Below are 72,089 nucleotides of genomic sequence, written 5' to 3' on the forward strand. Positions count from 1 at the left end.
ACGACATAATTTGTCGAATTTGGTCCAATCGCAGATTTCCGTTAACAATCCAGTAGGGTTACAGCAGGTCATTCAAACTGTTTCTAATACTTTGCCTCAGCAATTTTTTGTCCACTCATCCAGTGCTAGGCAATCCAAACACAGGGTCAGTAGTCCCGGTAACTTCTGAAAATTATTTTGCTCCGACAACATCTGCAGAAGTTCCATCTGTTGTAGCACCGTTCGTTCCTGCATCAACAGCAGTTAATCAAGTTCCTTTAAGTCATCACACTACAGGATCAGTAGTAGCTGGCTACCAAGCACCTGTAATCCCATCACAACAACTTATGGGTGTTCCCGTTAGTAGTTATAACTTTTCAAATGACCACTATAATACTTATAGTAATTTGTGGAGACCAGCTGTTGCTGCCCTTTTAATGTTTTTTCAACTGTTTTTTCCGCAGTAAACTCGAGTGTTCCTCCGAATAATTTTGATTCCTTACAAATGGAGGGACTATGTTCTTTGCACAGCCTGAAAATTCATCACATGCTAATCAACCGTTCGTTCCTGATTGTCAATCCACAGAGCCAACTCCCGGTAGTTCACCTGGTAGACACGTCGAGCGTCCACTTTCGACACGAGAGTTGGTTAATATCTATCTTTTAACGATGACCTGAAAAGTGTAAACTTACTGAATCAGGCTGTGAGTAAGCTTCCCCCAAACCTTGAGGAGGCTTGGTCAATGCGAACCTTTAAAACACCAATGGCATCGACCAACTCTGCTAGATTTCAACGAATGGCTTAAAGAAAAAGCGGAGGCTCATGAGAGGCTAAAAACGATTAATCTTAAGGGTAAGTCTGAAGAACGAGTTAAGCAAAAAGTCGGTATGAAAGTGTTTGCTAGTAACGCAAAGGTAAGTGATAAGACTAAAGAAAAACTAAAGTACCCTCCATCCATGTTCCGTATGTAAAGGTATAATTTAAAAAAAGACCTGGAGAGGCTCACTGAGTAAACATAGCATGGTTTGGAGGTTGAGTAGAACTCGAGGGCTGAAGTCACTGAGCTCAGTAATTAGCTGATCAGAATTGTATGACATTTGTTTGCTTGGTCAAATTGTGACAACTACCGCGTACAGGTATCTAATAAGGGTGAAACGATTGATAAAAGAAACCGAAATTGGCACGTGGCAGAGTTGACAGGGGGAGGGATATAGTCTTAAAACATGCCACCAAATTAACTCTTCCGGGACTTAGATAGTAGTGAATCTTGGTCGCCCCAATGAGCTCACTGCCCAAGGGACGACTTTGCAATGTCGTTAGGAAAGAGAGAACGAACTTAGATTAGCAATCCCCTAAATCTTCATTGGCGCTCCTGGGTGGGCCAAGTTCTGGATTGCAGTTGCAAAGTGGTGTTGCCAATTGATGACTCGGATGTAATACGACATGGAAGAGCAAGTCAGGCGGCTGATTGCTGAAGCGGAATTTGCAGCAGCAAACGCGCTGGACAGGCAACCGGGCGTATTTGGATTCGTGGCAATACGGCCAGATCGATTTCCTTCATGTAACTACCAGGGTTGAGCGGACTGGAGGGAGCAATTCACTTGGGTCGCAGACGCTAACCGCTGGGAGCGCGAGCAGACCAGAAATGCCCAGCCAACCTGTTTGACGAGTTGGGTTCTGGACGAATTTATCAGCTTATCTTCCCACTTTCGAGAAGAGATTGAGGGCTACCACGAGCCAACGTTTGCTAAGATGCTCCTCGAGCTCGATCACATGATGATGCCGTTTCAGACGCAGAAGGCGCCTGAGCGGAGTTTAAGAATTTGATTCAAGGCGAAAAATAGGGTCTTTCGGAGTTCTCCAGACGAGTCCGGTCCCTTGGGGTTGTAGCCAATGCGAATATCGGAGCCCAGGCTAGAGATGACACCAACCTTGAGCTGTTCACCGACGGGGTGTTTGATGTGGAGCTCGAAAACCAGCTTTTGCGGGAAAAATTGAGGAGCCTGACTCTGGCCGTTGCTCGGGCCCAAGCCCTGGAGCTAGTCAGTAAGACGTCACGGGTCAGGAACAGAAAGATGCTGCATTTCGCGAGAATTGCCGAGAATGTACCAGAGCAGGGAGCAGATGCGAGTCGCAGTGCTGGTGGACAGAGGAGTCGGCTGCCACAAGTTGGGCCAATTCGGGACGATAGCAGGCGGGCACTGACCCCCGAATCGAACAATTGATGGTTGATTGTACTCTGAGAGGGGGCTCGTGGCTAGTCGCTTTGGTCTTTCTCCGCTTGTGCAGGAAACACCCCTCATCGTCGCGAGTGCGTTGGAGACGACCTGGGTTTCAGTGCCGTTTCCCGTAGTACCAGAAATCAACAGAACTCTCCTTGACCTAGCTTTTCAAGATCATCAGTACATGTTGGCCAAGACATGGGAGGAACACGAGGGGAAGATTTGTGGGGACCTTTGCACTACGGAGTCTTTAATCAACATTAAACGCCTCGCATTCAAGGGAATTGAGTATGAGATAGAAGAAATTGAGTCAACAGGGGAGGAGACGAGAAATCGGATTACAATTTTTGTGGACAAATATGAGGACGGTACTTCACGCGACAATAGGTGGATCAAGCCGGCGCTCGAATAAGTCGCCGCTGCGATTATACTCGCCCCTATGCTGAAGGATAGATTCTGTCATTGCTTCGCCTTCTTTGGTTTATGCGGCGACAGATCGGGATTAAATCGATTGGGAGAAGAGGCCTCTTTTTGGACGGCACTCTTCGGACAATCGCGCTATTAGGCGAGAAGCTGCAATTTTTGAGCCATTCCCTAAAAAAGACCCAAGCCCAGTTGAAATTGATTTCATATGATTCCAACACAATTTTTGAGCTATTCCGCGGGATACTCCTGAACCTGGTCAACAAGACCGACAATCAACGAAATCGGAAGACCGCGTGTAACCAATATCATTGGGCTTCCATTTATAGCCATGCGGTGAATATCTCCAATGTTGTTGCGAATCATTCGCAGACCCTGGGCAACATACGTGCAGAGCTGATTGCTAACAAAATGGCGGTCCACAACTACGGCTACCCCTGGATGGCGCGTTGAGTGCATTTGTCCGCGGATTCGTACCGGCAACTTTGGTACCCCCAGAGGTCCTGACCGACATTCTAGATGGAGAGCACCCAGACAAGATTCAAGAGGTCATACTCAGGACTGAGCTGATGACTTACTGTGGATTCAATCTCGTACAGTTGACAGTAATTACAGGAATGGGGATCAACGTGCTTCTCAGCATCCTCGATCATCACACGATGGGACTACTTGAAGTGTATCTGCTGAGCCATCTTCCTCAGCCGGTAGATGGAGCATTCACAGCTTTTCACGCACGCACGTTTTAGTATCGGAGCGTCGCGACAATTTTAGGGGATGTTATTTCGGCAGACTGCAGTGGGAGCAACCGCCTCAAATTTTGCCAGTGACCATTTGCTATGTCCCGTAGTAGCGAATATTCGTGTTTGGCTAGTCTTTTCTTCGACTTGCCAACGACTGCGTTGAGATTGTTCCCTCAGAATGTAATTGTTTGAACCGAGACTCCCACGGCCACGTGCCTGGAAGATTCTACCTACTTGGTTACTTCACAGGACGACGACTTCAGGTTGTTCAACTAGAGCAGGGGCTAAAGAAAGCGGCGAGCCAACAGCGGGCTGTCAGAGCTGCTTTCTCCGACCGAGTTGCGACGGTCGAATCGAGACACTTGCTTTGGTGCTAGTACTCGACCCGAGAGCTTGCTAATACGATACGGTTATAACCATTACCATTAGGCAATATCCCCTCATCCAGACCCCGTTTGCAACCCTGGAAGAAGCGGAGAGAAATCTTTCCGGCGTGGTGATACCGGCAGCTCTACGTGAACAAGCACGGAGTGAGATGGTCGAAGCATTCCGTCTCAATTTCATCCAATCACCGGAAGGATCTGTTTTTGAGGTTGTTTTTGCCCAAAATTGCCAATCTTTTCGCGGAAGTTTTGCAAAAGCATACGCCCCTCCATTGGCAGATTCTACTTAACATATTCGTGCGCTACTGGGTCGTGATATGGCTTCTGGTGAACACCCTGGCAATCTTGGCATGCGTCTACTAGCAATGCTTCTCAAAGAACAGTCGACATGCACATGTAACTAACAGGGGGGACGAGAGGATGATCCCGAGCATTCGAATTGCTGCAGATTAATGATGCGCGAGGCACGACGGGAGCTGTCAGCTAAATACGACCCTCCCTGTGACAGAGGATCACCGATGCCAAGCAGCTAACCCCAGGGTCCGCTGAGAGGGAATTCATTTAGCGGGCAGATCTATCTACCAACCAGAGACCCAGAGAACTTATCAATTGACAGGGCAAATGCTTCGAGAACTACCGGGACGAGTGATACGACCAGCACATATTTGATGGGGAGATGAATCAACAGATGAGTCCGAGGGAAGTTGAGGGGTGTTTCTGGACGCGGGCCGAGAGTCGAGTTCAGCGTTATGATGGATACTACGCTGTGACGAGGGAGATGGAGAGAGAGGGGAGAGCGGTCGTGACTTGATAACTTTTAGAAAAACTAAACCCAATTAATCGTGTATTTGTTGCTAATCATTTTAGGGTGTGACTCCACCTCAAAATTGAATAATAGTTGTTTCATATCAGCAAACCTAGCACCGTAAGAGGTTTGCTCAAAACCAGATAGGAAAATTGTTTATCGTTTGAGTCCCAAAGTCAAGCTAACCTGATCTATGTAACATAGCGCTTAGCTTTGTATTTAAATAGTGGGTACCGACCGACGGGTCTGCGATTAATGGGCTTAAATTAGTAACTAGATTAAGGCGTCAAGAAAAGACATTAAGTAGAATGAACCGAGTATAGTAGGTTAAGGGTTAAGATAGGGTTATCTAATTTGACAGAAAGAAGGTAACTTAAAACTTGTCATTAGCATTATTCGGGAAAATAAAAGACTAGAAGTGTGCTATTCTGCCGGATTGGCACAGTGCAACCTTCCGGCGACACAGAAAACGAGGACTAAAGGCCTTAGCAACAAAAAAGTGCTGCAAAGGAGGGTCTAGATATTCTGAAAATTTGAATTTTTAAAATTTCGATTGACGATTCTGAGAAATACAAAAAGACGGCCATTTTTAACTGAAAAGGACGAAAAAACACAACAACGACAGATATCGCAGAAAACAGTCGCACGAGAGAACGAGAAAAACGAAGCCTCTTATCGTGGCAATAACACACGATAAGAGCCTTAGCAGTGGAATTTAGTGGAGAAGGAAGCTTCTGTGGGGAAGGGATATTCCACGGAACCCTCACGTGCCACAATTTGGGAGAGAGATCAGCGTTATCTCGAGAAGAACACGGGAGCGGAGGCTTGGCCCCCCAGAGACTGTCGTATGTGAAAGGACTATATTAAACTAACTTTGTAGCTACTTGAATGTCATAGAACTCTGAATTAACACCGGTATAATTTGAGATTTTAGAATATGAGTAGCTAGAAAGAGGAAAGGGTCAATCCATCTCTAATGGATTTAAAATAGAATTGTCACACAAAAACATAATAAAATAAAGTGTTCGAGCCGTGTTTTTAATAGCAATCACGTAGTCTGAGGATCCGAGACTCAGCTATGTGGTTGTGTTCGCATGTAAAACAAAAGCTGATCAAAAGTCGTTTGACTGATGGCCTAAAAGTAGTAACTTTTTACTTAGCCCTAGACAGACCAGAAAATCAACTGTCAAGGTCGAGACGGTGAAAAACGAGTAGGATTAAGGTAACTGACGCCTGCCAGTCGTTAATAAATACTTTTTCGCTCCGTCGCGGTGTAGTAATTGGGCGATTGTTTCAAAGGGAAGACTGTAGAATTGATGACTCTACTGTATTACATGCTATGTTAACCTGAGCGTAAGATTGATTTTATGAAGTTAAGTATTACAGCAAACAAATGGACGTGTTCAAAGTAGTTCATTCTTAGAACATATTGTCCATCCTATGTCAGAAAATAAAACTTGACGAAATCGGCAAACCCAACCCCCCAAAATCGGAGCTAAGAAGGCTGCTGTTATACAAAGAGGAAAGATAATGGGGATAATTTGACCAGGGCATACGAACAACGGGACTCCTCAGCCCCCTGGGGGGGGGCAAGTGATAACGGTCCCCGGAAGTATAAATGGCCCTATCAGAACTCGGAAACTAGAGGCGGTATTGGGCTCAAGTTGTGGTTTGTGTAGGTCTAGTTGAGGGAAGCTTTTATTCGGAACCCTAGACCTACAGGAACCCTACTTCCGGTTTTATGCCATAAGTAAGCAAACCAACCCCTAGAATCCGGAAGTCGTTTCTAGGCCTCCAATGATCACGGGGAGCTGAAACTTGGATTGATGATAGGTAATGGCAAGATACATCTTGTATTACAATTTGAACCATATCCAGTGGGTGGATCGGAAGCTATGAGCACTTGAAAAAACGCCCCTTAGACCGGAAGATTACGCAAAACAATTTTTTTGCCATATGATTTTTTTGCGTCAATCGACATATGATACAAACTTCGAAAAATGACCACTTCTGAGTGAAACCTCTCCGGTGACTCCTTCCGGTGTTTATAGTTTTTTTTTTCGTAGGAAGTGATAATGCACATTAGAAATGGGGCAATTTGTGAAGAATTTATGGAAACTGGATGGATTTGGTACTTAGAACCCCCATGGGTTTCTGAGCCTAAAAATGTAAGTTTGACCTCGGTTGACCACTGGTTGAATTCAAGTTGACCCCTGGGCGTCTTGACCCCAAAGTTGTATAGAAGTCCCCGAGACTAACACCGGAAACTGGCGTATTCCCCGGCCCTAACCATGGAAAAGAGATTGGGTCACCTTGCTAAAAGTTAGGATGAAAACTCATATATTGGGAGGTAGAGCAGAATGAAAGAGATATAGTTTTATAAAGCAACCTTGAGGTAGTAGAGTTAATCCAAAGTGGACTTGGTAAACATTGGGGTTATTTTAGCTTGGCCGTTGGTCTATTAACAGCAATTCAACTACACCAAAGAAAAGCAGTCCCAGTGTATATTGATACCGCAGCATGAGAATCAGGTCTCCTAAATAGTGTGAACTGACGGGGTTTTACTTAGCTAACCCGGAGGTGACTTTTTGGTTTGATTTGAACCCTAATAGACGAATTACGTTACCCTGATAGCTAGAAGTTCAGACTGGAAAAAAGTATAGATCAATGTTTTAGATGCTTGGAATGAAATTGCTACTTGGAATGAAAAATGGTATCTTCCTACTCTTGTGATAAATAAAATAAAGCACTTGGGAGTGTCACTGAGAAAAAATAGAGATAGCATGGTTTGGAAGTTGAGTTGAACTCGATAGCTGAAGTCACTGAGGTCAGGAATTAGCTGATTAGTAACATATGAAATTTGTTTGCTCGGTCAAATTGTTACCCATAACGCAAACCGGGTATCTAATAAGCGTGAAAAGATTGATAAAAGAAAGCGAAGTTGGCACGTGGCAGAGTTGAAAGGGGGAGAGATAAAGTCTTAAAACATATGCGGACGCCTGATTTAAGCGGATGTCACGACTGATAGGGAAGGGCGTGACTTAACTAAAACTAAGTGTACAGAAAGATAAGTACCGGAAAGCCTTTAGAAGTCAGAACAATTGTTAGTTAGTATTAGGAGTAGTTGGTTCCCATCAGAGGTTCTCTAGAGAAAGAGAACAGTTTAGTGTTAGTTGCGTTAGTTGGACATTATTTGCAAGTAGGAAATTGTGCTAAAAAAATTAGAGTTTTATTTTATGATTTGATATTTAGATTATAGTTGCCACCAAAAGAACCTTTTTGAGATTGTAGATAGCAGTGAAATTCGCTCGCCCCACTGATTTTACTGCCCAGGTGACATCTTTGCGGTGTCGTTAGGAAAGAGAGAACGAACTTAGAAAAGCAACCCCCTAAATCTACAAACTCTTATAAGCAATGAAGCCCTGCCGATCCTGACTTACAGTCAATTTGCTCCTAGTGGTTTTACTAAGCGACCATTGATGATTGATTGCTTAGTATTCCAGCCTAAATTATAAGTATCAACTAAGAACGTCCAAATTCATGAAAATAGCTCTAGTTTAAATTTTATTTGGAAAAGGGTGTGATTTATAGAATGGATAGTTAAATAAAAATGTTTTAGGCAATTTTTGAACACTTTTCTTTGTACCTATAGGGTTGGAGTCATTATTGGGGTCTTTATTGTCGATTGATTTGTCCACCTATTCCTCATCAGAGTATTGCATCATCAGTTCGTTTGGATCCAGGTTGCTCCTTTTTTTTCAAAAATTTATAAAAATTCTAAGATCGTATATTAATAAAATTCTTGAATAAAAAGAAACATAAGAAAGACAGAAAAACTATTGCGGAAAAGATTAACTCAATTGAGCTTTGAAATTGGAGTGCAACAAAACTATGAAGGGTTTTTGACAGGTCCAATCTTAAACAAATATGCTTCAAAGGACATTTGTCTAATTTTTAAAAATCATAGCCTTTGTTCATCGGATATCTGTTTCAGCTTCCGGTCTTTTAAAAATTTTCAGTAGTCTCATTTTTGAATTTTTCAATTATAAAAAACATTTATCATTCCGTCTTTCAGTAGCAGGTCTTCTACTTTTTTGTCTCTTTTTTAGGATCCAAAAAGACCGGAATCTTATCGCTTTAATGTCTGTTTTTTAATGCCGACACAAATTTTCTGATACCCGACCAAAATTTTTTGAAAAATTATTGAATATTTTAAAAAGAATGCAATTTGAAACAATGAAAAAAATTGGACAAGCATTTAATTGTTTGACAATTATGTGGCGAGTTGATTTATTGGGATTTGCTTTTCAAAATTGCAGTGACAGCATGCTGGCTTCTTCTTGTCTGATTGACATTTTGAGTTTTTAACTGAGATTTACAGCTCAAAACCTGTTCAAACTACGTTGTCAAATATCCTGACACAGTTTTATTTTTCGTTTATCATACAACATGATGATGTGGAACTTTTGTTTCGTACACAAGCTAAATTTTGTGCCCTTTTCAAATCAAACACTAGTCTTCTTTGTGTTGTACGCAAACACGCCACGAGTAAAAGTAGAGAAATAGATTAAACTTCTCAGTTTCATCCTGACCGTAACATAACTACCAAATCAAGCTGCTATACTGTTTTGGTTGGGATTCATTAGATGCAACCGTGAACGAATATAAAATTGAAACGGCTGTAAAGCTAGAATGAACAAAATATGAAATTAATTTTACAGTTTTTCTTGTCATAATTAGCAAATTTTGTATCACTCTTGATTAGGAATAGAAAAAAGTTGAATTCGAATCAATTCAAAATGAATAATTGCAGTAAAAGGAAAAATTAAATAAAAAAAGTATCAATCTCAAAGAGATAAATGGATTTTTTTCTCTTCGTTTGTAAACCCCTCAGTTTTAGCAACCAAAATTTCGTCCTGATTTTAATGATTTGAAAGTTTAGGTGAACAATCAAAATAATATGCCGTCCAGTTTTCAAAAAGTTGATTCTGAAAGTCTGATGTATTTAAGGATTCAAATGCCGATTTCATAGTTTCTCCAAAATTTTGAAGTGCGAGTCATAAAATTCTCAAAAACTACATAGAGCCACCAATAAATGTTTTTTTTTTGGTCAAAAAACACAATACCTTGCGTTTCAAAAGGCTACAAAAGCTAGCATAAATCTGCGGCGACTCGGGTCGAAATTTGTTTTCGCCCATTTTACTATACTGAAGTTTGGTGAAAATAGTAAATACTGAATATTGGTGAAAAGTTAAAGATCACTATCTACCATGTATGAGTATTATAACCTCACTTTATGCCATATTCTCTAAATACACATGATAAAATAAATTACAGAAATTCAAATAATTACCTTAAGACCACGGTACAAAAATAAGCAATAAAAAAGAGAAAATTGCTTTCGACATCCATTCGAGAACCAGACATAGATTTCCGCAATGTGGTAGACAAAGTAGAACAAGCAGAAATCACAATCAAGCTAGCGGAAACAAAAAACTTAATTTTATAGCATGTCAAAATTATTTAGTCAACAACTTCACATGTTAACAAAATCCGAGAATCTGATAATTTTTTAGCTGAAAAAATTATTCAAATTCTAAATAGTAATGAAAACGACCCAAGCCTTGTAGGAAAACACTCATTTAAGGAATAGTGTACGTTTTGGACAGCATCGCCAAATGCAGAAAAAAAACAAGATGAATCAAACTGGCCACCAAAACATATAGAACCAAAAAAAATTTTCGAAAAAAAAAACAGTTCAAGAAAACCAGTTCCATCTAAATTTAGTAAGAGCAGGCCTCAACCAAATTATTCGTTTACCTCTCGTGGACGATCTCTAGATAGACGAAATTCACACCATTTATCGTAAATTAGATATAGTAGATCGATTAGTCCGAATAATCAATATAGTAAAAGTTGTTCAAGATACGATTCTGATAGAAGTCACTATTCCAATTCTTGTAGCTCGTATTCGGATACTCAAAACCGATATTATTGGAAAGATCGATCATGAAACACTTCAAACAGCCGTAAACCTGTTATTTAAACAACCAAAATGGAAATACTCAAACAACAGATCTCGCAACTACTCCAAAAACCGACCTTTTAACAAAAACTATTAGAACAGACCACGTAAAAACTCTAGTGCAAGAATTGATAGCTATCAAAGTAGATCAAGAAATCTTTCTCAATCACCAGAACGAAAAACTTAACAATACCCAGATAGACAGAATTATAACTATAGAAGAAGTACACTTAAAGGTCAACCACAAATAAATCAAAAGCAAACTACAATTGAAAAAACTCCAGATCTACCAGGAATAGACAAGAAAACATAAGAAACGCATTGATTTCCTTACAATGTGAAATCAAAGATGTTTAAATTGAGAAAGAAAGCACAATACTTATAATAATATTAAGAAAAAAACACGGAAATGAAACTCGAATCAACTCCAACCATTACCAGATTAAACGCTTTCTCAAAAATTTTATGAATCTAGCATTTACACCAAAACAAATAAATCCAACATATCGTTGACAAAGCCCCAAACTCTGGAAAAATCATTTAATTCTTATGAAAACAAGAACGATGGAACAATTTAAACTTCTGATAAAACCATCCAAGCAAACAATCCATATAACAGACGTTAAACAAAAAGTAATAAAAATAACATTTCATACAAAACAATTAGCAGTATTTTACAAAGTAAACTAGAACTCAAAGATAAATACAGAAAGTAAAATAACAGTTTTTTGATTTTTTTCCTAAAAACTTCCCAAGCAATACCCATTAGGTTCATTAATTTATCTTATTTACAACCAATTACGTATATAGTTAAAACCATCATTTGAACATGCATCTGATTTTTCAATCAACCTAGTTCATCTATAAAATTGTTGTCAAATTACACAACAGCTATATATGTCCGACCTTGAAACCAACCTAATCACAATTTTTTAGGGTAAAATTTTCATCTATTAAATCTACAAAAAACCTAAACACACACGTAATAGCAGAATATATATACAAAAAATATCCGTATAAAATTGCACTTCCATTAGGACTATTAAAACATTGCGAAACAAACGCAACATTATACCCTACTCAAGAAAAAACATATAGAGTAAACGATATTGTAAAGCTCCTATTCAATTTTTTATATTCTACAATACTTAACGAAAAATTATCTATTGATAAAATCGCTAATGAATCGAAAAAAATTTTTTGAAACCCATAATTAATTTTTTAAAACAAGCAATTGAACAACAGTTTTTTTAAGAACGTTCAGTTTCCAACACTCCTGAATGAACTAAAAAATTTTTGAAAAATTATTAGATTATGATTAAAATGTGGTATATGCAACATCAAATTTTGATGTCGGAAAAAACTTAAGTCCGACGCAGGTTCCAAAACAAATGCCAGTAAAGCTCCAATACATTTATAAGTAAGACAAAATAAACAGATTTTAGATTTCATTGATTAATACGAAAACATTCCACAGGTTCAAAACTTTCAGTTAGAAACCCGGTAGTTATTCTCCCAAAAGCCGATTTCTTTAAAACTGTATTACACTCTGGATATCTAAACTCTCTAATCGATGAATCTAGACCACTAATCTTAGGTGAAAACATTATCATTTTATTGGCCGATAATTGCGTACAATCGCAAGCAAAAGATGAAATGTTCATATATATAAATGAAAGCATCTCCAGATAAATCACACTTCTTCTTACCCGTGTAAAAGTTCTAGGACATCTTATTGAAGGAAAAACAATAACAACTTCAAAAACAAGAGTAGATAAAATCTGATAACTTCAGCCACTATTTAACATAAAGAAAATCCAAGAATTCTTTGGAAGGTTAACTTTTTTAGGCAAATATGTTTTTGTTTCAGATGAATATAAAATTTCGACCATTTTAAATTTTACTACGTCAACAAAACGTTTTTGAGTGGACTCTAGAAAATCGAAAACGTTTTGACGAAAAAAAACACTTTTGACTGAACAGATATCGAACACTGTTACAGACTTAAATCAACCATTCGTTGCCATGTGCGACGCATCTAACGTTGGAATTATGGCAGCTTTTTCATAATCACAAGGCACAAATAAAATGTTTATTTTTGATATTACTAAATTCACGAATTTCCACTCAAGCAGAACTACGACTCTCCTTGCTTATGGGAGAATATACAGCTAAAATATACACCTTAACAAGAAATGAATTCTTAATCCTGGGATTAAAACATCCAACAGTTCGTTTTAGTTATCTTCAATCCATTATCTTTCTTGAAAAACAAAAATCTAATCCTACCCATAGGTAATGAAGATTTAATTTTTTCAAATGAACTTTCCAAACTAACTCATAATTTTATCAGCAGGCAAAGACATATTATCTGGACTACTTAAACAAAAAACAACTGTAGAATCACCATTAAACTTTAATATAAACATAGAATATGAAAATGCAGTTAAAAACTACTCTGATACTAATCAAATAAACATTTTACAACACTTTCCACTTCACTCACGTTGACAAAAAAATCATTGTGATGTTGATTTTTAGGAAAAACCCATTTAGGCCTTCACCAATATCATCACCAATAAAGAATCTACACAATCAAAATCACATAAAAAACCACAACTTAAAAAATAATTCCCGTTAATTGAAAGACAAGACTTAATTGATACAATAAATTCAGCAGGAGCATTAGACAACAACGAAAAAAAACACCATAAATAAGATATTTGATTTAAATTACCCAATAGACAAAAAACCATTGTCAGCTCAAGAATTTCAAAATATCTCCTTTACATGCACAGTCAAATTAACAAATGATAAACTCAAAAAGTATCAAAAATTGGACCCTGCAATAACCCAATTGAAATCTTGACTTAAATACAAAACTTAACGCGCAAAGCCAATATAAGCATTTTAGAAAACAAAATCTTACTCAGAGTTTTTTGAAAGTTTAACAATACCAAAAATGAAAACATTTATCTAGTCTAATATCATTACACGGATGCAAAAATACCCTCCCTACCACAAAATAAAATCTTAATAGCTCTTCATGCTTCACACTACTTAAATAAAAAATGACACAATGGATCAGAAAAAACATATCAGAACTTCACACAAAACTTTTCACTTTCTCAACGTAATAATTTGAATTAAAGTACTTTGCATTCACTGTCTCACCTCTCAATCGATGAATCCTTACCACAACAAAACCAAATCGCAGAGAAACTTGATTTGAAAGTACAAAGCTTGTATTTCAATCACAGAGTTTCATTGGTTACAAAAGGCCTTGTGTCACCACCCTCAGAAAGAAAATCATACAAAATGGTGATTGTAGACGCTATTACACGTTAGGTAGCACAAAGCCTTGTAAAATGCTGTAAGGTTTTTATGGATACACATAACTCTATGAACGTTGTATAGCAAAATTTGGCTTACCCGAAATCTTTGTTACAGATAACGGAACAGAATTTATGAACAATGAAACAATCACATTATGCCACCCTTTTAACCTAAAACTGAAGCCTATAAATTCACATGCTTCATTGACAAATGGACTAGTTGAAGGCATGAACCGTTGATTGTTACAAAACATCCCATGTATGAAAAAGCGAAGAAGATGAAAAGTACACTGAATGGTCAACAGACGTAAATTTATTTCAACTTCCGGCACCCACACAAAATGGATTTCAAACAGAGACGGAAAACACAATGAGATTTCTCAAAAGATTGCAAAGAAGTTACTACTTAGAAAAAAATCAAATCCAAATGAATTCACGCTTCACACCAGCTTCAGATCTCAAATTACTATTTATTCCAAATTTTACAAAACAGAATTAAATCTCAAAAAAATACAAATCATTAGATAAGGAAAATAGCAAATCATTGAAAAACCCTAGGATGCAACATACAAAAAAAATTATCAGAACAAAAAAAAATTATACAACACAGAAGAAATGATGCAAAAAATTACCACAGTCCCCTATTATCGCAAAAAAGCATATTCGCAAAACAAAAAGAAATCGTAAATTACAAAGGCAATTTCCAACACCAGAAAAAAAACCGAGATCAACCAAGTGAAGGTTATACGGATTTCATTCCACAATCTAAAATGTTTCGAAACGTAGAAATCCAACAAACGTATGAATAATTAGTACGCCTAAATTTTTTTCAAACACTCAAACTTTTTCGTCATATATTTAGACGAATTATTAGAGTTCAATCTTCTGTCTCGAATAATCAATTTATATAAATTTCTCAGGAATTATTATTCAAAATATACCGACTAGATCACCTGAAATAATCTCACTCTTTATTGCATTCCACTGCTATTATTAGCCGACATTACTCCAAAATCAACTAGATCTATATTTTTAATTCAGAGACCTCCATGTCAAAAAAGAAATACCCTTAAATCTGACAACTTAAATAAACATCATATAAAAGTTTTAACCCTGCTCTATCAATCAATAAAAAAGCCAACAATAATAAGTACAGTTAGAATCAGAAAAATTAAGAAAAACACTACTCTAGATTAGGGTAAAAATCAAATGATCGCTAAGCCTGAATACAATCTACCTCAGAAAAACCCCCCATCATCCCAAAACAGGAACAAGAATTGGACGCCTAAACCCTTAACCAAAACTGCAGAATTCCCTTCATCCAAACCTCTTGATACCCAAACCATTTGTAGAAAAAAAGTTAGACCCCACTCGATATAATTTGGAAAGAAATAAAAATGATTTGCAAAACAAATATCCTTTCGAATGCTCACTTCAAACTCAGTTATACAAGTTTTTAAAAAAATCGTTTACTTTTTCTATAAATTTTATCAAGTGTCATGAATTTTTGCTTTTTCTTAGCAAATTTTAGAATTCAAAATGAACATACTTAAAGTTTTTCAGACCTAAGCTTTTTTTAAAAAAAATCATTGATCACCTAACCAGGTACAAAAATAAAGGTACTTTTTTTTCATAAACGATCAAAAAATGTTAAATAAAGAAGAATTTCGGATGCTTTCATCATTTTCCTTTTTTAATTAGTTTTCCTCATTTTGACCCTTCATAAAGGTACAAGAAAACACTAATCGCTTTTGAAATCGCAGATTTTTTAATAATACTTTTTGACGAAGAGAGTTACAAAGAACACAAATTTTTCTTAACCAATTGACAAAATTTAACCAAAAAAAATTGATATAGCTGACCTAAACTCAATAAAAAGTTCCCCACCTGTCAACCCACTCAAAAATCCCTAGTCCACACCTTCATTGAGTCAACCAAATCAACCCCAATTATCTACTCGTTTATCTTACAGTATCTATCTCAGACCTCACCTCCTCTATCCTTTCCATTTTGTAGCCCCAGTTTTTATCTATCTCACCACAATTGAGATACATTTGTTGAAATTTTAGATTCCGAGAAAAGCCCCACTATTTTGCAACCACATTTACAACCTATAACTCTTCCAACCCTGTAATAAATTCCACTTAGAGCTCTTACTCACTGCTGCTACCCCCATTCTTTCTCCTCTTTTCAGTCATGCCTTCGATATCCCTAGTCCCATGCTGATGACCAACTTGAGCCTTATCTTGACAGTCTCAGTAAAAATCAACAACAAATGTACGCGCTATTCATCAAAAAACTCCATCTGGTTCGACCTTAGAATCATCTACATCATCCATCCACAATGCCGTACCAGCGCACAACGTATTCATATGAAACGAAAATGCCCCAATAACACAATAACTTTTTTCTCTTCGCCCGTCATTACCCGAACTGGTTCGAAGTAATCATCCCGTGTCGCTGACACACCAAAAATTTTATTGGAAACCGTACCTTCTCCCCTCAATTTTCATACATATAATAACGCAAACCAGTCCCAACAAGCCCAATACTTTGACGAATTTTCCTTCTCCCAACCTTTCCTTGAACTCCTTCTACAATTTTACTAACCCAACCAAAATTTGGTTAAAAAAACAACCGACGATGATGAACTCTGTGACACGAACTTTCCCCAACTCAAAAAAGCTCTAAACTTAAATCATTTTACCTACATTGGCTTATCACAAACACTCAACCGCTTCAATGTACGAAAATCAAATCGGTTTTTAGTAACACACCAAGATCACACAGTCATTCGTTACATGGACGACTCACCGTATGACACTGACCCCACAGTAAACTCGCAACTACCAGAAAAAGTTCATGGTCAAAACTGATTCTATCTTTGACAGAGATATAGTAAAAAGTTTATTCATGTAATCAACAAAGCACTTCAAAACACCATGGAAGCCATATTTTAGCAAATTCGGTTACTATTAATTAGCATTTTATTTTCTAGTCCCTAAAAAACGTGATTTTAATTGTTCACACGAAATCATGCTGAAAATTAAACTAAAAGACTTATATAAACAATGCAGACTTCTAAAACGCCATCCACCAATACTTCGTCATCAACTCTACATGTTTATTATCTCCAAATCTACGTCACCATAATTTCTTAACATCCCATTTTGCATAAAGTATACTTAATTTAGCGGCATCCTCCGCAATTATGATCCCGTTAGCTATATGGATATATTTATCCCTCTCACCAATGAATTTCCCCTTGAACACTACCGTCCCATCCTTATCCCGCCTGAAAACATCCAACTAGTTGAAATCGCCCTTTTAGAAACTATCGCACTTTGAAATTTAATCAAAAATTATATAACCTAATCCAAGACACTAGATATGAGTTTTTCGCCACACCTGAAGAAGTTAACATCATCCAACCACTTGAAATTTTATGATCATAATAACGCTCTAAAATTGTTGATCGAAGGCATGCGAAACTTTTGACACAATCACACACAAGCAACACTAATTTCCTAGATGGCCTTTTCTCTGAACCTGGCCCTCAAGATATTTGAATTTTTAATTTTAAAGATTACTAATCAATTCCCAATCATTCACTCACAATTTTTACAGTTTATAAGTGTAATTTATAAGTGGGTTTCACAGTTTCTTTTTAAATTTACCCAATAAATTCTCTGAAAATATTGAATAAAACAAAAACAAAAATGAAACATTAGGAAATTTTGTTTTAAGACTCTAACTGCTTACTTCAATTTGTATAAATGCTATAAAAGTGATATGTAGCAATGAAATTGAAATAATCATAGTGCTCTAGATAAGGTTTAAGAAATACTGAAATAGTAATGAGTAAAAAATTAGATTACCTTTCAATGTGCGCTTTGTTTTGCAAATTTTTAGTTTATTGTTTAACTCGCCCACTTTTATGCACTATTTCCATACAACCAAAAGTAATTTGCCACTGTGTGTTGGTTTTAAATTGAATTGCATGTTTTACAAACAAACTGATAACAAGTTTACTATGCTTTAACTCGTCTTAAGTTTTCCTTTATCCAGTTGGAGGGAATTAAATTCAAGCTTTAACTAACAAACGCAGCTCACTAACACCACAAAACGAATCAAACTTACAGAAAGATCGCACGATTTCTAAACAAGATTAAACACAGATTAAAATTGGTAAAACAGTCTTTTGAACCTTGATCAAAGACTTTTTAACATCACAAGAAATGTAAAAGAATAACACAAACCAAAAAAGGACACAACCAAAGAAATGACCAGCAAAAGGGAGATTAAAACTTCACGACATTCAGATTCTCGAAAGGCATATCGATTGGTTTTGCTTACCGCAGTCACAACCCTGACAGGTTATAAAGCATGAAACCAATATCGCAGCAAATGTACCCATTGAACAAATAACATCTCGATGTGGAACTGAGAAACACGGATCCTAGTCACTTGGAGCTTTACTAAAAGAATTCAAACCCTATCTCACTATTCGAGGGATAATTGGGAAGGCGCGTAGTCTCACTCTTTTTAACGAAATTGAGAAAAGACTATACCAGTCTTCAACCTTGACACGATCCCTCAACTCATCTACAACATAAGCAATCTTTTCTCTCTTCACGAACAACTCTTTTTCTCACTACAAAGATGGCTACTTCAAAATACGAGCAACTGTTTGTCTTCTCTCTTCATTCCCTCACTATTTTCAAAGAATCGACTCAAAGAAGAAATACAGAATTTACTCCCTCCATTCTTCACAAGAACAAACTCTATTCTAAATAAACCTGCAATTGATACATCCGTTGATTTTTAGATTCCAAGCCAAGCCCTACTATTTTTTGCAACCACCTTTCAATCTATAACTCACCCACCCCTGTTTTAAATCCATTTAGAGCTCTTAACACACTGCTGCTACCCCTACTTTCCGTCCTCTTTCCAGTCATGCCCCTGATGCCACAAGAACAAACTAATAACTTTAAAACTTTTCAAGCCCCGCTTGGTTGAATGCAGTTCAGATCAACCATTAATTTATTCTAATTAATTCTTGATAAAAACCTCTTTAAAATTTTTAGACCTAACCAATCATGATAGATGACAAAAACTTAAAAAAAATTGTATGGCTGAAACTAATAAAATTTGAGCCTGAGATGAATAGTTTCAATTTTGCAAACAGTCGCTCTTTCTTGATTCTAAACCTCGCAACAAAAGCAATTTATACTAGATCTTTCGAGACCAGAAAATATAAGAGTAAGATTAGGATCGGTATTAGCCTAAGAAGTTGCCTGGACCTATCCGGCCGAAAATAAGATAGCGTGACGAACAGAGGGTATACCTTATCCGAAATCACTCTATTAGAAAGCCATATTTTTTCACAAAATTTACCTCGGCAGAAAATATCGAAATGTTTACGTATATGATAATTTTTATAAGAATATTAAAAAAAGCTGACACAGTTCCAAGAATTCAAAACAATAAAGTAAATTTTAACACAGGGATTGATTGCGGCAAATTGATAATTAAAAAATTAATTTGACTCTTACTCAGAATCAATAACCAAATGAGAGAAGTGCACTTTTTTAAACGAAAAAACAGTTGATTTTATTTTTTTGCAGAGTAAAACACAATAAAATCTGAACCGGTTTTTGTCCAACAAAAAACGGTTGGCAATAATTCTGAAGTTCATTTTTTGCATCAGCTGTTGCAATCCAAACGTCAGTTTTTGAGACTTTCCCGTAACTCATTTCAGTCTATGCGTACTCTTTTTTAGATCCTATGAATTATCGAAATTTTTATGTTAGTACATTTTCACTATGTGTTCCGGAAGCAGATAAAAAAAATAGATGAGACTGGAAAATTTCTCCTCTGATTAGGACATCTGAACAAAAATATGCACTTATGCACTCACCTATAGCATATCAAATTATCGATAGAATTATCTTATTAGCCCACAAAATGTTTTCAAAAAAAGGTAGTTTTTAGGTTGTCACAAATCTCGAATTTAACAATTGGTAGAAAAAAGTGTTACACCAGTCGGCTTTAGGATATACTAGATCTTTTGGAAACATAAGAGTAAAATTGGGATCGATATTAGACTAAGAAGTTGCATGAAGTTACACGGCCGACAATAAGATAGCGTGACGAACAGAAAAAGAAGTTGCATGAACCTATCCGGCCAAAAAAGTTAGCTTGACGAACAGAGCGAATGATCACTTCAAACTCAGTTATGCATGTTTTTAAAACATTTCTTTTCAGTTTTGCTACTAAACAAACTTTTAAAAATCATTAAATTATACTCATAAATTTCAAATCTGAATTTTTTTTCTGCCAAATCATCGATCACCTTACCAGGTACGATAATTAATATCTTTCTTTTATAATTGATCAAAAAAAAATAAAAAAAGACCTATTTTTCTGAGTTTTCCTCCTTTTGATACTTTCAAAACTTACAAGAAAGCAATAATCGCATTTAAATTGGCAATTTTAGATAATATTTTTGACAAAAAAAAACACCAACCACACAAAATTTATTGAGCCAATTGACAAAATATAACTATAAAAAATCAAAATTGCTGAGCCAACACCAATAAAACATTTCCAGCCTATCAACCCACCCCAAAAACCCCAGTCAACGCCTATATTAAAACAAAAAAACCAACCCCAATAATTTACTCGTATATCTTACACTATCCATCACAGACCTTACCTTGTCTCCCCTACCCGTTTTTAGCCCAATTTTTCTTTTATGTCACCAAACTTGAACTCTGAGCACTCAATGCGAACTTTTTTTGACACCAACTGTAAATAAACCTGCAAATGATACATCCGTTGATTTTTTAGATTGCGAGGCAAGCCGTACTATTTTTTGCAACCATCTTTTCAACTTGTAACTCACTCATCCCTGTAGTAATTTCCAGTTAAAGCTCTTAACACACTGCTGCTACCCCCATTCTTTCTGCTCTTTCGAGCCATGCCCCGATGTCACAAGAACAAACTTTAAAATTTAAAACTTTTTAAGCCCCGGATGGGTGAAACCAGTTCAAAACAATCATTTATTTTATCTTAATATATTCTTTATAATTACCTCTGTAAAATGTTCAGATCTAACCAATCATGATCCACAACTAAATTTTACAAATATTAGTTTCGCTGAAAATATTCATAGTTTCAGCGTGAGAAGATTAAGTTTAATATAGCAAACAGTGGCTCTTTGTTCATTCTAAACCTCGCAACAATAGCAATTTATACTAGATCTTTCGAGACCAGAAAATATAAGAGTAAGATTAGGATCGGTATTAGCCTAAGAAGTTGCCTGGACCTATCCGGCCGAAAATAAGATAGCGTGACGAACAGAGGGTATACCTTATCCGAAATCACTCTATTAGAAAGCCATATTTTTTCACAAAATATACCTCGGCAGAAAATATCGAAATGTTTACGTATATGATAAATTTTATAAGAATATTAAAAAAAGCTGACAAAGTTCCAAGAATTCAAAACAATAAAGTAAATTTTAACACAGGGATTGATTGCGGCAAATTGATAATTAAAAAATTAATTTACCCTTACTCAGAACCAATAACGAAATGAGAGAAGTGCACTTTTTTAAACTAAAATACAGTTGATTTTATTTTTTTGCAGAGTAAAACACAATAAGATCTGAACCGGTTTTTGTCCAACAAAAAACGGTTGGCAATAATTCTGAAGTTCATTGTTTGCATCGGCTGTTGCAATCCAAACGTCAGTTTTTGAGACTTTCCCGTAACTCATTTCAATCTATGCGTACTCTTTTTTAGATCCTGTGAATTATCGAAACTTTTATGTTAGTATATTTTCACTGTGTTCCGGAAGCAGATAAAAAAAATAGATGAGACCAGAAAATTTCTCCTCTGTTTAGGAAATCTGAACAAAAATATGCGCTTATGCACTCACCTATAGCATATCAAATTATCGATAGAATTATCTTATTAGCCCACAAAATGTTTTCAAAAAAAGGTAGTTTTTAGGTTGTCACAAATCTCGAATTTAACAATTGGTAGAAAAAAGTGTTACACCAGTCGGCTAAAGACGTAAATAACGTATTTAAATTGTATAGCAAAAGTTACTTTGAAGTTTCATTGAAAAAAATAAGCTGTTGCTACTTTTTGAATGAAAGTAACATCATTTTTGGTTTAGTCATGACATCCAACAGCAGCTCCGACCAAGAACTGGAGGATACAAAGAGACGCACATTGCCCGATAAGGTGAAGGTTGATTAAGGTTTTCTTCAAATCATTCAAAATTTTTAGAACGAAATTACTTTTTTTCACGTCAGCCAACGTTTATCTTATTTTGACTTACCTTTTTTCAACACTCTGCAAAGAACAAAAGAATACTCGACGAAATCGATGAAAATTATCGTTTTCTGAAAATATCCATCTTTAAACTATGAAAGAGTAATAATAACAATTGACAATTAGTTTTTCTTTCCAAATCAAGCAAATTGGTGTGTGATGATTTATCTTACGAGTTCAATGTTGTTTCTCAGTATATTTTGTCATAGCTTTTGAGGTTGAACTCTTTCTACAGTAGGACTCTTTTCACAGGTAGACCAATTTTATACAGAAGGACATGTCTCTGTTTTTATACAGGAAGGCATGATACTAACTGGGAACTGTGACTGGGCAGCTGTGCTGAGCTCAGCCCCAACAACAGTTTGCTCACTGGGTCAATTGATCGTGTTTCTCTTGACCGAGATGTTTCCCTTTTATTCAAAAAAACGAGCAAGGCTGACTTCAAAATGACAAAGAACATTCACTCTCTCCAAGCATCAATGCTTCAGATAGCTAAAATGGGTTGGTCCAGCTTCAACAAGGCGAGTGAAAACATGGAAGAAATTCGATTGTTAACACTTCAAGTACCGACTTACGTCCAAGATACTGTCAAAGTAAGATCTTTTTGTTGTTCTTATTCAGTGAAATAATTGCTCCCGCACCGGTGGCTTGTGCTTGGTGTGATTTTCTAGCAGAAAAGTGTTCTTTATTTTAAAAGCCTCCTTCGATTGTTATAGTCTTTCGCTCAAACTTTCAAAATTCTTTATATCATGTCAATCCTCATCTGAAAAACCTGCGAAATTTGAAAATTGACAACTCGGCCTTTTGGGACAATTACACCACCCATATTTTTTTTTGAAGATCGCATGAGCGTAGAATTAATCGGGCTCAACAATCTTGCAAATTTGATTTCAGGCAGGTTATTTGCAATAGTTTTATGATACCAGACACCTAAAGTACATAAGTATTCGTGAGATTTTGTACATAGTACTCGCAATGAGTTTTTTTGTAAAAAAGATCATTAAAAAAATTATTAATAAACAATATTTTTTGGGACATGACATAATAATTGAACAGTAAAAGGTAGTCGGAACATTCAAGTCTTTGCTTCAAGTCTTTGTCGTCCTCGCCTCCGAAGAAAAGGAAGAACTTTTAATCTCGTTTTTTTTTCATTGGAAAAACTTTTTTTTTTTGATGCTCATATTTTAGGGAAAATTTTATGTCATCTGAAAACTTTTGATTTGCTGAGCTCAGATCTAACAAAAATTTTTTACCTGCAGAATTTTTGTTCTAATTTTTGAAGAAAATGCGGACTGTCTTACTGTTTTTTTTTCTATTTCAATCGTTTTTCGTCAACCGAAATAACAGTTTTTGTGATAAACATTTCTAACCCAATAGAATAACAGCTTCATGATTTGAAAACCGAAAAAAACGTTTGCATCTATTGAAGACTTAAAAAAACCAACTTATTTTTTTTTCAGACTAATTTATGCACATTTCAAGATCTACTTGAAAATGATGAAAACATAACACGAGATATGCAGCACAAAAAAACTGGACACTGAGTGCCTATACTTTTGTACAGTAGCTCGAGAAGATTTTGAGGGCGAATGTGAGCGAGCCAAAGAACCAAGACCACCTGGGCGTCGGCGTGCTTTAGTTTTAAATGGCTCTGAATTATTGTGTGAAGCATAAGCTTTAAAATACGTTAAAATTTGAAAATAAATCCAATTTTGTTGAAAAACTTAATCAATAACAAACACACCCTGCAGGTATACAGCAACTAAAGAAACTTGCAAAACTAAAGGCCTTCAATTTAAAACAACAATATAATGAAAAAAACAATGCAAAATTTAGCGGCAAACTTAAATTTTGAAATATTAAAAAGCAAAAAGAAATGTCATTAATCCCAAACTCTGAAAGTTGTTGCAATTTATTTCTCTTTAATTACTATAAAACATTTTTGGTCAAAAATGTAGCTACTCAAATCGTTTGAGAGGTTGAGAAATAATAATTTTACGCCACAACGAGTTCCTCTGAGGAGCTCCTAAATTGATGTAGTTTGTTTTCCAATTATAATTTTGTAAAAGGGTTCCAAAAGATGTTCCAAAATCAATTGAGATAAGTTAAGTGCTTGTTGATTTTTACGACTCAGTTTTTTACATTGTTTGTTTTTTTTCTTTTTTTTCCCATATTTTTTCTCTAACGATTCGGTATTAATTGTTCAGCAGTCAAAATATTCAGAATTTTTTCGTAAGTTAGGAGAGGTCTTGTTGGTAAATTTCTGGCTGTTTGAAAAATGCCTGTTTTTCGAAATGGGGCAATTGCAAGCGGAATTTTAAATCGTAAGCGACAACAAAATCCTGCTTAGAAAAGATCAATTTCAGCTAAGCTATCTGGACTATTTTCTTTTTGCTACACGCTAACTACATTATTTTGTTCTGTTGAAGCGGAGAAAGTAACACGAAAGTGTTCAGTTCAAAATTGAAAAATACGAACCTCAAAAAATTTTGACTTTCTCTAAAAAATTAGGATTAGATTTTAAAAGGTTGTCGGAAAATTAATTTCTTTGTGTTTAATTTAGATTTTATTATGCGAAAACGATAAAGATGTCACATTTCTTGCAACAAGGAATCTCAAACATCTAATTCGAATTACTGATATCTGTCGCGAAAAATGCAAAGAAACTGAAATTTTTTTTCGAGATGTCAGTGAATTGATCGCTGAGATAATGGAAGCATGTGAAGCCGTAAAAATTGACTATGAAGAGCGAAAACGTTTAGCAATCCAACAAAATGCAGCAAAAGAAAAACGAGAAGAATTATTAGAAGCTGAGAAGGAGCGAGTAGGAGAGAACTACAAACTGATGAAAGACCGACTTGATCAGTCAGTTAAGGTTTACGAGAAAGCCATGGATTCCGACAGTTCACTGGCTGCAAAATTTTTGGGCAATTCTATCGAGGGCGCAATTAAAATAGCTTCGACTATTCCCCTTATGATATCTAAGGCGTCACCTGTTGGCTGCATTGCCACTACTTCAACATCGGTTTTAACACCGATTCCAGCCATTTTTCAAACTGAGCAACAACAGGCGTCCTCTGACAGTAGCCAATCAGAAAAAACAGAAGAGAAGAACAAAAAAAATCAGGTGAAAAGATATTCTACCCATGAAGATAAAAAAATTGTCGCAGAACTACCTTGTTTGCGAAAATATGTTGACGATTTGAAAAAACAAGCCGATTTGCTGTGTAACGACAAGAAACAATCGCTTGATCATAATCTTATAGGCATATCACGAGCAGCAATAATTGAAATTGCATCACACCTGAAGGAACATAAAGGGAGGCATCAGGACCGACTGCATAAAGTAAAGGATACTTCCGTGGAGCTAGCAAATATGATAGAGTCCAATGTTAAACAAATGAGATCAGATGTTGACAAGGACAAGGTAGCTTCGTTGAAAGTTGAAATCGAGGCGTCACTCAGTGCAATAGAATCTTATTACGCATATTCAGGAGCTACATCGGCGCTGCAAAGAGCGCGCAACATGGATAGGAACGCCAAAAACAAAAGAAGCGCTCTGGAAAAGCAAAGCGAGAATTTTCAGCACAAATTAGAAATCGCTCGGCAAACTTTAGAAGGTGCCCGCTCAGAACTTAGATATGCTAATCCGAGCATACAGAAAAACAACGAAAAAATGGCACAAGTCATTGCTGAATTGGCCAAAGTTGGGATCGATGAGATAGAAATCGATCAAATCGAAGAAATTCTGAGAAAGAGCCTTAGTGCACTTCGGGAACTAAAAGAAAAATGGGGTAAACTGATTCTGTTTTTTCTATCAGTTTCGCTGAGCATAAACATCAACAGTTTTGTGGTAGACTCAACTTACTTGTTAGAAAAGGCACATGAGCAGGACTTGAAAGATTTTCATGGAGAAATTCTTCGCACAAGTGCAATCAACGCCAACCATTTGGCATTTGTTGCACACAACATGTCAGTCAATTATTTGGATATTTCAAAAAAGCATATTATGGATAGGCTCGCCTCATTGGAAAGACTGGTGGCATTGGACGCAAAAAAAGACAGCAAGGAGATCAATCGAATGCAAGAGACGCTAAGCAAAAATTCGCTGGCAGCTTGCGAGGACATCAAAAAAAGAGTACAAGGGAGAGAGGCGGGCTTAGCTGAGCACCACAACAACGAGAGCCTGAACCGTATCATTAACGAATTCAAGAAATCCCATAATCGACCATTTAAACATCCGCTGGCTGAAGCGGAAGGGAAAAAAGCCACTGAGAAAGCGAGAGAAAACAGACAAGCGCAATTGGGTGAAGATGACTACGCGTAAAACATATTCAAATCTATGAAAAGGCCAAAAAATTAAACGTCAAAACTAATCAAAGATTCCAACTTAGAACGTAACATTCTGAGAACGTAAAAAACTATCTTCTATGAATCTAATTTTTTTTATCTACCAATTCTCCAGTCAGTGATTTTCATTTACTAATAGTTTTAACCAAAAAAACTGTTTACCACCTTTCTCAACTGGTTAGAGGACTCCTTTGTTTTTCAAATGATCTTGGGCGCAAAAAAATTATTATTGGATTTCGTGCAAAGTTTTGTAATCAAAATAGGATAATGTTTTTCAAAGTATTTTCTGCGACTAAAATTTTGGTTCTAATTTTTTTTCAAGATTTAGAAAACTTAAATTGCTCAAAAGTTCATTGAACAGTGATGGTAAAGCCCTCAATCTGAAGATAGGCAAGTATGATATTTTAAATGTCGTCTTTTTCATTTTCAGCTTTAACTAACACTTACGTGCTGAAGATTTGTTTAAAAAATGTTACCGATACTGATGTATGTATGGTATTACTTCTTCAGACAGCTACAAAAACTCGGTTTTAGCTTGAACTCTATAAAATCTAGGAATAACATCAATTTGAAAGAATTGTGTTCAGTGTTTGAATGTTGAAACTAAGCAAGCTATACATGTTTCTTGGTTCTAGAAAATTGTCACAATCCTCTTAATTTTTCTTCCCGAATTATATATTTTTTAGGCAACTGTTTTGAAGTTTGCCTTGATCACTTAAGATTTTAAAAGTTTCTTACATATATAGCTGATTTTCCGACTTTATCCATTGCTTTCATAAAATGGCTGGTGTAAATTGAAAGATATCTTAATCAATCTGAATCTCTGTTAGTAATCATTTAAGTTCTAACCAAACTGTGAAGTTTTAGTACACATCTCTACAAATAAAAGGTGCAGCACAATTTAACGTTGTTCGATATTCAGTTTTTCAAATGGAACAAGCAATACTCTCACCGGTAAAAAGTGGTGCCAACGAAGATTGTTGGAAATTGCCGAAATTATTAAGTATCAAGATGGTTGTGCAGACTTTTATATAGTTCGAGCACGTTGCCTTGAGAAAAAAAAACGTTTTAGAGCTTGTTCAGAGGCAAAAGATGTTTTGAGATCTGATTGATGATATATTTGATGTTGCAAGCGGAAATGGAGCAAGAACACTACTGAATTCAGGTTTCGAAGTTGTATTGTATTTTTTTTTTAGATTTTCCTACCAATTGTTTCATTCTCTGTATCAGTTTTATCAAAAAGCGTCAATCAGAAGTTGTTCTAGACTCTAGATCTTATGGGCAAATTACTTTTTTAGATTGAGTACTGATTCTTTTTTAGAAGCACCAGAATTTTGTGCTGATTTCTTGCTTTCGATGAAAATTGCCAATTTTCTGTTGGCTAATTTTCATTTTTGATGTGAGTGCAAAAAATAACGAATGATAGAGTTTTTGTAGTCTCATTTTGCAGAAAAAAAGACATTTTTAGTAAGGAAAACCATATCTTTGATTGTCAAGCAAGGGATTGAAATTTATTCACTCAGATGCTCAAGTGTGTTTGGTTAGTGCAACTAGATAAAACTCCGCATTAAGTTTTTCTTCATATAAGCTTTTGTTTTTATTAAACAGCAAGTTTACAAGCTCTTAACAGTTCTAAATTGAACTTAAACCTTAAATAATGCAGCAAAATTTGTCTTAGCTCAAATCAATAAATGTCAAGGAACGTATTGAAAACGCTTATATACTTCGTTTGGGTTTTTGCAAAAAAAAATCAAGGTTGTTCAAGTAAAAATCAAACGTTTGATGTTTCTTTTTAAATTTTTTTTGATAAGAAAAAAATTGCTAAGGGAGTGCAAACTCAGCTATGAATCATGAAAGCAGAATTTGTTCAAAAACTTTGGGATTCGAAAAAGCATTTTAGTTTTTAGATTGAACAGCAGAATGAAAAAAAAAATTTGAACCATTTTTCTCAAGCTCTCTTAGTTATAAAAAGAGCCAGTGACAAACTGTTCTAGATCTCTTTGGTCAATGTTTTCGAAAAGATTTTTTCAGACTTTTGTTCTGATTTCTTGTACTTATTAGAACTAACCAAATGTATCCTGGCTACTTAAAATCTTTGATGTTAAAGATGCTAAAAGAGGAGGGCAGGGAGGGTAGAAACATCCTAATTGAGGATCTATGCATGGATTTGTTGTCGGTCACATTTAGCAAAAAACCTTTTCATGCAGAAGAAATTGGTCTTCTAATATTAAGCAAGGGACTGAAAATTGTTCAGTAGATGTTCTGGCGTGCTTGCTTTTCGCAATCAGATAAAAAAACGTACTCATTTCATCCTGATGTAAGTGCGTTTATTTTGTTAAACATTAGAAAAAAAGTTTTCAGCAGTTCTAAACTGAAAATAAACCTCAAAACTTGCGTAGGGTTTTTCTTAGCTTATCGTAACAATTATCAAGTAACGCAGTAAAGGCCTTTGTAAATTTCGATTGGATTTTTCAGAGGAAAAAAACCAAAGTTGCTGGGACGAAAAAGAATTTTTGAGGCTCCTGTTGTGGAACCGTGCCAGGCAAAAAATTCTAGTCAAAATGAGTAGATGTTAGCAGTGGGAAAGTATATAGAGATAAATCTAAGATATGCCGTTAAAGATAAAAAATCTTCTCAGGTTGATATTCTCAATTTTGGTAATTTTATAATTACATTTGATATATCATATCCAAACCGGTTCAGCTTAGTTGTTTGGAGATGGCCGGAGGTTGTTCTTTGATTTCATGTTGCACTGGAGTTTCATAATAGGCAGTGTCACTCGTTTCATCTGTGGTATTGATCTATTGACTGCATCTTGCAATCTGGTTTACTCTTACAAGAAACCGAAAGGATTCGAGATGTCTTGTTCAATGTGGGTTGTTGAAAGTTACAGTCTATTTTCTGTATTTGTTAGACTGAAGGAAAATTTTACATATGCATCAAACTCTATGATGGAAACTACTTTATTTTCGTGTCCAAGAACTAGATCTGCTCGTGTTTTCCTTTTGGCTTCGGAAGTGATCTGTCATCTTTAGTTTTTGTTTGAGAATAGCGAAGAAACTGTCTGAAAAGATTTTCATCGTGCCTTTCTGGCACGTATAATTGTCGGAATGCTCTGTCTGCTAATCCATGTGCTCTTGGGCGATAGATTGTTGATTCATTTTCAATTTTTTACTGAGATTAGAATATTTTTTTTAGGTTATCGCTCACAATTTTGGGTCCACTGTCAGAGACTAGAGTTTGTGGTACTCCATATCTCACAAAGACTGTTATTAGGCACTTCTTATTGGTTAGAGAGGTGGTGCTTTTGGTCGGGAATGCTTCAATCCAGTCTTTTCCCGCCTTACAATAAGCAGCATAACTTGTTGATCTTTGCTGAATGCTCAGTCAATGAAGATTAGTTCCTTTTTGCTGCAACTGTTTTCCCAAGCGATAGGCTGTTTCTTTGCACATATAGCATCTTGAGACAGGTCGTTCCACTTCTTGCGACAAGCCAGATCATCAAACAATCATTCTGCAAGCCGTTTCTCTTACCCGTCTTCCTGGACGCGTCTTATGGGCATCGTGCACAAGTTGTCTTCTGAACCTCGGCGATATGAAACGTACAAAACCTCGGTAGATCATGACTTCTCGTGCTATCTGTGTTTCAACTTCCGATTAAAGTGTGATTAAGCTTCTGGGTATCGTCTCTAATCATCGCTTTTTTCAAGTTTTAGGACATCATGAAACTCTCAAATCGTTTGATGATTGATTTTGATGTCGTTTAGCTTGATTTTCTGTGTGTCAAGGAAGAGTATGTCATTCTTAAAGAAACATACTTTCTCTCTTCTGATGTCTCGTCGGCAAAATGCAGTCAGATCAGAGCATCCGCATGTAGTATCAGCTCTCCTTGCTCATACGCCAAAAAGTAGTCAAACTCCATCAGCGCATTAGCCCATCTGGTTAATCTTCTTCTGACGCAAAGAGATACTGCAAGGGTTTTTGATCCAATTGTGGAGTAAACTTGCGCCATAAGGAGCACTGTTTCAGTCGTGTGACAAGAAACACGATTGCCAAAGCTTCTCGTTTTTCGTTGGAGCAGTTGCGCTGAGCTGATAATAGCTACCTCAGAACATAGACCGTTACAAGTCCCTCTTGAGGGTGAGCCCTGCCAACTGCTTTTTCTGAAGCACTGATAGTCATTGTAAGTTCGTTGTTCATGGAATAAGGTTGCACTAGTAGGTTCACTACTGAAGCTCTTGTTTCATGCTGTGCTTTGCGTGAATTTGTGTTTCGGTTTTTCTATTCAAAATTTTGACTTCTTAAATCATTGAGTGGGAGCTTTTATCCGATCAAGTTTGACAATCCATAAAACAATTGAATTTTTGTGCTTTGCAGATATCTTGGTTCTCCGAATTTCCCAGCTGCAATATTATCACGCTTGATACTTGAGCTGAAATTCAAAAAAACCTAAGAGCAAAAGAACACTCAGTGGTTTTTCAAAGTGGTTTGGTCTCGTTGATGGTAAAAAGTGTTTCTCTGAGCCGTCCATTGACTGCCGTCATACATGTTTTCTACTGCTCGGTAGACTAGCCTGTTGTCTCGGAATAAACCACGCCTTTGATTCCTCTGAGTAGGCTCTCGATGCAATTTTGAAAGGTTAAGGAACTCTTGAGGTAGTCGGCACATCTTGAACAAAACGACACAAATGAATTTGGTGGTAAACATCAATTTATCAATGGAACTTGACCCTATGAAAGTTGTGGAAGATTATCGCAAAGTCTCATGATGGGTTGCCTTCGTCCATTAATTTGCCGTTGAGGTGAACTTGCTATTCGGCGTGAAGCCTGAGGTCATCATTTTACTCTCTGTATGAAGAATGGTGATGCTTTGGCAACTCCTCTTGTCAAATTAGCTCGAGTATTTGACCATATCCTGTAGCTTGAATTTTACTGCTTGTTTCATCGACGACGCAGTTTTGCGTGCATTGCAGTAAAGTTATTGGGAGCCAGGCTTCACTCTGTCCTCCTTGTATTCTTTGACTTTTGGCAATGCCTCTGCAGCCCATGTATCGAGTACTGGATTGTAATTGATCGCTTCCAAGGATCACAAACTCAAGTGTCCCTTGTGAGCTTCAAGACTCCGAGCAATTCCATTTCCAGTCTTCCCAGCTTCTCCCAGATGTTCGACAATATCACTGTTGTATGGGTCAACTTTCCAATGGTTCAAATTGCATTTTCACTTCTGTATCAGTAAGAACGACATTTTCCCATACAGCAGTAAGCCATTTCTACTTTAAAGCCAATCTCAGAATTTTCTAATCCTTCTCTGAGAATTCATCTTCATTTTAAATCTATCATTCCCTTTCTTTATTGTTATTGCTTAATTTTCTTCGCCAAGTTTTTGCTCAGTGCCAATCCTACCAAAATTTTTATATTTCTTACCAAATGAAAAATAGAACTTATCCCCGTGTAGCTTTCAGTGCTGTTTGAACAATCAGATTTTTTATTATAATGTAAGCTTTATGAATTTCCTAGTTTTCTGAAAGTTGATTTCCTGCAATATTTTGTTTATTTTTACCATAAAGGTCCTGGCAAAATGCTGTGCTTGATCGCCAAAATGTAGACAAAAATTGCATACCAGTTAGACTTATGCCTGACTCACCTCTACTTACCTGAAGTTACTTGATTTTAGAGTCTGCTGACCTTAGTCCTGAGATGAACTGCGATTGTATATTTTCGTCCATCGCATCAGCGTTGATTTCATATATGAAAACTTGCAATACCAAGCAACTTAACAAAAGGTCACGCGAAAGTCGTCGTCAGGCTCTAGTTGATTTCGAACCGTCGAAAGGAACTTGAATCGTTCAGCAACGACTACATATTGTCTAGGTCTCCACTAGACTCCTACTACATGTCTCATTGAAGACCATCTCGATTCGGTTTTGTAGGGAAAAAAGACTCAGGGGTAGCTTTAAGTAGACTCAAACAATCCATGCTGTTCTACTCAGTGCAACCAATGACTCAGGGGTAGCTATAACTAGACTCAAACAATCCATCTTTCTACTCAGTGCAATCAATGACAGCAATTCCCAACGGCGACCATGGCATTGAGACTTGATGCAAAAGAAATATCATTTCTCATTTCGTTTCATTCTCTGAGATTTCTAATTCCCCCTCTGAGAATTGACCCCCACTTTATTAAAAAATTTGCCACTACTTTCTTTTCAAAGTGTCCTTGCACTTTGGACACTCCGATGTCTTCAACTTTTATAACCGTCGTTATCTTTTCCGTTTTTTCTGAGGGTTAACATAAATTTGTCTGCTTTTTCTTTTAAAATTTATCTTTAGAGACTCCAGCTAAATGTTGTGATTGATTACTGAAGTGTACAACAGTTCGCTTTTCGGTAAGACTTGTGTCTGTTTTTTTATTGTTCTCACCTCAAATAACTTGGGTTTAGTTCTTGCTGATTCTGTTCAAAGACGAACTTCATTGTTAGTTTTTTCTCTTCCCCGTAAGCAGAATTTTTAGGGGAAATACCGATCAGATTTATGCTGTCTTCCGAGAAAGTTTATTCTGAACTTTTGATAAAATTTTGGCTGGCTCATCACATCTACTCTCGGTATGCAATAGTTTCGTATCGCATTGTTGAATATATTGAACATCATCTCGTTGACTCGTTGACTTTTTTGGTAAATTGAGTCTCCTCAGCTTCACAATTAATTCCACCCCACATTGGCCGAGGAACAAATACGTCCTCTGAAGTAATTCGTTTTATCTACAGATTTGTCAGTTTTGCTTCTCTGAGCGCGGTTTTCCACGGAAAAAATACCTACATGTTAGTAACTATTTTTAGTTGGTATCAGTGGATAAGTATATAAAAAATCAAAGAGCGGTAGGTTTATTTTTTGTTCACATAGTCAACGTTTTACTAACTTTTTACCAAAATTACTTTTGTTACAAATAGCATCCAACTCATGAATTGAATAAAAGAGTTCATTAAGTACTCATAGAAATGATCACTACTTCAGAATGTATCATGGATGACACACTTTGATAGTTGTTTATTCACAACTGATAATATAGAGTCAACATAAATGAGCTAAGTTAATACGTCTCAACAGATCAGTTTCGTTCATATATTTCATATAGTGAAGTCTCATTATAAGATTTCTAACTTCGATGATTTCCAAGCCATCACGGTTTTTTTTGTGATTTGTTTTGATATCAAACAAAAATTTTCGCTAAAACGAATGGCAGTTCTGGTCTGCATTTCGAAAGCGAAAATAACGCAAAAAAACATGAAAAGTTTCGCGTTTCGATAGTGGACTTTAAGTTTTCGAATCCCGGCAGAATGAAAAATGTATCTCCTACCCTACTTGCACAAAACTTCTTTAGTCTTATCAAAACAGCTCCAATCATAATTTTGTTATCAACTTTTAGGAGGAATTTTTAGTAGTAGATGGAGGTGATCAGGGGGGACACTGAGAACCCGCATGTATTAAGCTAGGGAATAGAACATTCGGTCTTCAAGCAATGTATTGAGATAGGGTATGGAGTCTACAATCTATTCAGGCAGGGAACATCAGTTGTAAGGTTTTATGGTTTGTGTGTGGTTTTTTGGTTTGTGTGATGAAGATAATGATAAGAAAAACGAAAAAAAAATTGGTTTATGTGTCGAAATGTCTCTTTTTTCCCAAAAATTTTGGCGCGCGTCATCTAGTTAGTAATGATTACTGGTTAAGTACGTGTGGGTTGTGGCATTAAGGTTATGTATTTAGTTTTTTGGTAGATGGTAAGTCAAAAGTAACAGTTTTGTGCAAAAAATTGGAGTTTTGACACAAAACTTTTCAAAAAATTTCTAAAACACGATAACATTTGCTATGATTCGATCTATTTTATTGGATAACCTTATTTTTTATCTACCTGAATCTATGCTGAAACCTACTGAAATTTGGAAAAAAGTCAAAAACTTGAGAAAAAAAAATAAAAAACAAAGAAAGTATATAAATCACTGCATCGCATAATAAAATTACCCCAACTTTGTAATAAAACACCAAGGAAAAACTACTTCGTTCAAAAGTACGAAATAGTTGAATCTTCAAAGATATAGTCCCTCTTACAGCAGCAAACTCAGCTGAAATAGAATCGGCGCCCCCACCCCAATATGGGAACTATAGTGGCCAGGTTTACTAAAATCATAGAACGGATACTAGAGATGATTTGACCCGGGCATGCTGAAATCCATAACCCCCGGACCCCCGGCGCCAAGTGATAACGGTTCCCGGAAAAGCAAATGGCCCTATCAGAACAAGGTAACTAGCGGTTGGAATAGAACCACAAAATACTATGTTATAGACTTAGTTGAAAGAAGCTTAAGTTTAGAAACCCAGACCCCTAAGACCCCCACTTCCGGTTTTATGCCTTAAGTAAACAAACCCACCCCTAATTTCCGGAAGTCGTTTCTCGGCCTCCAATGGTTGCAGGGAGCTAAAACTTCGAGGGATGATAGGTAGTGGCAAGATACATCTTGTATTATAATTTGAACCAAATCCGGCGGTTGGACCCGAAGCTATAAGCACTTGGAAAAACACCCCCTACCCCCTTGGACCGGAAATAGGCAATTTACACAAAATATTGAAAAAGGGCATACTGATTTTATTGCGGCAATGGACATAAGATACGGACACCAAAAAAAGACCCCTTGTGATTGAAACCCATCCGGCAACTCCTTCCGATGTTTATAGCTTTTCCACGGGAAAAGTGATAATGGACCTTTGAAATGGGATAAATTTGGGAGTGTTAACGGTATATGAATGAAACTTGGTAGTTAGGATCCCTATGGAAATCTAAACTTGAACGTAGAAGATTGACCCCGGGTGACCCCGGGTGACCTCAAAATTGACATTTGGGCGTTTAGGATCAAATCTGTATAGAAAACCTTGGGATTAACACCGGAAAGTGGCGTATTCCTCAGCCCAACCCCGGGGAATGAGAATGTGCCAACTTGCTAAAAATTAGGAGGAAAACTTATATTTTGGGAACTAGAGCAGAAGCTGATAGAGATATAGCTTTTACATTGCAACCTTGGAGTAGTACATTCGATTCAAAGTGGACTTGGTAAATATTGGGGTCAGTATCGTTTGGCGAATGATCTATTAATAACAATTCAACTAGAATAAAGAAAAGTAGTACCAGAGGAGATCTCTGGAAATCTGATACCAAACTCAGATAGGCAATATGTGGATCAAATATCTAACACAGATAGGCAATATGTGGATCAAATGTAAACTCTTTGATTGAGTAAGTTTCTGGTTGGTTGAAAATTTTTCTGGAAATTTCTAGAAATTTCGAGTGAATGACATAGGCGATGACGTCATTACCATAAAAGGAATGTTGCATGGGTGGTGACGTCACTTCTAAATATAGAATGACGTCATTACCATAAGAAGAAAATTGCGTAGGCGGTGACGTCACTTCTATTCAAAGAATGACGTCATTACCGTAAAAGAATAATTGCGTAGGCTATGACGTCATTGTTAGTATAAATTTGCTGATTTTATAGGCACAAAGCATTCATTTTATTTGCCAATCAGAAACAGTTAATTAAATTTACTTCAAATTTTACAGTTTATCACTTCGCGAAAAGAAAAAGTAAGTATTTTCATTCAATTGGTATTCTAAACTTTTAAATTTGGAACATTTTATTTTGAAGCTTTAAAACAAGATTTCTGGACAAACCAATGTTCCAACTCATACTGCCCAGCTCAAAGAAACTTTAAAAAATGACTCAAGAAGACGAATATTTGAATTACATTACTAAAATAACATCACTCAACAAAATTATTGAACATTACAGTTCTCAACAAATATAAAATCTCCCAAGATTTGGGCGAGTTCTTTGAACTCGTTCAAAGTTTAGTTGACATAGGCAACTTTCTTCAAGACTTCGTTCTTCTTTGCAGTGAAGAGTCGAATCTGAATGTAGCGTGGCTTGTTCACCCTGTACTTCTTGATTGTGACACACACCCTTCTCTTCTTGTATGTTGCTACCTCATACACCGCATGACAGTTCGCAAGTTCCTGCTCCATGGTTGAGTCTTTGTCAGAATAGGGTTCCAATACAGGAACGAGTCCAAGGTTTTCAGCATCGTAAATAACAGTATTCCTTATTGCTAATATCCTTCCCCCCTCTTTTTCACCGAGATAGACTTGCTGGGTTTTTTCGATTTGTCCCGATTCATTTTTCTTTAGCAATTGGAAGCAAGGTTCAAAGTAAATTTTTCCGTTGTAAGCTTTTTGGGACCGAGAAAATCTCCCAATTCTTTTTTGGTTCTTAGCAAATTCAATATAGTTGGGAGGGATATCTTTTCGTGAATACATTTTTGATTTGAGAATCAGAGCCAACTGATTAGTTGTAGATATTTCAAAATAATGATATTTGTAAGTTTATAGAAATTAGGAAATGTAGATGACTCACTGTACATTCCAAATAAGGTATTATTACCTTATATGGAATAATGAGTAGGTGATCATCCAAATATGGACATTGCGTAGGTGATGGAACTACTATATAAGCAATTCATTGTAGATAAAAATCTTTTTCATCAAGTAATCGGTGATGGCATCTGCTATGTGTCAAGCATATCCCACTTTTTATTCGTACTACAATGCAAAATCTCTTTTTATCTCTGTCTCAGAAAACTTTTATGAAAAATTTATTGTCACCCAAGACTGCTGTGTGGTCAACCATTCATCTTTCTGCCAGTGGAAAATTGCAAATTTCTTTTAGTACTGATCGGATCATCGCTCGATCAGATTTTGCAAAGATTATATAAATATCATTTCACTTATCAATTTGTTGACTGTATATATACTTTATACAGATACAGATTTTATTTCATTTTTTTTTCATCAAGAGGTGAAGTTTTCAATCAATTGATTCGTGCAGTCGAACACAAATTGAAATGTAGAATACCGGAAAAATTACCCAGTGTTGCAAAGAAACGACTGCTGCGGAAAAAACTTCAAAAGACATTATCTCGGTTCTGCTCAGAAGCTTGAGTCCATTCAGACTCTTGGATCAGCTTTTTTGGAAAGGATTCGAAAAGTTCAAAACTCAAAGTATGAGACTGACTTGTTGAAAATTGTTGATTGTTTTATTGATGGTTTTGGTACCGTAAATAGTGAGCGTATCAATTTTTCCATCAATAATTGAAAGTTTGTTAATGAAAATCTTGTCAAAACTGTTTTTATTTAAATTCAAAAATTTTTTCAACAAAAAAATTTGTAATTTTCAACACGTGTGCAAAAGTTAACTCAGAGTTTTTTTTCGCAAGAGTTTTTTTTCGCATGATGCAAATTTTGGCTTGATTTTTTCAACACGTTTGCAAAAATTTATTTAAACTTTTTTACAAGATGCAAAAACTGTTTTGGTTTTTACAACAAGTGTGCAAAAATTTTCAAAAATTTTTTTGTGTTAGATGCAAGTTTTTTGTGGATTTTTTGAAAACAAATGCAAAATTCTAACTTCTTTTTTTCTTATGCATATGCAAAAATTGCAAAAAATTTTTGTAAAAAACTTGTTAATTTAATGCTAAAAATTTTTAATAATTGCTGACTTTGAGTGCTATTACCTGTCTTAATACATTGTTTTTCCAATGGTTTTGATCGATATGCATGTAAAAAAGAGGTTTTTTTAATGATCAAAATTAAAACAAAGGTTTTCATTTACTTTAATTATTAACAGTGCAAGAAAATCCTCTTTCTGTTTTCTTTAAAATGAGAAAAAATTTAATGAAAGTTTTCTTGATTTGCGAGATTTTCTTTGATTTTTTTAACAAGTGTGCCAAAAAATTATGAAAATTTTAGCATGGTGCAAAAATTAATGTAAAGTTTTTAACATGTTTGCCAAAAAAGGTTTAACTTTTTTGCCATCTTTCTAACAAAATTCTATAAAAGTATTTACCAGATACATAATTAGTTTCATTTATAACAAAGTTTTACCTTTGAAATTTCGTAAAAAAGCTTTTCCATGATCTCTTTGGTCCTATCTCTTTAAAATAAAATTACTAGATGCAAAAAATTAATTTACAAAAAACAAGACAATAACCAATTTATTTACAAATCAAAGAGTTGTCGACCAGCTGAGTTCTCAAAATTTTGCAAGTTCTCAATGGAGCGCAAAGCTGGTCTTGCATCCATCACTGGTGGTTCGCTGACTGGAATTTTTTGCTCAGAGAACCCCTCATCCTCTTCGATGGTAATTGGGTTGTCCACAGATACCTCTTCCCAAGGAAAAAGGAAATCGTCAAATGGTTGAGCCACATATCTAGAGTCAGGATTTTCGGGGTAGTTCATTCCCACATGCTCGGCCACTTCCTCCATCATTTGCATTTCTCCAAGTTAATTCTCAGTAGAAGGTACTTGCGTTATATGATGTGCGTTGAAATCCCTGAGCATCACTTCCACCATGTGCCAGACTTGGATTGGGATGTCCATTTGTGCCAGAAAAACTCCACAAACTGTTTGTCGCACTTGGATTTGTACTAAATCAGCTGAAAATTCTAACGAGAAAATAAGGCTGATGTTTTGTACTGAGAATATTATATTGAGTAAAAAGTTGAGTTAAAGAGTAAAAACAAGAAAGAGCTGAGAGAGGGGTAGTTGACAGTGGTTAAATTGAAATTAATGTATTTAGAGCTGAGAGAGGAGGTAGTTGACGGTACTTAAATTAAAAATATAAAATTTTTTAGTTAAGTGAGAGGGGTACCTTCAACTGGAATGTGTAGGTTCAACCAATCAGAATGGGTTTTCCTTATTTGGATTGTAGTCGTGTCCAATTAGATTTTAGTTTCCTTTTATGGTATTCTTTAAGAAAACTCGTGTCCAATTGGAAACAAAGCTCCATTTTACACATTGTCGTTTCCAATCACAAAAATGTTCATTTTTGTTCAAGTTGTTGTATCCGATCAGACATTGATTTACCTTTTAAGGACTTAAGTCATCCAATTAAGTAAAAATAAACACAAAAGCAATTGCAAAAATAAATGACCAAAAGTTGTTTGAAGTAAAAATAAGAAATATTGCCGAAATAAGTAACAAAAGAAGGAAAATTAATAAAAGTAAGATCTCTGCATATTTTTTCATCAAATTAATTGAATTTTTTGTATGTAATCAAGGAGAAATTGCTAATTTTTAAGTAGATAGCCAAGTTCTTTGGTTTTGATGTAGAATTGAGACAATAACTCGAAGTTGATGAGTTTTTCAAAGCAAATCTTTGGAAATCTGATACCAAACCTGATCATGCAAGATTTTGAACTTTTAAAATATTTAAACAAATGGAGGAATAAAGAACTTTGCTGGGGAGTTTTGACAAATTTGGGAGTTGGGTAGGGAATGAAAAGAGTTTTTGAAATATTATCGCACGACTTTTTTATTAACTTCAAGTTTTCTAAAAGAAATAAAATTTCTTTTCTAGTCAAGTGTAACTCAGCAGTAAGTTTTTAGCTTTTATATGCAATATGTGGATCAAATGTAAACTCTTTGATTGAGTAAGTTTCCGATTGGTTGAAAAATTTTCTGGAAAACTCTAGAAATTTCGAATGAATGACGTAGGCAATGACGTCATTGCCATAAAAGGAATATTGCGTGGGTGGTGACGTCACTTCTAAATATAGAACGACGTCATTAACATAAAAATAACGTCATTGATGCAAGCCAGCTTTACCCTTTCTCAATGTGTCAATTTATACCAACAGGACTGTACACGAGATGGTTTGACACTGATATGCAGAAATTCAAGGCTAGAAATTATCGAACTCGCAATTTTGAGAATATGTGCATGTCTTTTTATCAAAAATCAAGACCAGAATGTAAAATTTAGAGCCTTGTTACATCTGGAAAACAGAAAAATATCGACTGTTTTAATGTGGACGGTTATTGTGATCACTGTAAGACAGTGTTTGAAGCAATGGGATGCTACTACCACTTCTGTTCCTGTCAAGAAGCTCGTCCCTCCTTAACAGAACAGGATATTGAGCGAGGAAACAAGAAGAGAGTGATGGATGATATGCGACGAGAATACATTAAAGAGAAAGGATACAAAGTGGAAGAAATGTGGGAGTGTGACTGGTGAGAAAGTTTCAAAACCGATGACAAGATCAAAAATCACCTCAGAATCCGCTTTCCCTGCAAAATACCTCTTTCTACAGACTCCCTTTTAGCAAAAATAAAAGATGGATCTCTTTTTGGCTACGTTCAGTGCGACTTATTTGTTCCAGATGAGCAACACTCAAAATTTGCGAATTTTACTCCAATTTTCAAAAATACTGACGTTGGAAGAGATGATATTGGAGATCACATGAAAAACTATGCGATCGAGAACGAAATGTTAGAGCATCCTTAGAGATGGCTGATATCTAGTTTTAAGCTGGAAAATGGAACAGTTTCAACTCCTCTCGTCAACTTTTATATGGAACTTGGATTGCAGTGCACCAAAATTTACCGATTTGTTCAATATTCTACTCGGAAATGCTTTAATAATTTCGTTCAGTCAGTGGTTGATGCTAGAAGAGAAGGAGATGAAAACCGTTTGTCAGGAGTTGTAGCAGAAACAATGAAACTTTTGGGTAATTCTTCGTATGAATATCAGATCATGGATAGATCGAGACATACAATCACAAAATATCTGAACGATGAAAAAACCCATAAGGCAATCAATGAACCACTGTTTAAGAGACTTAACTCAAATGAGAAGGAATTTTATGAGGTGAATTTAATGAAATTAACCATTGAGCGTTGAGAACCCATCATTGTTGGTTTTTTTCATACTTCACTTTGCAAAACTGAGAACGTTGGAACTCTACCATAACTTCTTTGACAAGTTCTGTGATGTGAATAAACTTGAAGAGTTGGAGATGGACACAGACTCACTTTACTTGGCACTTGCCGAAGAAAATTTATACGACTGTATCAAACCAGATAAGACAGCTGCTTGGGAAAAAAGGAGGGAAAATGACAGTAGAGACTCTTTCAAGGCGGATTCAAAATCTAATTTCTTCCCTCGAACGTGTTGCAGTACGCATAAAAAGCATGATAAGCGGGAGCTAGGTCTTTTTAAGGAAGAATTTAGATGTACAGAAATGCTATGTTTGTGTAGCAAGACATATTGCTGCTATGACAACAAGTCCGATAAGTTCAAATTTAGCAGTAAAGGATTAGATAAACGGGTTCTAGAAAATTCAGGAGACGGTCCCATGTCAAGATACAGGAGAGTGCTTGATGAAGCAATTAATCTTAAAACTACTAACAGAGGATTCAGAACTATAAATCATATGGTTGCTACATATGAACAGACAAAAAAAGGACTAAGCTATTTTTATCCAAAAAGACAAGTACAAGATGATGGAGCTCATACAAAACCATTGAACTTATAAGAATTGATCTGCTGTAGTAAAAAAACTCATGATGTCGTATTATATTGGTTTTATGATATTAGAATGTAAAATGTTGCGGTAAACTTGTTATACAATGCAGTGATTCATATACTTTTTGTAATTTATTTTTTTTTCTCAAAAACCTTGCCTTTTTTTGAAGTCTCTGTAGGTTTCAGCATTTTTTCATTTAGATGGAAAATAAGATTATTGTTTCATTTATATAGAAAGTAGGATTTTTCTAAAAAATTAGGTCAAATAATAGCTAACCTTATCATGTTTGAAGTTTTTTGAAAATTTTTTCATAAAAACTCCAAGTTTTTACCCAAAAAAACTCTTACCATCGACTTACCATATATCAAAAAACTAATTAAAAATCCTTAATTACACAACCTACTCGTAATTAACCTTTAATCTTTAACAATTAGGTAAAGGGCGCCGAAATTTCTGGGAAAAAGTTAGAATTTTCTACTCAAAATTCAAAAAAATTTTGTTTATCTTTCTCTTACCATCACACTGAAACCTTACCATTCGTATTCCCTATCTTAATACATTGTAGGTTCTATACCCAATGTTAATACATAGCTGGCAAACCGGATGCTATAGTCCCTATCTAAAACATGAGGGTCTGACCCCACCCCCCCACCCCACTTCAGCTCCAACATCTACTACTATCTTGTCTTGAAAAAACTCAAACTTGAAGCAAAAAAAAATTGTTTTTCAGACTGCAAATTTGAATTTACTCTGAGCACAAATTAGAACAGGTTCAAAATATAAATCATGAACACAAACGCAATCTGAGATAATTTCTAATTTTATTCGAAAACTGATAAAACGTCCCCAAAATTTTATAGAATACCCAGATATCGTTTAACTGCTGTTGTCAAACAACGTTTAGCAGCTTTGTCTCCATAGTCAAAGTGCAGTTGCTCGAAAAAAACAATGTCTGTCCAGGCATTCAGGATGACTATTCTTCACCTATGCTGGAAAGTACAATTTCTACCATGTTCATATCGGCCTCGCAATTTGCAATACGTGTTCACATGGAACTCCTGGTTGGAGGCAGTACTGGTAGGCTTTGATGTTGGTGACTATATTGCGGTGATAATCCAACAACACGTACTTTTTCTTGAACGATTGCAAAGCAATCAAATCTAGTATAAAAGAAAGCCAAATCACTGATTCAAAAAAGAAGTTTTATTAAGATAAATTGTAAAGTACATCTTCCAAAGATAGGAAATTTGACATCACAGATACCGATCAAGCTCTGGGTCAATGCAAGACTCTGCTACTCTTCCTGAACCTCATATGAAAAATTCTCAATGTCGTTGGCGGTATGTTTCAGGTTTGTCATTTTCTCAAGCGTCTGAAACTTTCTCTTTGATCCATCATTGAGCACCTTCGCCACATGGTCAACCACCTTCTTCAGGTCATGGGTTGCCCACTTTGACTTTGAGTAAAAATTTGCAAATTCACATGAAAACTCACGGGAAGTCGTCATCTGCTGAATGAAGATCTGTGCGCGCTGCACCTGGCGAACGAAACATTGAGAATCTTGTCGGGATCGCACTGCCAACAGAACATTTTCGTGGTTGTATCCGTCCAAGTTCTGGTGAAATTCTGAAGCTCGCTTCTTCAGCTTCTCCATCTCGAACGTAGGGTTGGTAAACAAAGGCATAATCCTCGCAACCTTACTTGCGAGAGAGCGCTTCGGCTTTTCCAGATTTATGATGCTAACCTGGAAAAAAATTCTTACAAGTGATTCCACGTCGGTTTCTATTTTGAAAAATAAACCCCTTTAAAAGAAAGAAAAATTTTATACCGTTTGATTTTTCTGGCGTTCGTTTGAACTGATCAACTAGTGGAGCAACCCAGAGCGTCGCCTTTCCAATCGGATTGACGAAAAACAGTTGAGTCGTCATTTGATTTTTTTTTGGTGTCCTGAAAAGCCCATTGAACAACATAGTTCATATTGCTCCTGTTTAAATGGGTTCTGGCCTCCGTATAGTACGATTTTTGACCCCGTACTAGCCAGTTTGGAATTCTGTTGGAGACGCGAGAAGTTTCGCTATTAATTTGAGTTATCAAATCGAGTCACCAGTGTTTTTTTTTCATCAAGTCAGTGTTTAAGATTTAAAAAGATACTTACATGCTGCTGCATTCATCCACGTAATCGTCTTAGCTTTTTCCTCTATGTTTACAAACGTCTGGACGACATCATTTGCCGTGGGGTTGATGATCATTGCACCTGTGCACGTGAACGGAAACGTGACAATGGCCCTGAACAAGGTCAATTGTTCTTCGTGGGTCAAGGTTCCATTTCTTTTGTCGGCGCAGTCATTCGACTTCTCGACAGTCTTTAAAATGAATTCTTTGAAAGTCTCGTTCATTATCGGGCTTTCGGCACGAGAAGCTTTTCCAGGTTGCTGAAATTGAATATGATTTATTTTCGGGAGTTGCTTTACCGAAACTTTTTATGCTTGGAAAATGTGTTTGCTTTTGAAATTATTTCTTCATTTTACATTTTCGTCTAAATTATCTGGCACTGCATGATCGCTTTTGCGGTTTTCTGCGGTTTCGTTGTTCCTGTGGTCTCGTTGTTTTGTGGGATCACCAGCTCGTGGTTCCGTTGGAATGAACTTTCACCTCTCATGATCATGCGGTTGTGTTTCAACTTCTCAATAAGGAGGAAACGCCGATCGCCATTAATTTTTCCGGAACTATGATGCCGACATTTAGGAACTTAGGTAGCCTGGATTTGGCTGATACTGCTGAGGCTGACCGTAATATACCATCGAGGGGCCTGAACGGACATCTCGCAAAGGATATTTGGTTGCCCATCTGTCGGCGGTATTGGCGAGGCGAAAGGTCGCGGGGTTGTCGAAAGAACAATTGATGTCTTCTCTGGTGCTGCGAGTGTTGACGGAGGAACAGGGATGCTAGAAAGCACTGCAAATGGTGATTGAGAACTAGAAAGCACTGAACATGAGCTTTCGTCGTTCGACATTTTACTAGATTCCGTAAGTTTTTACTAGATTCGGATAAAAAATGAGAAATGCAACTAAAATTGAGCACAAGATGAGGATGAAAAACTTCCAATTTAGCGGCCAATCTCCTATCCTTTATCAGCATCAATTTAATTGAAACACCAGGATCGAGATAATAGTCCATCAAGAAAAAGTACTAGTCCTCGATGCCGTCACTTTAATCTGGGAAAGTGCTGTATTTTTAGCATTAATCAGCGATTGGTGCGTAAAGATTAAATGGCCAAGAAGTGCCATCTTTAGTGTCCCAGAAGACAGAAAAGGAAACGCAGCATTATTTAATATAAGAACATTCCACAAATACAATGATTCTTGTGTCATCAGCAGAAGGCGGAATGCGAGAAAGGAGAATCTATCGTTCAACCCCAGACGGCTGCACAGGGACTCGATGGTCTTTTTCGAACATGCTAGGAGTGTCAAAAAATAGATTGTCATCATCAGCGACCCCTTCATGTCCCAATGCACAGCTCGTTTGGTCGACAAACCTCAAGATACTTCGAGGAATGGGCCATCATGCAGTTTTTACGTTAAGCACTCCGATTTGAGAAATGAGTCACAGGGCGAATCAAGGAAACGATTCGCCCAAGAATCACTGCCTGATGATTTCAAAAATTCATGATTAAGGATGCTGACAAATCTAGACCCGAACAAAACCCTCAGAGCTCAAGGCCAAAAAAAACAAGGAGGAAAAACCGCTCGAAGATTTTTTTGAATTGCGTTGACTATTTTGAGTTGCCAGAAAATGAAATTCTTCTAAGGTTTGCTCCATGAATCAACGATGTAATGAAGGTAAAGTTATCAGGTAACTAATCAAATAAGTAACTAATCTACTATTTAATCAGATCCTACTATCCTGATAATATGTATGAGCACAATCTGATGCCAACTTATGCCGTGGAAGATATGCCGTCGAAGATAACTACCGAGAAGAATTTAGACATAAAATGGCCTAAGATTATTTTATGAATTGGAATGAACAACTTGAACTGTTAAAACTGTTTGTAGTTATGACTGTTTCGTTATGACTGTTTGTCGTTATGGACTGTTTGTTCTTATTTGAGCTCTTTAAAATAAGCGTAATTTGCCGTATTCTTTTTACTGTATGAAGTAGGTGTTATGGTTTGAAAGTTATGCCAGTCCGTCAAAGATGCTCATAAAGAATAAAATATCTAAGTGCTGTAATTTTTTCATAGGTAGTAAACTATCTATTCAGAGAAATTAATTTGACTAAACCCGGTTTAGGTAAAAAAACAACATAACTTGAACAACTACTGCTGAAATGAAAATAATTGCAAAAACCAAGCATTTCCCGAAAATTTTGCCTTATCAAGCTATATGTTCGCAAATTGAAAACACTCGAAAAAGGAAAAACTAAAATATTTTTATTTTATTTGAATTAATTATTTGAATTAATTGCCTGAAACGAACTGATGAATTTAGATGCGAGTTTACTTCATAAGTTTGTTCAATTTGTTCTCTTTTGCGGGAATTGAGATTGATGGCACGAATTGGGATCGAAGTTGGCTTACAGGAAATGGGATCAAAAGTGGGTTACAGGAAGAGTGGGATCGAAGTTGGGTTACAGGAATTGAGATCGGAGTTGGTGACATGAATTGAGACCGGTATCTAATCAACGTAGCTGGGATTGAACTTGCTGGTGAACAACTAGTAAATAAAATAAATAAATCAAAACGTTACCACATATAAACTTTTATGAAAATGGAATTTGCAAACGAAAAGCGGATTTCTCTTACAATTTACGGAATTCACTTACAGTTTGCGGATTCCACGTACATATTGCGAATTCCACTTACAGTTGCAGAATCCTCAACAACTCAATTTAACGATACAGATGTCTTATCATTTGTTTGTGGATTCCTCAAATACAGTTGCAAATTCCACAAATTCGCCTATTTGTGGAGCGATTTTAAGCGGTACAATGATTTAGGTACATGTTTGTGGAATCCAAAACAGCATAAAAGATCAAAGAAAATTAGCAATGTTGCAGATTTCGCAACAAATTTGAGAGTCTCCTGTTGCGGATTCCACTTACATTGCAGAGAATACATAGCTTAGCCTCATAATGCTGTGTCTCGTGAATTTGCTTTTTGTGGGCGACCAGAATTGAAATAGAAATGAACATATTCTCACTGTGATGGGTTGAGGTCAATTAGGAAGGGTTTGATTTTCTTATCTACAGCGCCTGAGGATGACAATGGTTACACGGAAGGGGTCATCAAGCCACCAACATTCAATAAACTGGACCGCTGATTGATTGGACATTCATAGTTCAAAATCTACGTGTATCAGGTGTGGGCAAACTTCCTTTTGGATTGTCTTTTAGAAGCTGGTGAATAATCAGCGTTGAATGATCGTAAATAAATAAATCAATGAATCAATTTCTGTTTCTGAAGTAGTTGACAGTGGTATTATTGATATCGATGTTGCATTTATGGCTGTTATTCATTTCACTCTATTATCAGAAAATTTGGTCTCTATTTTGGATTTTTTTTTCAATCTTCGAACTTTTTTTTCATTTTTCAAAAATCAAGACTTAATGTGTTTTTAATATCAAAAAACAAAAAGTAAATTGAAGCGAGAACTTTGAAGTTTCCATAGTGATCATTTTGTGATTTTTGTTTTAAAAAAACTCATTTCTTGTATGATAATAATCCTAGTTGTTTTCTGTGCCGGAATTTCTGAATGCTTGGTTAATCTTTCCAAAATACAGCGATTTTTTGTACCAGGAGAGAGAATAGATATGAGAAAAATTGAAAACTGAAAAAAGAGGAAGAGGAAATTTTTGATGGCAATGTGGCATTCCAGAGGATGCGACCAGAAAGAATCTGGATTCCATATGGACATTCAATACAAATGTTCCCAAAGCATCTCGTGGAAGTGTAACAGACTTTTGTGGTTAAGCTCGCGGTAACCCTAGTGGATCCTGAAATTTTTGCTCTGTTGTAGTAGATCACTTCCCAAAAAAAAACAATAACGCTTTGCCTACAAACTATGGGAAAAACTGTCTCCCTTGTGTTTAATTTTCTCTAGTAATCGAAAACCGGAGAACTCCAGAAGCACTTCTCAAATTTATAACAGAAACAAAACCGAAACAGCAACGACCGGCCGCAGACACGGTAATGTTTAGACAGCACCCGCGGAAGATGGGACATCGGAACTGTAGTAACTTTAAAAAAAAAGATAGAACCTATTGGGAGCAAAAAAAGCTAGGTCGACGTTTTGACGTCTTTAGATTGTGTAGTAAACGCTTGATTGGCGACCAAAAGTCTCATCTCGGTGAAAACCACGCTATTACACACGTTCTCGATCGATCCTGAGGACAAAAATCAAGTGCTCTCTCTTTCAAAAGTTTTCAAAGTGAACCAATGTGCTCTCTCAACGATCGACTGGTTGAAATAGTGCCCAATAAATGGGATTTTTAAATGAGTTATCTTTTATGGCCCCACTGACTCTAGTTTGCAAATTGTAAATAGCGGGTTGATAGCTTCCACGTTTATGTACACAGTGGGGGTTGAGTTTAATAAGGAGTTATCCCCAGCCTTAAAGTAAGATGTCACTTTTTTCTGGGTGGTTTTAATGCAAAAATCAGCGACTAGCAATATAGTGCCAATCATGAAAAAACACAAATGTGAAATTTTGTTAGATTTTTCTAAAAACCAGTTTTCAAAATCCTGAACATCGTGGATAGTGGAACTCCTAGAGGCGCAGAAGCAAAACAGGTACTGAGAGAGTTTAGCCAAGGTTGAGCTACTGGAGCGAGCCAGTTTAGCAGTGATTAATTTAAAAAATCATACAAGCTGTGCCAAGCATTTATCGAAGATCTTTCTTTTTGAATCGAATCGGGACAATGTTTTTAAGTGAGGTGTCAATACAAGTGAGTCAGCGGCTACCAAAAAATTTGCACTAAAAACAGTCTCGTTAAACACAAATCAACAAGCGAGGCTTTATTGACTACTCAGTATTTGATTTGAGGGAAAAATTAACACATAAAACAATTTCAAGCAAAATTTGAAAAAATTATACCACAATACAATGGGACTGGCTTTCTTCACAAGAAAACACTTAAATTAAAGGAGAATTAAGCTCAAACTATTTCGTTATGTAATTTTTATGATAAAAAATTTTTTGATTCTGTTTAAAAGTACGTGTTGTTCATTGCCTTGAGGGAAGTTGGCAGCCGTGAAGATTTATTCAGTATCACTGAAGTTTTCCACGCCAAGTGGTTTGCAAAACATGGACAAGATAACACTTCTGTAGAAAACTGAAGAGCGAAAGAAAGTTGCATTTTTTTTCAATCAATAATTACCCTTTTTTTGACTTCCTTCTAAAGAAGACCAAAGATGTGAACAGAAACTGCGCATATGTATTTGTATCATGTTTTTCAGAATTTTCGGAACCAACACCGTGTCATTCAAAGTACTCAAGGCACAAGTGGAAAAAAATAATAACTTCGAAAATCGCGGCATCATCCTGCATTCCGATGTTTGCCCTGGCAAGACTATCAGCCATCGCATTAGTAAGGAAGGATGTCAATGCGACTTCCCGTTGGCGAGTTTTTTCTAACGGCATAAAGACCGCACTCGTTTTAGTTATTTGATTTTGGTAGACTGAAAGCCGTTAGAAACCGTGTTAGAAAAAGTTTTTGAGGCTAGAAAGGTGATCAGATTTGAAACTTAAGAAATAAACGGAAAGTTTTGAAAAATTACAGTCACTCGAAAACTATTCAAAAGAATGGTTCAGTTGTACGCTTCCTTTGAAAAGAGTAATTGAAAGTGCCAAAACTTGACAAAGTGATTGGATGAGATAGCTAAAGGCAGATTCTGAAATAAAACGTGCTCCAAAAAACTGGGGCCTGAAAACTGGCTATCAAATCAAAACTGAAGCTCACATTTAGTGGGAAAGATAAAACGAATGCAATCCGCAAAAGTTCACAAACAAATCAAAGTTCCAGTAAGAACTATGGCACAAGGTTTCACTGTTTATACTCTCTGTCATTTATAATTGAGGGGAGATTTTTGATATACCGAAATAAAGTCCGAGCAGACATTGCTATAAACTATAAACTTCATCCAAAACTCAAAATTTTACATGAAAGAAATTCTCTAGTTAAAACGGGCCATAAGATGTATCATGCGAAAACAAACAAAAAACTTGCAGAACGACTGCAAACTGTACGTTTTGTGATTTGTAAGCTGATTCCGCAACAGTTGAAAACCAGATTTGCTGCAGAATCCGCAACAATTTTAATTTAACCTGATCTAAAAGAATCTTTTTTGAAATCCTTTCCGATTAAAAAAACTCGCGAATGAAAATGAATCTAGGTAAAATATTTTTTGGGTTATAAGACCAAACTAATTATATATTTCAAAATATTCTATATACTAAAGGGTATATTTACGATTTCAGAACAATGACTTAAGACTTGTTACTGAATTCCATTAATAGTAGTTAAAAATTTGCCTTTAAATTCTGCATTTGCTAGATAATAACTCAACATATAGCTCTTAATTGTTTACACCAGGACCGGTTCAGTTCAGTATAGATATCAAAACACCGATCCACCGATATTTGTGGAGTCCGCTTACATTTTGCAGAATCTAATTATATGATGGACAACAACAAAAATTATAGACAACAAATGGGATTGCATTTTTTTAAAGATACTTGTAATTAAACGATATTTTAGGATATGAAAACTAGGAAATTGGCACATCGGGAAATCTAAGCTCAGGCATGATCAATAGTTCATAGTTTGCACAAGCACAACTGCATTTTCTCAAAACTAAAAGTGAATAGATAAGATGACACAATCCATTTTTGATTGACCACTGTAAAAAATTTAAGTTCATTGCTATGGATAGTATTTGAGGGGTTATTTTGAGGGTAAAGAAACGCTATTTTTTTCTATCAAAATTGTTCAACCTCGTTTATGCTGTTTTTTCTTCAATTTTTTCCCAGAAAATTTTGTATTTCTCCGTAGTGTATTAGGAGAGCTTGCAAAGTCACTTTAGTTGTGCTAATTTTTTCTAAGATTCAACCAACACCCACCCTCCTATTTACTTATCTCGAGATATCTAAAACTGCATATTCGAAAAAAATTGATTTCAATACAGCATCTGAGGTTCCAGTTACGTTGCTTGTTGTCAAAACAATCTACGCGGCGAAAATGGCCTGCACTGGTTTGATCATTTGTTGTGCTCATACAATGTCCATTAACAAAAAATTTTTTAGCTTTACACGTCCATACGGTTCCACATGTCTAAAAAAAGCTATTACCTCTAGGCCAAACGTTTTCTTATAAATGAAAGCTGTTTGAACGATATTTCTCCATAAAGGAAAATAGAATTTCTAGTAAATGAAATATGGGTTAGTTTTAATAATTAATTTTTGAAAAAATTTTCTTTTTCAAAATTTGGTAAGATTTGCGTTATAACCTATCTCTTAAGTTCGTTCAAAAAATGGGAAATTTAAAAGGATTCAAGAGGTTGGCACCTCATTTTGATTTTCCTTGTAAAAAATTTGTTCAATTTTTGACAGAGCTTCCCAAATTCCAAATTCCGCACGACCCAAATTCCAGATTTTCCTTGAGCAGCATCCTGCAGGTGCAGCCAGCACTATCGTCTTCATCAATGCTAATTGAAAACTAATAAAAAAACTGTTTACTAGTACAAGAAATGTGGTGATGGCGATGTTACTGGTGATGTTACATCACCATCAGACTTCCATCTGCGCCGCTTTTAGTTATTGTTGTACCAGCTGAGACTAAGTCCGGGTTCGTTTTCTCAAAGGGTAATTTCGGATAGGGTATACCGTCTGTTCATCACGCTATCTTATTTTCAGCCGGATAGATTCGTGCAACTTCTTAGTCTATTACTGATCCTTCTGTTGTATTTCCTAGTCTCAATAGATCTAGTAATACTAGTCTTACTCTTTTATCTCAATAGATCTAGTTTATACTGGTATTCTTGTGCGGTTAGCAGAGAGGTAGAGGAAATGTTTTCTAAATCGAAATTGTTCTTCTCTGGACAAAATACGACTAATTTCAGCCTTAAAAATAATTGAATTACAGTGACACTTATCAAGAATATGAAAGGAGATATAAAACAATTGTTTTGAATGGTTCCACAGCTGATTGGCTAAAGATTTTCCATGTTATGTTTTCAAAAACCTACACTCCGAAAGTTGTTCTCTTCATTTAAGCTATTACTTCATTTAAGCTTTCAACCTTTCCATGAAAAAACACGAAGGTTTTGTCTTCTAAGGAAACAATGTTTATCATCCAGTTTTCACACATGAAAATTGCATGCGACGCAATTTTTTCTTTATTGAAGTACTATGACTGATGAACAAAGTACTCTCAATTGATGGAAAAGAGCTTTGAAGTCATTTAGTCTGAACGAGAACAATTATAAATGATGTTTGAAGATGATAACTTCTCTGGAGAAACGCTTGTCATACAACTGATTGACAAGAAAAATGTTTGATCGGCCTTTTCAGCTCCAAATTGATTTTTTGGGGGTCCAAAGTGTTCTCAACGCAGCAAAAAGCGCTATTAAAAGTTTTCAATCTTAATCATAAACCAATTCAAAAAAAATTAAACACTTGTCCTATGAAAACATGGCTTATTATACAATTTTTATAAAAACAACCTGTTTGATGAAACTTTTTTCCAAAATAACAAAAAATTATCTGATAATGATTTTTTTTTCATTATCAGTGGAACCAGTTCTAAACTAAAATCTATAATTGGTTTTTAATATGATACTATATTTCTAAAAAAATATTCCTAACTAACCAATCATATTCCATAATTGTAGTTTCAGCACCAGAGCAATTTGAATTAAACTTAGAATAAAGTTGATCTCTCCTTCAAAAAACTGACTCACATAAACTAGTATAAACTAGATCCATTTATAGGAGATTTAGAAGTAAGATTAAGATTGGTACTAGACCAAGAAGTTGCACGATTCTATCCGGCCGAAAATAAGATAGCGTGACGAACAGACGGTGTACCTTATCTGAAATTACTCTATGAGTATAGCCTACAAGACTTATCTCATCTGGTGCGACCAAAAGTCTCGAACAAGGACCTTAAAAACTAACTAAGATTTAGAAAAATTAGATTTAGAATTAGATCATGGCAATATTGCAAAAAATTCACATGACAAAGACAATATAATAGAAATGTCTCCACGACTCAATAAATCTCCGCGATTTTTCCAAACAATACGAGAAAGACCAGGTAAGGCGAGAAGACCCCGGACAGGGCACGATCTACGATTAGGAAGAAATCTGCCGATTAGCTTCATCGGAAACCGGAACAAACATATGTATTTTCTATCATTTTCAGAATCCTTTCAGCAGTAGATTTAAATTTCCATTTATTGACATGAAATTTTAAAATATCTCTCAGTAACCTTAATGGTGCTAAACCTACTATCTAAACAATAACGACTGATAAAAACAACTCAAGTCGTTCTCCCTCAAAATCTGCAGAAAATAAAATCTTTTCGATAAAAGTTTTTATTGAATACAAAATTACAGAAATTTGATAATGTAAAGCATAATTGTTAGTTTTTTTTTAATCTATAAAAATTGTTTCTTCATCCCAGCTTCATCACCTAAAACATAACAGCAAATCTCAAAAAAACGCTCTAACATCATCTAACTTTTAACCTTAACCCTTTTCCAACTTAAACTTTATCTCTAAAGTTGTTTTCACTTTCCTTGTTTTCACATAAACTATCTTATTTTAAATAACAGATCATCAAAACTTCTGTTGGATCTTTAAAATAAATTGATTCAAATTTTTTAATTTCTGATCAAGGCTTTCCTTGGATCAAATAGAACAACTTTGTTCTCCAATCCCAAACTTATTCAATGTCTAACGACCTCAAACATCGATTCACCATCCAACCTTTATGAACGACCCCGGGTAAATAGGAATTTTTCAAAAAACTAACAATTTTAATTAAGATAAACATTGAAGAACTTCGGTTACTCATACTTCACTTGAGCCCATCCTCTTGATTGACCCAGGCTAAATCACTTACACTTAGAAAGTCGTAAGATAGTATCTAACGATCTACTTGCGTTCTAAGTATACCTGAACCTTGTGGATTGATTTATTGTTCTCCAATCCTTTATCGCAAATCACAACCCCTGAGTAAGATTAAGTAAGTCTATCTTAAATCGGAACTTAGTCACGAGAAAGTAAAAATCTTTCTCACGATTCGATATACTTTTCTCTCCCAACCCGTCAACTATCATCAAAATATGCCCAAGTTAAGATAACCACCCAAAACGCGTAAGAACTAACAGTTTATGAGTTAAAAATTTCAATCCAAATTTTGCATCCATCATCCTAAACCTTATGTCAAGAGATAACCTAGGTTAGAAACAAACAATCGTATTACATAGTTATACAATTAACAACGGAAGATATGACCTTGTAATCACACCACACAGAAAAAACTAGAATATATAAGAACGAAAAGACGATAACTAAGAAAAAAAATCATAAATAAAAAACAAATTATTAGAAAACGATTTTCAAAACGAAGAAACGCAGTCTCAGAATCAGAAGCAAACACAATACAAAAAAGCCAATATTTAAAAGACTCAATAAACAAAAATCACAAAACAGACGATCAAATATATCTTTGATAGAAGAAACAACATCACCAGAAAAGGCCGAAGAAAAACCTCATACATGAACAAACCAATACGTCTATATATTATTGGAATCAACCAATAAGACTTATAGGAAGCTACACGCTAACAGTTTTATGATACAAACATGGTTGAATCTAACGAAATCTTCGAGAAAGTTCCATATTCCCAGATATCATACATCTACAAGCTGATCCGGCCCGGGGACAAGTAGAACTTTGTCACAACTTTATGGTAAAAAAAATTGAAAATGGAAATAGTCCATGTACACAAAAATCTTCTGAAGTAAGAAAAAAACGACAAAAACCTGACCACTATCTCAAGGATATATCCAAAATCACATCATGTTATGGAATATTCACAATCGAAAAAACATCACCAAACCCAAATCACGAAAAATATCAAACAGACGATATAGATATAGAAATTTCAAAAGTTTTCACAGAAAACATAAAAAAAATTACAATACCAAAACTCACAAAGAGAAAATTCACAAACGATATATCCTCAATTATTTAAAGCTATCTATCTATATTAGAATTGAACGAACCACAAAGCGATTCAGCAATTCCATTTTTTTGACATACATTTGTAAGACAGGAAATAATATCTTTCTCGGAAATTTTAAATGCAATACGTGAAACTTTAACCAGTAATGATGTATCACAAAATCTTAAACACGACCTACAAAAAAATATAACAAATGGTTCATAATTGACTATTTTTCCCACAGCATTGACCTCATATCACTAGCAAGAAAAAGTTTTCGACCACAGAATACAGATGACTAAACTATAATAGCGGAACAAACTGATTATGTTTGGAACCCTGAAAGGTCTGACCAATCATTTATCAAAATACCAACTGATATATTAATTCAAACAATTACCACATTATCTATCCATAAAGATTATATTACAGTATACCCCCTTACTGTTAATGCAACATCCCTAATTATAACTCATTGTTCACGGATAGAACAGAAAACAAAATTTTAAACTCAATACTCATTAATCAAGAAAATTTAAATAGAACAAGATATTCAAACTCCATCACATTTTGTAAATGAAGAAATAGTTGAAACAATGATAACAACTACACAACAAAGTAATTCACCTATTCACCCTAAACTTATGACTTCAAGAAATAAGAAAACAGCGTTACCACAAACAACCATACAATCCACAGTAAAACCCTCCCTTGCTCCCAAATACTCTCAAATGGACAAACAAACATTTAGACCAATAACGACATCGAGACAGTCTCATCAACAAAAAACGTCAGAAAGAAGTAATTTCTCAGAACATAGTTATAATTTTGCAGCAAAATCAAAAACAACAAAACCTCTTATGTAAATAACAAGAAACACTCACATTCAAAAAATGAAAATATACAGCAACCAACTTGACAGTCAGTATTTTTCAATGATCAACCACGAACTACACAAGATCATAGTGAAACTTATCGATTGTTTCAACGAAATAAAAATCATGTTAATAAATACTATAAAAAAATCAACCAAATTATTCAGAAGATGAGGAATACTAATCAAAATCATCAACGGTTCAATACAAACCAAGATAATAATCATTGGAACATCGATCAACCGGATCCTACCTATCAGCTAGGCCTTTTCGAACCATACACACGAAACGAACAAGATTGACAAAACAGACACAACTTAATGTCATAAAAAAGAATTTCCGACCACATACCTCAGTCAACACATTGTCTTACCAACAAACTCAAATGCACAATGAAATCCCATTGCCATATGACCTGCAACAACACGAAATAACTAAAAGTCAACGTACAAATTTTTCTCAAATACCAAACGCCGCAGAATCGCTGCAAATGACCATGAGTCCATACCTAATGGATTGATCCTCAATATCTTCAAATAAATCACTATAAATCACTACTGAGTAGAAGGTTATTAAAACGCAGTCACATCAAATTTGATTTCAAAAATAGGACCTAAACCAATAAGTACGCCACTTCATCAAAATTGGATACATAGACGCACAGCTCTAATCCAAACTGTAATTGATGGCGCAGCCCAAAAAAAATTTTCAGTTGTACTTATAGATATTAAATCAGATTGGAAAAGATTTACACAAGAACTTTCAAAAATGTTCAGTTCTGAAAGAAACAAACCACATCAAAGAGTCTTATGCAATGAAAATCGCATACCAAATGAAACAGTAAAACAATAAGTAAGAAACACTATTCAGAAAAGCATATTCACTTAAAACACATGATTACAAAAATGACAGAAATTTTTATGATGACTCTTAAACCTCAATAATAAAAGAATAGCAATAAAAAGAGAGCATCACATTCTTCCTCAATTCGAGAACCTGATTTCAATTTTAGAAAGCTCGTAGATAAATTAGAAGAAGCCGAAATAACAATGAAATTTGAAGAAACTGAAAAACTAAAGTTATAATATGTAAGCAACATCCGAACCAAAACTTCACAAATAAATCATAATCATAACTTCGATACAGAATTAGCTGAAAAAAATAATCAAATTTTAAATATTTTCGAGAAAACCTCAAACTTCAAAGGTAAATCATCATTCAAAAAATGATGTAAATATTGCCGTAGATACGGACACAGCAATACATGAGAAAAGATCAAAATTTACCAAACAAAAACGTTCACAGTAAAAACAGTTCAGGAAAAGCACTCCCTGATAATTATAAAACCTCCAGGCAACATACACCTTATAGAACTAATTATCGAGGACGATCTCCAAATAAAAGAAATTCACAAAATTTCTCAAAAAATAGATACACTCGATCAAATAGTCAAAATAATCAGTATCGAAAAAATTATTGAAGATCAATTTCAAACAGAACAAACTTTTCGAACTTCGTTAGAAACAGTTGCCATTCAAATCCTCAAAAAAGATACTATTCAAAAGATCGATCCAGAAAAACCTCATACGATAGGAATAGAAATTACTCCAACAATAGAAACAGACAGTATCAAAAGAACAGATCACGAGATTATTCAACATTAGATCGAACTGTCATAGATCAAGTTCAATAATTATCACAATAGATCACGTGTTTAGTCACAGACCAGAAATTCAAACTACCAAAACAGACAAAGAAATTATTCCCCGTCACCACACAGGATTAAAACACGTTACCAAAATTCAAAACAAAACTATAGAAGCAATACACCTAAGCATCAAAGAAAATTTAACCATTTACAATCAACTGAACAAACTCAATCAGACCCTCCCGGTATTGATTACACAGAAAGCAGAGAATTAAACTTAAACCACGTAAATTGCGAATCCACAGTCGATGGAAGCGAAACAGAAAACACAACTTCAATCAACATGTTTCAAATCAAAATGAATACGAAAATATAAGAGAATCGAATTTTTACCAAAACAATAATTATTTCCTACTAAGTTTCTTCGACAAACGTAATCATCATAGACCAATAAAAAATAACACTGAAGAAGAAATTCCAGAAAGTTCAAGAACAAATCATATCTATCAAAATACATCAAATAAAACGCAGTTACCCAAAGAAAAAATTTCGAAAATCCCATTTCTTTTAGAAAGTCCAAAAAACAAAGGCTTTCAAACACCAGACCTTGAAATTGATTTTTTATTAGATTCCGGAGCAGAATCAAACATAATAAACATTCCGAAATGGAATGAAATACAAATATTACATCCGAAACTGAAATTTTTCAGAAAACCAAACAATTTAGCAACAGCACAAGGATCAAGTTTAACAATTTATGGAAAAATCCCACTCCTACTTGTTCCTACTAGAACTATGGAACAAAATAAACTTTTAAGCAAACTATTTAAACAAAAATTTCATATCACAGATATAAAACATAATATCGTTGGAATACCATTGATTACTAAATAAATTCCCACTATGAATTTTTTAAACAGCAGAAAACCTTTATAAGACAAATATACGTGAAAGAAAATTACATCACTAACTTTTTTCAAAGATCAAACAAACAACCATCATTTTTCTCCAAATTCTACATTATATACAATCAAGAGGGGAAACACAAGCAGGTTATGTATACAACTATTCAAAAAAAATAATTTAACTAATACAATCAAGAACATACAATTATACATGTCTGACCTTGAATTCAAAACAATTCATAATTGTTTCCGAGTAACAATCTCATCCATCAAATTTATGAAAAAAACAAACTCAGATAAAATTTTTTAGGTGTATAAAACAATTCTCCTTATAAAATAAACTTATGTCAAGGACACTTGGGTTATTGTAAAACTAAGGCAACAGTTTTTTCCAGAATAGAAGTAGCATATAGAGTGATCAAAATTTTTGAACTACTAGATAAATGTCAATCAACAATTCTTAATGAAGAATTATCAATCAATAATATAATAAGCAATGAAAAGCGCAACACAGACTATTTACGCGACTCCTAAATTTGATGTTGGAAAAGTAATTTCTCCACCACATTTACCTCTAAAACCCGATGCAAATTCAAAAAACAACGATCAAGAAAAGTTCCAATTCACTTACAAGATAAAGTGACTAGATCACTAGACATATTAGAACAATACGAAATCATTTCCCCAGTAAATAAAGAAGAACAACCAAAAGGCAACACATTTATGAATCACGTTATTATTTTAGCAAAAGATGAATCACTGAAAGTAGTTCTAGACACAAGGTATCCCGATTCCCTCATTGGTGATTCTAAATTTTATTGGCCCATAGCACCAATTCAAGTAATTCTCACAAAAATTAACGCGTAAAATACTTCACAACGACAGACGTGAACAGCCCATATAGTCAATTGCCACCAGATTAAAACCTATGGCGATGAACACATTTCGTTATTGGAAACCAACAATATGAATTTAATAGACTATTCTATGCAATTTATTTAGGACCAGCAGCATTCTCAGCATTTATGAGTAAAAGTTTTCGACCACTCATAGTTAACAAAAATGCAATAACAGATTTAGACGATGTTTTCATGCAATCACAAACAAAGGACGAATTGTTCATTATCTTAGAAAAAAATCACCAGATATTACTTCTAACCCGCGTAAAATTTTTTCTAACCCGCGTAAAATTCCTTGGACACATTAAAGAAAAAAACACTATAACACCAGTAAAATCACGCATAGACACAAATCAAAAAATCCAACCTCCCTCTAATAAAAAGAAGATACAAGAGTTCCTTGAAATGATAAATTTCTTATGTAGAAACGTACATGAAATGCAATTAAACTTAAGACCATTCTAAAACATTCTCAGGAAACAATACTTTTAAATTTTTCATCGAAGAATATTACATTTAACAAAAAATTTCTTCATGAGTAAAAAATTTTTCAAAATCTTTCAAAATTGCTAATCAACAACCCACAAAACAGTCTTCGACGACTACAACATCTCAAGAATCTCCATCAACACCAACAAATAGTCAAAAATACCGTCCTTCATCATCAACAATTTTTTTTTCAGGAAAATCCATACAAATTTGAAGAAAGACACTAACTTTTATCAGAACCTTTAGAACCTGTAGTTCGTCAAGAGCCTCTAAGCAAACTACAGTACAAATTCATATATAAAAAATACCCCCCTCTCCAACAAGACTTTAACAGAATTGGGTTTTATTGTTTATTGGGGTTTTTTCAATTTTTTTAGATTTATATAGTCCGGTTGAGCTTTTCTTTTTGAGCATCTAAAGTATCTAATTTCTCTCCGTCTTGTTTTTTCTTTTGTCTCGATTGTTTCTTTGTTTTCAGTTTTTTATTTGATTTCAGTATGTCTTTTTTGTGGCCGCCTCCAGAATTAGTTCGTAGTTTGCGTGGTTTCCAATCGGTGACGCGAGGTCGTTAATGTCAAAAAAATTTTGATCGTTCCTGGTTTGATTCATTTCATGGCCTCGAGGAATTCGCTGCAAGGTCATTTCCTTGAGCCCATAAAATTTTTGCAAATTTTTTTGTTATCAAAAATCATGACGACTTTCTTTCTTATTTCCCTTGGTTTCCTCTGTTGACGAATTCATTGCGAATTTTGGTCTTTCTTTATCTTTTATAACATAGAGTTCGTAGGTACTTGGGTCCTTGACGCCTTTAAACGTGTCGACGTTTTTACAAGTGTCGGGCTTAGTGTGGTTTTTTCTCTACTTTGCAATGGCCCTTTTTTCGTCCCTCAAGCTATCCTAGCCAAAATCAAAATACACCCGCAATAACAAGACAAACTATGCACCCAAGACGAAATAGAAATTTTCAAACTCCCAGAGATCATTTCAACATACCCTCGTCACCAATAGCAAACCCCCATCAAATTTGAAATCACACTAAAATAAAAGAACTTAATTCATCATCCTTTACGTCTAGTTCCACCAAATATAACAGCGCATACATTACTTCCCCAATTCATCACGACAGAAACTATCTATAATTATTATAGCTATACAAAAAGACATTTGGATATATAACATTCTTTGATCTATATTTAGGCCTATCTTACAAATATGCTTTTTGAAAATATTTTCTTTCAAACCCTACAACTTTTTTTTTCGGAACCCAAAAAGTCACAACAACTCTTCGCTCCGCACAGGACCCCAAAATCTACTAGTCTACAAAAAAAAACACTGCACAAATACGCAATAAAGCAAGTAACTCAATGTGAATCCGAACCACAAGAGTTTGAAACAACCAACATCATAGCCACATTTTACTCAAAAGTCCGAGCAACAACATAAACAGGATATAAATTCACAGCAACCTTTTCCGAGAAAAAGTCTATTGTTCTCAAGTTTCAAATGGAAATGAAATTAGACTCGATCACGAATTAGCCTCCGGTAGCCTCCGGTACACAAACGTTTACATTCGGTGTGTGTACCGGAGGCTAATTTAAGAATTTGTGGGTGATGAAAATGATCTTCATCGTGTGTATGTAAAGGTAGGTTATAACAGATTGAGTCTTTATTTGGTTGACAATAACCTTGTGCGTTTTTATGAGAGTTTGCTGTAAACATTATTGGTTTGCGTGGCTTTTGGTTAAAAACCATTTCATTGATTGAAGAAGATTGTAAAAACGAACTTAGCCGATTAAAACTAACAACAAACAAAAGCACAAACAGAAAATTGGTAAATTTTGAAGTTTTCCTAGACTCTGCACATCAATCTGAGCTTGAAAAATACCAAGACCCTATATATTTAGACGACAAATATCTATTTCACGGCGCACCTGGACAATTAACGATTAACTCATGATCTCCATGATAAAAATTGGATACCACACATTGGTATCAATAACCCCTCAAATTGTAAAGCGGACACTAAAAATAAGGGATACTAAAAAAATTTTCGATTGGAAAATACAACTAGAAAAAGGACAAATAACACGAGATTTAAAAGATGACACAATACTTCATAAAGCAATACGACTTCCCTGTGAAAACTTCCAAGGATATTGTGATCCCACTACACGAACACAATTAACTAATGTTTGGTTCCCCGAAGACTCATGTACCAAATTTCAAGCGGCAAGAATACACGCTAGATTGACAAATTATCATCACAAATACTTCATTTAATCTATTCCCTTTGAAAAGTAAACCCTGAAAAAGTTAGACAAAACGACTATGAATTCAAAAATACCCTCAATATAGAAAACAAGTTGTTACGTTTTCAAATCTACTCAGAAACAGAACTCGCTTGCAAATATAGCACACCACTTTATAAAACACAATACTGAGAAAATCTTGTCGAATACGAACAAGGTTTCGATATGAACACCGGAAAACTAGTAATTATCGATTACTTAACACATCACCCTTCAAATCAAGACGAACACTCATACGTACCAGTCACACTTCTCAAAAACACAGGAATAACTGGTGGAAAAGTTAAATCACAAGACAAAAGTAGTAAACGTTTACAAGAACTATCACTCATGAACAACACCTATTTTGGTACAATTCACTACTACATTCACTTAGACATGAAATTAGACTACACAATAAGTAGAATTTTTCTTGAAATGTCTTTTTCAGAACTAGAAACACTTTATCATGTATGTGAACTTGAACGTACACAAATCTTACAGCCACCTGCACTTGTAGTACTAAAAATAAATCATGCAGGATACTTATTATCATGAAATAGATCCAATTATGAAGGATTAAAAAAAGTATTATGAAGGAAATATACTATGGTATTACACCTGTACAAAAAAAGCATCATTATACGTTTTTGAAGAAAAAAGATGTTACAAAAGAATCCCCACGTTCTACAAAATTAAAGTACATCTTGTTGACACACTCTCATGAAGAATTTATTGTTGGGATAAAGCTTTCCCATGTGGATCACAAAACAGTCACAATGATGAACCATTCAACCCTGATGAAGATAAATATTACCTCCTTACACCATACCCTACACTTTTGCAACCATTAAAGAAATTCTCACCGGAAAGTATTAGAGCTTTTGCCCGAAACCCTAATATCGACTTACAATCAATAGAAATAATACTCGAAATCAGGCGTTCGTTTAACAATTTGAATCAACTTCACTCTATCAATTTGAACTGGATAACTTTGAAACACTTCAACGACAAATTTAGCACTCTCAATCACTAAGTATTCACCAACTCTCAAAGGCTATCACATCATCAGACTCCTGAAATCATTTTGAACTGAAAAACGATCTCACAGAGTCTTTAAACGAAAATTTCCTTACAGCCCCTTTCCTACTAACGAGCCAGCTCAATCATTCACAACTCATCCACTCCACACTAACACCAAAGATTTTCTTCAAGTTTGTCTACCATTCTCCCACACCAAACTTATTTTCACTCAAATCCTAACAATGATCAACCTAATTATGTAAACGAACATGTATTATACCCCACGCTTTCATGGACTACAATCTATCACTTTAGTTACCCACTATCACTACCACTATATAGCACTCCCGACGATAACGAATTGTGCCATACTCGACTCTAACATCTAACAACAGCCCTGACTGAAAAACAATTCACTATCATCGGATACAATCAAACGCTCAACAGATTCAACGCACCAAAAGCCAACAGATTTTCCATCGACCACTATGATCAATCTTTAACACGAGCAAGCGAAGATACCTTCCTAGATGACGACCCAAATACTAACCTTCAGTTCACCGAAAAATTTTTCAATAAACCACGATTTGTTTTTGCTCTAAATAGCATGAATAAAAAAATTCGACCACGTCATTTCAGCCGTACTTCGCGATACACAAGCCTACGACTCATACTTTAACAAAGTCAACCATTTTTCACTAACCGTTCATTTCCTAACACCAAAAGACCTTGATTTACACTGTTCACACGACATCATGTTACGCACTCAAACACTTACTATTAATTTATCCAACCCCACTATACGACTAACACATCATCATGAAACTTACATCACCGATTTCAATTTAATAACTCAAAATAGACTTCACCATTCTTTCTAAACTGCACATCATTTATCAAAATACCAACTGATATATTAATTCAAACAATTACCACATTATCTATCCATAAAGATTATATTACAGTATACCCCCTTACTGTTAATGCAACATCCCTAATTATAACTCATTGTTCACGGATAGAACAGAAAACAAAATTTTAAACTCAATACTCATTAATCAAGAAAATTTAAATAGAACAAGATATTCAAACTCCATCACATTTTGTAAATGAAGAAATAGTTGAAACAATGATAACAACTACACAACAAAGTAATTCACCTATTCACCCTAAACTTATGACTTCAAGAAATAAGAAAACAGCGTTACCACAAACAACCATACAATCCACAGTAAAACCCTCCCTTGCTCCCAAATACTCTCAAATGGACAAACAAACATTTAGACCAATAACGACATCGAGACAGTCTCATCAACAAAAAACGTCAGAAAGAAGTAATTTCTCAGAACATAGTTATAATTTTGCAGCAAAATCAAAAACAACAAAACCTCTTATGTAAATAACAAGAAACACTCACATTCAAAAAATGAAAATATACAGCAACCAACTTGACAGTCAGTATTTTTCAATGATCAACCACGAACTACACAAGATCATAGTGAAACTTATCGATTGTTTCAACGAAATAAAAATCATGTTAATAAATACTATAAAAAAATCAACCAAATTATTCAGAAGATGAGGAATACTAATCAAAATCATCAACGGTTCAATACAAACCAAGATAATAATCATTGGAACATCGATCAACCGGATCCTACCTATCAGCTAGGCCTTTTCGAACCATACACACGAAACGAACAAGATTGACAAAACAGACACAACTTAATGTCATAAAAAATAATTTCCGACCACATACCTCAGTCAACACATTGTCTTACCAACAAACTCAAATGCACAATGAAATCCCATTGCCATATGACCTGCAACAACACGAAATAACTAAAAGTCAACGTACAAATTTTTCTCAAATACCAAACGCCGCAGAATCGCTGCAAATGACCATGAGTCCATACCTAATGGATTGATCCTCAATATCTTCAAATAAATCAGTATAAATCACTACTGAGTAGAAGGTTATTAAAACGCAGTCACATCAAATTTGATTTCAAAAATAGGACCTAAACCAATAAGTACGCCACTTCATCAAAATTGGATACATAGACGCACAGCTCTAATCCAAACTGTAATTGATGGCGCAGCCCAAAAAAAATTTTCAGTTGTACTTATAGATATTAAATCAGATTGGAAAAGATTTACACAAGAACTTTCAAAAATGTTCAGTTCTGAAAGAAACAAACCACATCAAAGAGTCTTATGCAATGAAAATCGCATACCAAATGAAACAGTAAAACAATAAGTAAGAAACACTATTCAGAAAAGCATATTCACTTAAAACACATGATTACAAAAATGACAGAAATTTTTATGATGACTCTTAAACCTCAATAACAAAAGAATAGCAATAAAAAGAGAGCATCACATTCTTCCTCAATTCGAGAACCTGATTTCAATTTTAGAAAGCTCGTAGATAAATTAGAAGAAGCCGAAATAACAATGAAATTTGAAGAAACTGAAAAACTAAAGTTATAATATGTAAGCAACATCCGAACCAAAACTTCACAAATAAATCATAATCATAACTTCGATACAGAATTAGCTGAAAAAAATAATCAAATTTTAAATATTTTCGAGAAAACCTCAAACTTCAAAGGTAAATCATCATTCAAAAAATGATGTAAATATTGCCGTAGATACGGACACATCAATACATGAGAAAAGATCAAAATTTACCAAACAAAAACGTTCGCAGTAATAACAGTTCAGGAAAAGCACTCCCTGATAATTATAAAACCTCCAGGCAACATACACCTTATAGAACTAATTATCGAGGACGATCTCCAAATAAAAGAAATTCACAAAATTTCTCAAAAAATAGATACACTCGATCAAATAGTCAAAATAATCAGTATCGAAAAAATTATTGAAGATCAATTTCAAACAGAACAAACTTTTCGAACTTCGTTAGAAACAGTTGCCATTCAAATCCTCAAAAAAGATACTATTCAAAAGATCGATCCAGAAAAACCTCATACGATAGGAATAGAAATTACTCCAACAATAGAAACAGACAGTATCAAAAGAACAGATCACGAGATTATTCAACATTAGATCGAACTGTCATAGATCAAGTTCAATAATTATCACAATAGATCACGTGTTTAGTCACAGACCAGAAATTCAAACTACCAAAACAGACAAAGAAATTATTCCCCGTCACCACACAGGATTAAAACACGTTACCAAAATTCAAAACAAAACTATAGAAGCAATACACCTAAGCATCAAAGAAAATTTAACCATTTACAATCAACTGAACAAACTCAATCAGACCCTCCCGGTATTGATTACACAGAAAGCAGAGAATTAAACTTAAACCACGTAAATTGCGAATCCACAGTCGATGGAAGCGAAACAGAAAACACAACTTCAATCAACATGTTTCAAATCAAAATGAATACGAAAATATAAGAGAATCGAATTTTTACCAAAACAATAATTATTTCCTACTAAGTTTCTTCGACAAACGTAATCATCATAGACCAATAAAAAATAACACTGAAGAAGAAATTCCAGAAAGTTCAAGAACAAATCATATCTATCAAAATACATCAAATAAAACGCAGTTACCCAAAGAAAAAATTTCGAAAATCCCATTTCTTTTAGAAAGTCCAAAAAACAAAGGCTTTCAAACACCAGACCTTGAAATTGATTTTTTATTAGATTCCGGAGCAGAATCAAACATAATAAACATTCCGAAATGGAATGAAATACAAATATTACATCCGAAACTGAAATTTTTCAGAAAACCAAACAATTTAGCAACAGCACAAGGATCAAGTTTAACAATTTATGGAAAAATCCCACTCCTACTTGTTCCTACTAGAACTATGGAACAAAATAAACTTTTAAGCAAACTATTTAAACAAAAATTTCATATCACAGATATAAAACATAATATCGTTGTAATACCATTGATTACTAAATAAATTCCCACTATGAATTTTTTAAACAGCAGAAAACCTTTATAAGACAAATATACGTGAAAGAAAATTACATCACTAACTTTTTTCAAAGATTAAACAAACAACCATCATTTTTCTCCAAATTCTACATTATATACAATCAAGAGGGGAAACACAAGCAGGTTATGTATACAACTATTCAAAAAAATAATTTAACTAATACAATCAAGAACATACAATTATACATGTCTGACCTTGAATTCAAAACAATTCATAATTGTTTCCGAGTAACAATCTCATCCATCAAATTTATGAAAAAAACAAACTCAGATAAAATTTTTTAGGTGTATAAAACAACTCTCCTTATAAAATAAACTTATGTCAAGGACACTTGGGTTATTGTAAAACTAAGGCAACAGTTTTTTCCACAATAGAAGTAGCATATAGAGTGATCAAAATTTTCGAACTACTAGATAAATGTCAATCAACAATTCTTAATGAAGAATTATCAATCAATAATATAATAAGCAATGAAAAGCGCAACACAGACTATTTACGCGACTCCTAAATTTGATGTTGGAAAAGTAATTTCTCCACCACATTTACCTCTAAAACCCGATGCAAATTCAAAAAACAACGATCAAGAAAAGTTCCAATTCACTTACAAGATAAAGTGACTAGATCACTAGACATATTAGAACAATACGAAATCATTTCCCCAGTAAATAAAGAAGAACAACCAAAAGGCAACACATTTATGAATCACGTTATTATTTTAGCAAAAGATGAATCACTGAAAGTAGTTCTAGACACAAGGTATCCCGATTCCCTCATTGGTGATTCTAAATTTTATTGGCCCATAGCACCAATTCAAGTAATTCTCACAAAAATTAACGCGTAAAATACTTCACAACGACAGACGTGAACAGCCCATATAGTCAATTGCCACCAGATGAAAACCTATGGCGATGAACACATTTCGTTATTGGAAACCAACAATATGAATTTAATAGACTATTCTATGCAATTTATTTAGGACCAGCAGCATTCTCAGCATTTATGAGTAAAAGTTTTCGACCACTCATAGTTAACAAAAATGCAATAACAGATTTAGACGATGTTTTCATGCAATCACAAACAAAGGACGAATTGTTCATTATCTTAGAAAAAAATCACCAGATATTACTTCTAACCCGCGTAAAATTTTTTCTAACCCGCGTAAAATTCCTTGGACACATTAAAGAAAAAAACACTATAACACCAGTAAAATCACGCATAGACACAAATCAAAAAATCCAACCTCCCTCTAATAAAAAGAAGATACAAGAGTTCCTTGAAATGATAAATTTCTTATGTAGAAACGTACATGAAATGCAATTAAACTTAAGACCATTCTAAAACATTCTCAGGAAACAATACTTTTAAATTTTTCATCGAAGAATATTACATTTAACAAAAAATTTCTTCATGAGTAAAAAATTTTTCAAAATCTTTCAAAATTGCTAATCAACAACCCACAAAACAGTCTTCGACGACTACAACATCTCAAGAATCTCCATCAACACCAACAAATAGTCAAAAATACCGTCCTTCATCATCAACAATTTTTTTTTCAGGAAAATCCATACAAATTTGAAGAAAGACACTAACTTTTATCAGAACCTTTAGAACCTGTAGTTCGTCAAGAGCCTCTAAGCAAACTACAGTACAAATTCATATATAAAAAATACCCCCCTCTCCAACAAGACTTTAACAGAATTGGGTTTTATTGTTTATTGGGGTTTTTTCAATTTTTTTTAGATTTATATAGTCCGGTTGAGCTTTTCTTTTTGAGCATCTAAAGTATCTAATTTCTCTCCGTCTTGTTTTTTCTTTTGTCTCGATTGTTTCTTTGTTTTCAGTTTTTTATTTGATTTCAGTATGTCTTTTTTGTGGCCGCCTCCAGAATTAGTTCGTAGTTTGCGTGGTTTCCAATCGGTGACGCGAGGTCGTTAATGTCAAAAAAATTTTGATCGTTCCTGGTTTGATTCATTTCATGGCCTCGAGGAATTCGCTGCAAGGTCATTTCCTTGAGCCCATAAAATTTTTGCAAATTTTTTTGTTATCAAAAATCATGACGACTTTCTTTCTTATTTCCCTTGGTTTCCTCTGTTGACGAATTCATTGCGAATTTTGGTCTTTCTTTATCTTTTATAACATAGAGTTCGTAGGTACTTGGGTCCTTGACGCCTTTAAACGTGTCGACGTTTTTACAAGTGTCGGGCTTAGTGTGGTTTTTTCTCTACTTTGCAATGGCCCTTTTTTCGTCCCTCAAGCTATCCTAGCCAAAATCAAAATACACCCGCAATAACAAGACAAACTATACACCCAAGACGAAATAGAAATTTTCAAACTCCCAGAGATCATTTCAACATACCCTCGTCACCAATAGCAAACCCCCATCAAATTTGAAATCACACTAAAATAAAAGAACTTAATTCATCATCCTTTACGTCTAGTTCCACCAAATATAACAGCGCATACATTACTTCCCCAATTCATCACGACAGAAACTATCTATAATTATTATAGCTATACAAAAAGACATTTGGATATATAACATTCTTTGATCTATATTTAGGCCTATCTTACAAATGTGCTTTTTGAAAATATTTTCTTTCAAACCCTACAACTTTTTTTTCGGAACCCAAAAAGTCACAACAACTCTTCGCTCCGCACAGGACCCCAAAATCTACTAGTCTACAAAAGAAAACACTGCACAAATACGCAATAAAGCAAGTAACTCAATGTGAATCCGAACCACAAGAGTTTGAAACAACCAACATCATAGCCACATTTTACTCAAAAGTCCGAGCAACAACATAAACAGGATATAAATTCACAGCAACCTTTTCCGAGAAAAAGTCTATTGTTCTCAAGTTTCAAATGGAAATGAAATTAGACTCGATCACGAATTAGCCTCCGGTAGCCTCCGGTACACAAACGTTTACATTCGGTGTGTGTACCGGAGGCTAATTTAAGAATTTGTGGGTGATGAAAATGATCTTCATCGTGTGTATGTAAAGGTAGGTTATAACAGATTGAGTCTTTATTTGGTTGACAATAACCTTGTGCGTTTTTATGAGAGTTTGCTGTAAACATTATTGGTTTGCGTGGCTTTTGGTTAAAAACCATTTCATTGATTGAAGAAGATTGTAAAAACGAACTTAGCCGATTAAAACTAACAACAAACAAAAGCACAAACAGAAAATTGGTAAATTTTGAAGTTTTCCTAGACTCTGCACATCAATCTGAGCTTGAAAAATACCAAGACCCTATATATTTAGACGACAAATATCTATTTCACGGCGCACCTGGACAATTAACGATTAACTCATGATCTCCATGATAAAAATTGGATACCACACATTGGTATCAATAACCCCTCAAATTGTAAAGCGGACACTAAAAATAAGGGATACTAAAAAAATTTTCGATTGGAAAATACAACTAGAAAAAGGACAAATAGCACGAGATTTAAAAGATGACACAATACTTCATAAAGCAATACGACTTCCCTGTGAAAACTTCCAAGGATATTGTGATCCCACTACACGAACACAATTAACTAATGTTTGGTTCCCCGAAGACTCATGTACCAAATTTCAAGCGGCAAGAATACACGCTAGATTGACAAATTATCATCACAAATACTTCATTTAATCTATTCCCTTTGAAAAGTAAACCCTGAAAAAGTTAGACAAAACGACTATGAATTCAAAAATACCCTCAATATAGAAAACAAGTTGTTACGTTTTCAAATCTACTCAGAAACAGAACTCGCTTGCAAATATAGCACACCACTTTATAAAACACAATACTGAGAAAATCTTGTCGAATACGAACAAGGTTTCGATATGAACACCGGAAAACTAGTAATTATCGATTACTTAACACATCACCCTTCAAATCAAGACGAACACTCATACGTACCAGTCACACTTCTCAAAAACACAGGAATAACTGGTGGAAAAGTTAAATCACAAGACAAAAGTAGTAAACGTTTACAAGAACTATCACTCATGAACAACACCTATTTTGGTACAATTCACTACTACATTCACTTAGACATGAAATTAGACTACACAAAAAGTAGAATTTTTCTTGAAATGTCTTTTTCAGAACTAGAAACACTTTATCATGTATGTGAACTTGAACGTACACAAATCTTACAGCCACCTGCACTTGTAGTACTAAAAATAAATCATGCAGGATACTTATTATCATGAAATAGATCCAATTATGAAGGATTAAAAAAAGTATTATGAAGGAAATATACTATGGTATTACACCTGTACAAAAAAAGCATCATTATACGTTTTTGAAGAAAAAAGATGTTACAAAAGAATCCCCACGTTCTACAAAATTAAAGTACATCTTGTTGACACACTCTCATGAAGAATTTATTGTTGGGATAAAGCTTTCCCATGTGGATCACAAAACAGTCACAATGATGAACCATTCAACCCTGATGAAGATAAATATTACCTCCTTACACCATACCCTACACTTTTGCAACCATTAAAGAAATTCTCACCGGAAAGTATTAGAGCTTTTGCCCGAAACCCTAATATCGACTTACAATCAATAGAAATAATACTCGAAATCAGGCGTTCGTTTAACAATTTGAATCAACTTCACTCTATCAATTTGAACTGGATAACTTTGAAACACTTCAACGACAAATTTAGCACTCTCAATCACTAAGTATTCACCAACTCTCAAAGGCTATCACATCATCAGACTCCTG

This window comes from Symsagittifera roscoffensis, chromosome 10 (genome assembly GCF_963678635.1).
Source record: "Symsagittifera roscoffensis chromosome 10, txSymRosc1.1, whole genome shotgun sequence".
Classification (NCBI taxonomy): Eukaryota; Metazoa; Xenacoelomorpha; order Acoela; family Convolutidae; genus Symsagittifera; species Symsagittifera roscoffensis.